The following is a 72,089-nucleotide window of genomic DNA, read 5'->3' as shown; positions in this document are numbered from 1 at the left end:
ATTTTAAATTCTTTTGCAGAATAATTCCCAATTGAATTCTATTCATGTAACTTTAGCTCATCTAGTTTCAGTAGATACTAAATCCAGCTAAATTCTTTGACATATAATATAGGTTAAGAATCTTACTTAGATCCTTTGATGTTTAACTTAGTAAACGCTTATACATAGTTCAAACATCTTTTACTTAGATTTATTCATATGGGTCGAATATCTCCAATGGAGTCTTTCGTGTTTGATTTAGTAAATGCCATTACTTAATCCAGAACAATATTATAAGATCTTTGTGAATGGATCTTAATACCCAGTATGCACTAAGTTTCGCCTTGGTCCATCATTGATGAATAATTTCAAACCTAAGTTATTAGCATTTGAATGTTATTTCACAATAGAGAGATATGTGTGTGATACACATAGGACCAATTGAGTTTTTATGTACTCCCCCTAAACTTCTTATATATCTATAAGAATCATGTACATTTTATGAAACTAAAATACTTATTAGCTTCACTAAAATACAGTTTTAATTCCCAATTTGCTTGCTTAAATCTGTAGTTAGATTTCATAAGTTAGGTTTCCTTTTCAAGTATTTATTTGGATCCACAAATCCTATGACATACCATGTACATAGTTATTCCAACATTTTATTAAGGAATAAGTTTTGTCATCTAATTTCCATATGTACCAATATGCAATCATTGCTTGAATTATAGACTTAAACATTACGATTTTGCATGAGGTTTCAACACAATCCACAACGTGAATTTGCTTGTAACCTTTAGCAACTAATCTAGCTTTTTGTGTGAACACAATTTCATGTTTGATGGTTTTTATGCTTAAAACAAACTTGCAACCAATAGGTGTAAAACTATTCTTGCAAATCACAAAATTTCAATTTTGTCATCAAAACATTGAGTATGTTTTATGGCCTCTAACCATTCAAAACATTTGAGTCTATCTATGGCATCTAACCATTTTAGGGAATCTAGGTTTCGTCATAGCTTTCTTACAGGTCACAAACTCATTAATCTACATGATAATAGTTGGACTGCAAGTTGTAGGTTTCTTTACTATCTAATAGAAGAATCGCATAGCTTCAGTGACCTAAACTCCATGTTTCTTCACTATCTAATAAAAGAATCTCATAGTTTTAGTGACTTGAATTCTATGCCTACTTGGGTATAGAACATCAAACAATAGAATATCAATAGCCACTTGAAAGTCCTTTGAATATTCTGTTCTCCTTGAAGCACTTGTAAAGTCTTCTAAGAGATGTTTATTCTTTAAATCCACTTCTAAAGTCCTTAAGAATAAGTGTTCGGATTTTCTGAAGAACTTCGAAAAGCCTCCGGAATGTCCGTTTATGTTTGTTGTTCGCCTCGAAGACTTTCGAGGTCTATTTTCTCCCACTTGTCATTTTGGAAACGAATCTCCAAAAGGACATTATTTCGAGCAAACAAACATTATGTTCTCAAAAATTCATGGTAGAAACAATACCCTTGTGTCTCATTTGAATAAATCACAATGAAGCATATATCTATACTTGGGCCTTAGTTTGTTGAATAACAAACAAGAAGCTCCCACTGATTTTAGCAACTCTTTAGATATATAATTATGAAAAGATATTTTGAAATATCTTTTCAATAGCTTTGACGAATTTGGTTTAGTTTGGTGGTAGTTGAGCATTTTGTTTAGAAATTATAGGAAAAGTCTTTATGATTCATCATTGATCGAATCAAGTACTAATTGACTTCGATCATTCCACTTAGATATACCATATCTCATGGAGCTACATTGTGAAATTACAACACACAATCATTGATGATCATTTTTGGTCTCAAGAAATCATTAACATGATCTATCCTGGATCTTTATGATTTCTTACCAAGTGGGATTTATACTTCTGAATCTTTGAACTAGCCAAACAGATTCAAAATTATATCACATTGAGTAAATAAACCTATATTCACTCAAATCTGTGTGAAATAATAAAGTCATAAAACCTTTCTTTAGCTTTGAACTCTGTCGTCTAGGCGTTCTAACAATAGCTTGTCTTGAACGATCTAGAAATCAATCAACTTTCAAAAGTCCATCAAAATAGATCTCTTTGAATGTTCACTTGTTGATATGGTCTAAGCAAAAATGCCAAAGATTAGTGGAACTCAGATCAAGGGGTTGATTTGAACCTAGTAAAGTTTTTATTGTTAAAGAGTTGTTTGTTTTAATCAAGCATATTGACTCAACCCGTAAATGACCATTTCATTCAAATAAACAAACAAACAAGCATTGTTTTCGTTCTTCTGAAGTGAGTCTTTCTGTGTTTGAAGCAGAAATTTAGGTATGCTGATTATGGAACAAAATAGCCATTAAGTTCCAGCCTTTGAAAGGACTTAAAACAAACTAGATGACCCTACAACTAATGTAGCATTGCCATGCTTCATTTCCCACTTGTAGGTCATTAGTGTATCCTAGCTTCCATTGTTTGAGTTATTACCGAAGTAAGAACCTCAAGCGGTATATGATACCGAGGAAGTTTGATTGGTAGGTCACTGCTCTTTAAACATAAACTTATAGGTAGAAACGGAATTGTAAATTCCTTTCATTTGTTCCTTTGTTTTCCTATTTCTTGTACCCTTTCTAATAGCCTTAAGAATTGAATTCTCTAGTGTTGACTTTTATACTTTGTTTAGACATGTCCAATGTCACTCCAACAAAGTTCTTACCATTTAATTTATGTTGAATGTTTTGTTTCAACTAGATGATCTTACCAGAAGCTTCTAAAGTTCTGTAAGCATCGATCTATTCGAATGTCTAGGGTTTAGACTCATTCGAGAATTAAATAGAAAAAGATTTTAGGTTGTTAACCATTGGTAAAGCTGAGCGTTGAAACTCAATGCTTTATGATCTCAAAACTACATTGTATTTTGAATTCACAAGCACCAATCGGTTTGCCATTCGACTTTGATACTCGAAAACAACCATAAAAGTCGCTAAAAGAAACGTACATTTTAAATTGCTCATTTTCTCTCATTTCCGTGAATCGTTCTTGGATTCATTACCAATCGAGGAAATTTACTGTTACCTTTCTAAAAGGATTTACTGCAGTACAAGATATTTAATTATAAACAATAATTAAAACATACATTGAAGCATGCAAAGTCTAAACATTTATCATGAGTAATAACTTCAAAATTAAAGCAATCATGTAATTTAAACAAGTCATTAGCATTTTATTCGAATTCATTGTTCCGGCAGGTGTGAATAAAATGATTCCAAGACCCTAAAACGATTGAAGAATTAAGCACATTATGTATTTTGACTCAATTCTAAAACATTTTAGGTAAGCAAAAGCCTTTTGCTAATAGTCTAGAAACTACTCTTGGTTGATAGGTACGTCTAAGAACTTATTAGGTAAACCTATCGATTTTGCCACGACATAAAAGGACTCCTTACTTATATCGTTGAGATTCACCAAAACTAACATGTACTTACAATTATTTGTGTACCTTACCCCTTTAGTATCGATAAGTAACACCTCGCTATGGCGGAAAACTATTACTAAGATCGATGTAAAGGATATCCAAGTAAGTGTTATTTTGGCATGGCACCTTTTAACTCAATTTTTAAGTTTGGAACTTAAGGCTCTTACTATGTTGGTTAGATTTTAAGTGAACTAAAATCCTTAATCATGAAACATAATCAAGCTTTGATCTCATGCATATTTAAGACATATTTAAAAGCAATAAATAACTTAAAGCATGCATAAGATAAATGTGATCTAGTATGGCCCGACTTCATCTTGAAGCTTCAACTTCAAAGTCCGTCTTGAAAATGGATTGGAAACTCCGTCTTGAATTTCATCGTGGGATGTGCCATTTTCTTCAAGTAGGATAAGCTATAATTAAACTAATTACAACTATTTGATGGTACGCACACCATATTTGAATTGAAAAACAAATTTGGTGCTTTAGACCAATTACATTCAAATTAATGGTACGCAGACCATATTTTCTATCCTATTTAGGCCATACTAGTCACTTCATAACCTGCAAAACAGTACATATACAATATATATACCATTCATCCAATCATTATCATGAATGGCCCACATAATTGGTTAGTTAAAACACATTGTATGCATCACATAAATATTTGCAGCAATTAATTAAGGGCACCAATAATCTACCAATTATTCAGTCCTTATTAATTCTAATCAAGTTGTTTAACCTTAAAGGATTTGTAGACCTAATCAAGAGTTTATGACTAAAATTGCTCCCACTTAAACCAATAAATTCATATGCTTTACTAATTTTAAACATAAAAATTTATTTCTAGTCTAACCGGAAACATACAAATTTAATTTAAATTTAAAGCTCATATTAATTTATAATTGAATCCACTTATTTAATTTATTTTCAGTCAAATTTAAATTAATTCAAGGTTTTTAATTTTAGTAAAATACTTAGAATAAATTAAAATTTATAATAATTATAATATTCAAAATTAAAATCCAAGAAAACAATTTAAATTATTAATTTTAAAAATAATTAAAATTATATGAACTTAAAATCTCAAATTAAAATTTAAAACGATTTAATCGTAACACAAGGTATGCACATCACCACGCAACGCACAGCCATAGGCCACACGCACACGCAGCCATCGCTGGCCACGATGCGCGCAGCCTCTATGATGTGTCGCGTCTGCTGCTGCACGCGAGGCAGCGCTCGCTGCTCGCGGGCCAGCGCTCGCTACGCGCGGTAGTACGCGTTGTGGCGCAGCTCGCTTGCTGCCCACACGCGATTGCCCGCATGCCTTGCCCTTCGCCCTCGCCCATCGCATAGCACACACGGCCAGCTCCTTTGCTTCGCGCACGCGCCACGCTTTGTTGCTCGCTGCATTCGTACCGCACGGGCGACGAGCTCCCTTGCTCGTCGTCGCGTGCCCGCACTATACAACACCCCTTAAGGGTAACACGTAGCTACCATTGCTTTGTGCGTGCAATATTCATGAGCGTTTTCATAAAAATTTAAAATTTTTAATTTAAAAATAATGACGAATTAATAAAACATATTAATTTCATTATTTTAGGGCGAAAAATCGAAAATTTATTATTCAATTAATTTCCGATTAACATGGATTCAAATCTAGGTCATAAAAATTAAAAATTTAACATAAATTAACAATTTTTATGGTGGATTTTAATCATGGATACCTAATTAAATTATTAATTAATTATGAAAATCAAATCAATTCTAAATTATTCGAATTTCAAAAAATTAATCATAATTACAAATTAGGTTGTATAATTAACAAGTCTAGGCATTCATAATTGTTAAACATATACAGTAGGTCAATCAAAAACTCAAGATTTATCAACAAGAATCGCAAATACTTAATTTAACATCTTAAATTTACAAACTTTTGCGTTCGAAAAACTAAAACCTCCGAAAAGTCATAGTTAGGCTTCGAATTTGGGAATTCTGGGTTCGGCCAAAAAACACCATTTTTGTCAAAATTTTTGAATGCCTTTTACATGCAGAATTGACACAAAAATCACTCGAATTGGATGAGTAACGAAGAAACTGCCGAAAAACTGCGTACATTTAATTAAATAAACGCAATTTGCAATTAATTACGAAAATTAATCACCCCTTTAATTCTTTGCAAATTTGTAAAATTTAACCATGTTCATGCAATTTAGATTATGAAAATAATAAGAGGCTCGTGATACCACTGTTAGGTTATGATACATATGAATAAACATAAATCATGCGGAAAAACCATAAAACCAGGAAACATATTATTTACACATAATCATTTAGCATAATTCAGATGCATACACTTTGTAGCGTGCCCTCCCTAGCTGCACCCGAACCGAACAAGAACAAGTCTTTAGGACTCCAAGTGTCGTCCCTCCGTAGATAGTCCACAGCACGTCCGGATCCGCCTTAAGCTTGACCAACTAGAATCGCCCTTAAGGTAACTAGGATTTTCGGCTATTTGGGTTGCAAGTGTTTGGCTGATTTTGCTTGAAAATCTTACCTTTTGAATACTTCAAATCTCGATGTAAATATGTGACCCTAGGCACCTATTTATAAAGTTTATGGAAAGGAATTATAATCCTAATAGGATAAGGATTTATTAATTAGAATCATATTAGAACTCTAAATAATAAATTTAATCTTTTAGGATTAGGATTTAATCAATGCACGAACTCCAATAGGATTAGGATTCGTTACGAACAAGAGTGTTGCACGACCACGAGGAACGCACGCACCCGCGCAGGCCTTGCGGCCCACACGAGCAGGCGCTGCCTCGCAGCCCACGAGCATAAGCCCGCGCGCGCCTATGGCCTTGCTGGGCCTGGCCTTGCGCTGGGCATGGCGAGGCTGTGGCAGCTCCGTGTTTGGGCGCTTGGCTTGCTGGGCGCGGGCCTGGCTTCGTGCTGGGCCTTCGTCTAGCAAGCCTCGTCCGATGCTAATTCTTACGATGCGCTTCCGATTAAATCCCGGTTCCGGAATTAATTTCCGATACGAACAATATTTAATACTTCTTATTCCGGAATTAATTTCCGTTTTGAACAAATATTTAATATTTCCGTTTCCGGAATTATTTTCCGATTCCAATAATATTTCCGATTATGACAATATTTCCGTTTCCGGCAATATTTCCGATTCCGGCAATATTTCCATTTTCGATAATATTTTCCGATACGTACCATGTTTCCGTTTCCGGTAACATCTACGACTTGGATAATATTTATATTTCCGATACGATCCATATTTCCGTTTCCAGCAATATCATCATTTCCGAAGTATTCACTTGCTTTCTTTTGATGATCTCAGCTCCCACTGAAACCAAGATCCGTCGATTCCGAATATCCATGGATGGAGTATTTAATGCCATTAAATACTTGATCCATTTACGTACTATTTGTGTGACCCTACGGGTTCAGTCAAGAGTAAGCTGTGGATTAATATTATTAATTCCACTTGAACTGAAGCGGCCTCTAGCTAGGCATTCAGCTCACTTGATCTCACTGAATTATTAACTTGTTAATTAATACTGAACCGCATTTATTAGAGTTAATATTTTATGCATACTTGGATCAAGGGCATTATTTCCTTCACACATATCTCTACTTTAGGGAAGTGATCCATTGGAGATTTTCCTGACAACATTACCTGCCGCAACCGACTTGCATAATCCTTTTGCCATCTCATTGTTGGGCCCCCAGCGGCTAGGCCTCCAGAGATGACGGCTACACATTCTGGATTAGTGTCATTCCCATCACGCCGATATGACGGTGACTTACTTTTCTTATAGAACTTTTTACCATTTCCCCCTGTGCTCGTGCTGAGATATGATTTCAGAAATCCTTTAGCGGCTAATCCATCAAGACCTCTGCGCGGACTCTTGCAATCTTTTGTGTCATGGCCTACATCACAATGGAACTTACAATAAAGAGAGTTGTCCCGGGTTTCCACCGGCGACTTTATAGGGAACGGGCGATCGATCTCATATCTATCACTGACGTCCAGCAGTATCGTATACAAGTCAGTGTTATATTCAAATATCTCTTTATCGTAGGGTCGTCCTCTCTTCTTCCCTCGGGAGGTGTTAGCCTGATACCATTTCTTTTCAATAGCCCATGTCCCATTCGAAAGTTGGTCTTTTTATCTGTCTTGTCTTTGCGCTAAGGGTGGTCTGCTGTTTCAGTTCCCTTAGATTCCTTTGGGACGGAGCCGATTTCTGTGGCATTGATAAAGGATTCGACCTCGTCCAGAGCATCATATAGTTCTCACACTCTTCTTTACCAAGTCAAACTTAAAGGAACCCTTCTTAAGTCCCCTAAAAAAGTTGTCAAAGGCCAACCTGTCAGGTAAATCCGGAATTTGCCCCGACTCCAAGTTGAAACATCGCACATCGCTTCGTAAGGACTCGTCTTTTCCTTGCTGCATTCGGCCCAAATGCATGCTCGTCTTCTTTTCCTCCTTATAACCCATGAACCTTGCAGAAAACAACATTTCCAGTTCTGCATAAGTGTTGATCGTGCCGGCGAGAAACTTCTCAAACCATTTTGAGGCAACACCTTTCAGAGTTGACGGGAAGTATTTGCCCCAAGTTGCATCAGTAGTCCCTTGGACATACATGTGGTGACGATAGGCCAAGAGATGTACATCAGGATCAGAGGTGCCGTCATAGGCGTCAATAGCTGGTGGCTTCACCTTAGGCTCCTTGGGAGCGTTCATAATATCAACACAAAATGGAGTGGTGTAGTCAAGGATGAGGTCGGCTACTCCCTGATTAATATGGCATATTGGGTCCTGCCTTCTACCCTGGGATGTTCTACGCCGCTCGCTGTCGGCGCGACTGACATTGGTCCTGGTGAGACGGCGTGAAGGAGCAGCAAGGGGTGAATCTTCCATAACAGGGGTGGAACCTGTGTCTAACAACTCAGTTTCTTGAGGCTTGTCTAGCTGGATGACTGGTACTCTTCTGGACGGTCCAGGTTCTGGCCGAGCATTTGTTAAAATCCGCCGCGGAGCCATAGGCTGGAAAGAAGTCTTAGTCTTGTCGAAACGTCTGTCATGCTCGCCATTTCGAGCTTGGTCTTTCCGCCAGACATTAGACCGAGTAAGTCCATTAAAGAACGACATCCCCGTCCCATGAGACTGAGAGCGGATGGTCTTGATCTCATCTTGAAGTGTGTCCATCTGCGCCTTAAATCCGGCCAGAATATCTTTGAGTTGACCAGATAACACCAGCAGATCTGGGTTCTCCTCCATGACTGTATCAGCGTCGGCCCTCAAGTGACCACTTGGAGGAAATGAAGGCTGACCCGTCTCATCTTCCACCTGGACTTGCTCAGGTTGTGGTTCAGGAGGGGGATCAGGACGGCCGTCCTGCCCCACAGATTGGTTGCTTCTCTCGTCTCTCCCTCGAGGAGGACGATCACCATTCATTGTGGTCTCATCAAATTCGTTTCGATTGATGGGCGCGTCTCCGAAGTGCTGGACGTCAACCATGTTACCTTACCTCCCAACAGACGGCGCCAAATGTTGTGGGAGTTTTTCCAATGGTTGATGATGAGGAGGTATCCGGTTCCACGTAGAGTCAAGTCCAGTCCACGTCGGGCGGCTTTCCTGCAAAAAAAGAATATTCCCGTAGGAATATTCCCTCCGATGCTTAAGTAAGATTAGGATTTTTAGGAAGAAGTGCTTAGGAAAAAGTAAAGCGCGCATTAAATATCTGAAATTGAGGATGTTTCTCTATCTAGGAACTTGTGTGAATTCTTTGGGAATTTAGTGTATTTATAGTATCCCCCTTTTGGGGGGAAACCCTAGGAAGGTTTCACATGATTGGCTAGTTTACCAAAGTATGACAAGTGTCATTATCATAATATTCTCTATGGGCCATGGGCCTTTAAGAGGTTTGTACATTTAACTCTGCCATACATCATCAGTTGCTGACTCCTAAGTAGCTGTCAAGTAAGAATTTTTGCCTACTGAGATGTGCCACGTGTCGCGCTGCGATTCGGCCACGTAGGCGGGGTATTTTTACCCACATCAGCTTCCCTCCAATAAACTGTATCGGCAAGTTTTTCATGGAAATTGTTTAAGGATGAACGTACGGAACATTGGAAGCCATTTCTGTCGAGAATAAGAGGGGAAAGGAAATAAAATATGGATGGTTGATTGAAATAAGAAAGAAAGGGAAGTGATGGATATTGGAAATAAAAAACAGACCTTTATTTATAAAGGTGTTATGAACTTATCATGCATTGGATTGTGCTTTCATGGTAGTTACCTAGGTAATTTACCACGATTTGAATACATGCATGGTAATCACCAATGTATTTTCATACTTTAGTCTTCCAACAATTACTACTACAAAAATGGGCTAAGCAACCAATGCTACGGCACCGCATGTAATACCTCGTATTTTTCTATTATTATAAATATATTTTATTATATTTATAAAGCATTTCGTTGTATTTTTACAAATTAATTTCATTTAATGAGAAATAAATGCGCTTTTATTTTAAAAAAATTCCTGGAATTGTTGGGTCGTATTTCAAAAACGAATTTAATAAACTTAAAGCCCGAGCGTTTTGTTTTAATTAAACCCAACAAAGCTTGCAAGGGATTTAATGAATTGAGCCCGGTAATAAGCCCAACTCAAACTACCATAACCCTCACAAACTTCACACTCCCTCTCCTCTCCCTCTTTCTTGCGGCACACCCCACACCTCTCCTCTCTCTCTTTTTCGACCGGCTTCCTTGCAGCCCAAGGCACGAGTGTGCCGTGTGTGTGGTGCCCAGCCCTCGCGTTGTGTCGTGCGTGCCCAGCCTCGCAGCCGCAGCGTAGCACACCAAGTGCCTGCGTGCTCGCGCCCTTGCTGCCCCTCTCCTCGTGCCTCGCCCCACAGCGCAGCCCCATAGCTGATGCTGTGCGCGTGTGTCGTGTCCCGCAGCCCGCAGCCCCGTATCCCGTCGTGCGCTGAGCCTCGTGCTCGTGTGTGCTCTGTGCCCCTGATGTGCGTTGTGCCTTGCTCGCCTACCCTGTCCCTCGCGCGCGCGCGCCTTGCTGGTGCGCTGCGTGCGCTGATGTGTTGCTGTTGTCGATTGCGGTCGTGTGTGTTGATCGACACACACACACACGATTTAATTAATCGTTGTGTGTGTGTGTGTGTCGATCAATGATTTAATAAAAATATGTTTTCAAAAATATTAATTTTAAATTTTAAATTTATTTAAGTATTGTGATTAAATTTAATTATTGGATTGTTTGGATTAATTAAAACGGTTATGAACACCGTATTGGGTTAGTATCATGTTTTAATTGAAGATATTGGTTTTGATGATTTAAATTATAATTTTCGGATTATATATGTTTATAAAGTGCGGATTTTTGAAGTCAAAACATGTTTTGGAATTAAACTATTAGTAGGGTTTTGGTTTCAAATTGATTAAGCAATTGATTTACATAATTTAATGGCAATTTAAATTATGGGAATCAATCAAAATTTTCAGATGTTTATAACCTTTAAAAGGTTGGTTTTTAAGGGTTTTAAAGCTAAAAAAAAGTCAATATTTTTATGCTAGGACTTGAGTTGACTATTTGAGACTATTAAATTAACAATTAATGATTGATTTCTAATTAAACTAAGGGTTTTAGTTTCTTAAATAGTTGCTGGAAATTTAGTAAACATGGATAATAATTTAGTTCTCTTATTTTGTTTTATAGGAGTTTATTTCTAGTGAGTCGTGATTCGCACAGTGGCCCCCGTACTTAGGTATTCCAGGTACGTATAAGACTAGGGTGACCACTCATCCCTTGAGGACTTTGTGAAGTGTATTGAATGCGAATCATGTGAACTTATATGCTATGAATTCATGTTTGATGATTGGGAATGATTATGTTATTATGAATTCATGTTTAATGTTGAGAACGAGCATGTTATTATTATTGTTAAATATATGTGAACGTGCATGTTATGAATTGAATTATGCTTTGTAGATTCTATTGAACTATCATGTTATGGAATTTTATAATCGTTGAATTATGTTAAGCATGTTGTTCAAGTTGGTTTGCATGTATGAGTAGTGCGCATGCAAGTTATTATTATTATTATTATTATTATTATTATTATTATTATTATGCTACAGTACAGGATGTCTAGCATAATTTTTGAGCCAATCGAATATTGCCAGTGAGCAATATATATTCTACCAAAGGGGTAGAATATGTTAGAGAGTCTATGTGAATTGAATTAAGGACAATTCGTGCTAAGGGCACACCCCGCTTGTTAATAGGCAATGTCGGGTTATCTCAAACAGTGTTTTTGAGAAGGAACAATGGGAGTAATTTCACTTGAGTCTTGTTTGATCACAAGTCCTAAAGAAGTAAAATATTAAAGAGTCATTGTTGAATTGTTTAATTGTTCCATTGGTTGTATGTTGTGTCTAGAGTCGCCTTGAACATAATATACTAATTAACGTAAAGTGTAACCCAAAGAGCTTCAAAACTCTTGGAACGTATATACCTTGAGTATGAACAATGGGGAGAGTCTTGCCGGAAAACTTGTACTCCTAGAATGATACAAGACGTTGTTTCATTCTCTTTTATGCCGTTGTGCATTGGAATTCCTGTCGGTATGGCACGACTTATCTTGGTGTATGGTTGGCTCCCATCACCTTTTCTTTCCTTTTGAGGATACTTTACTTTACCCGTTCGAAGCTACTTTTTATTAAACTGTGAGTCGAGAGTCGTGTCTCGTGTCGAGTCTTGCCTCCATGTTTACTTGTTTATGATATGGCTTTTGCATGTTGATTATTTAATTGTCGAGTGAAGCATGTTAGGATAGAATGTTATTCTAGCTTGTTCGTACTCAGCTTTTGCTGACTTCGTGCTTCATGTCTTCTGGTCATGGCCTTTACCTTAATGACCCTATGATGATCCATCAATTGCATTTGCGTTGTTGGGGAGTATATTTTCAATAAAGCAGGTTTGTAGAGATAACTTGCGGGAGAAGTTATCATGGGATTAGAGTTGAGAGTTTTATACTTCCGTATTTTATAAACTCTATTTATTTCTATTTATAGTCATGACTAATACTACTATTTCAGTTAATGGATTTCAAATGGTTTGTTTTAGTTTGGGCCTCAACGGTTCCAACTTGTTTTAATAACCATTAACTATTTATTTAATATGTTTGAAAGTTAGTTTATTCCACTGCGTAATTCTGGTAAATAGCCTTAGCCGTTATCACGGTGGCGGTAATATCTTGGTAATTCCTGTGTTTTAAGTTGGAAAATGTTTAATAAAAAGCAAGGAATTATTAGGGTGTTACAAAGTGGTATCAGAGCTCTAGTTTGAGAGCTGCTTTGCATTAATTAATAGTGCAAAGTGGTAACTCCTTAAACTACGATTGCGGAACTTTAGAATTTTTGAAAACTATTTTCCTAAAGTCAAAACGTTATTTATGAGTACTCAAAATTTTGAAAAGCCAAATACCAGCTATTTCTAGTGTTTGAAAATTATTTTAAATTTCGAATTATTTTTCGAATTTCCGAAATATTTTCGGGTTTTTCAAAAAAAAAAAAAAAGTTTAATTTTATTTTCGGATTTTCCGAATTTTCGAAAAAAAAATTAATATATTCTTTCGAAAATTCCGAATTAATTATTTAATTATTTATTTAATTCTTTTAAATTATTTTTGAAAATAATCGAATTAATTAAATTATTCGAGTCATTATTTTAAATTTTCGATTTTAATTTCTAATAATTTCGCGTATATTAGAAGTTATTTATTTAAATTAATTTCGAAATTTTTTAATTCTTTTCTAAGTGAGGAATGGGTAGAATAAGAAGGGTTAATAAGTATGTGTTGTCTAAGTATGTCTTTCTAATCAAGTGTTTATGTGATTATGCCTTTGTGATCTTTTAATTAAAGTTTGATCATGTTTTGTTTTGCTTTATGTGATTAATTGCCTCACGATTCATGATTAAGCATGTACTTGTGTATTGAAATTGTATGGCTCAACGAACTTACTTTGTTTTTGGAACACTTTAGTAAGACTTTGTAGTTGTTCACTTTCAGGGTTAAGATGTTGATTTCAAAGTACGCAAATCTAGGAAACCTAGAAAAGCTAGACTGTGAGACCCCACACATTTATGTCAAGAAGATTGAGTTTGCCTGAAATTACTTTGCTACAGTGAAGAACTTACCTGAACTAAGAAAGAAAGATGTTATGGCAGAGATGGTTATTCATTGCTTACCTTCCAGGAACCCATACATAGAGCTTAAGAACCGATTTCGGGATATGCATATGGAAAATGGTATTCCTAACTACTACAAGTATGGTACTCTAGATGGTAGATGGAGGTACGATTTGGAGATTATGACTACAATTATAGAACTTACGGAGGAATGTTTTGATGATGGTAAGACGGTAGAGAACATCAACCTTACAGGATTAGATCATGATACAGAGACTCAGATGGATGAGGATAGTGATGATGATGTTGTTGAGATTGAAAACCCTAACCTTATCATTCCTGAACCCACTATTAAGATCTCCAGTGACACAGAAATTGAGCCTGAAATCGACAATGATGAGGTAAACAGTGTGCAACAGCAAAACAATGAGGATATGGAGTATGAGTCTGATCCAAAGGAAGACTTTGATGATTTTGAACCATGAGCCCTCTTCACCTGTTTGTAAGGGTGGCTGGTTAGTTGAGTAGCATTTTTAAGCTTTTGTAATAGCTAGTGCCTAGATTTACTAAAGCAATAAAGTAGCACACTACTATTTATGGCTTTAGTAGTTCAGTTTTGTGGTTTCCAAATAAAGTACGATCCAAAGGACGTATATTTTTTTTTAAAGTAATAAAATCTAGAATTCCTTCTTATATCCTTAATTCTAAGACTATACTATCTTTGAGCGATTATCGGGAAAGGAATTTTATGCATTTCTTCAATGAAATTGTACTTGGAAGGTGGTTCAATCTTTCACCACTTGAACTTTGTGATGCGGACTAAGGGGAAAAGCGGCACATAAACAGGCGCCTATCCGGCTTAGCGTCCGAATTTTTTGTGTATGTACACCAATTGAATGACTAGCTAGTGCAATGTGTTAGTAAGGCAGTGTCCAACCTCAGTTGTTAAAGTTAGTCTTTAGTTTTATTCAGGAGAAGGGAAATGACTACCCAAGGAATTGCTGACGTGGTCAGGCAACTGGCTGAAGTAGTGCAGAACTTAGCACAGAATAGGAATAACCAGGGAGTTGATCCAGCTGGTGAGATGTTTAAGAAGGTGGCCCAAAGTAAGCCTCCTTTATACCAAGGGGAGATAGACCCGACTGTGCTTCAGAACTGGCTAAGGGAGTTCGATAAGATTATCGTAGCTGTCAATTGCCCAGAGAACCTTAGGGTTATAGTGATGTTTATTACCTTAGGGGAGAAGCCGATCTATGGTGGCAAAGATGTGAGAATGCTTTGAGAGCTACACCTGGATTTGGATGGGAATCATTCAAGGTAGACTTAAGAAACAAGTTTTACCCACCATATCTGAAGAAGCAGAAAGCTCAAGAGTTCATCGAGTTCAAAATGGATGGCATGTCTGTAACAGAGTATTATTCGAAGTTCATCGAGTTGTCTAGGTTTGCACCGGAAGTGGTGGCAACGGAAGAGCTTAGAGCCCAAAGATTTGAGAGTGGATTGACTATGGACTTGCAACTAATGCTTGCTGGAGAGACCTTTACATCTCTTGACACCCTATATGGAAAAGCTGCCCATCTGTATGGCCTGCAGCAAAGAAAGAATGGGATTGGTGAAAAGAGGAAGGATGTTGGAAACCAAAACCAAGGTGGTGGTCAGCAGAATCAAGGGAATTTTAAGAAGAACAAGGGAAACAACCATTTCCAGTTCAAGGGACACCAGGGTGGAAATAGGAATAATTTCCACAGTAACAATGGAGATAAGAATCAGTCTGCAGGGAATGGAACGAGAGTCTATGAGTGTAGACGTTGCCATACTAATCACCCAGGTCGAGACTGTAATGGAAACCAAGTTGTCTGTAGGTTTTGTGAAAAGCTAGGCCATAGGGAATTTGAGTGTTGGGCCAAGAATGGGAAACCCAACCAAGGTAACCAAGGCAACCGCCAGAACAACAACCGGAATAACCAAAATCGGAATGGAGGAAGTAATGGTGGAAACCAAAGGGTAACTAGAATGGTAACAATGGCAATAGTGGCCAGGGTAATGGAAAGCCCGGAGGGAACTATCAGCAAAATGGGAACCGAAATGCCAATGGAAATGCCAATGGAAGTGGCTATAACAAGGGAGTTTCCCAAGGAAAGCTGAATGTGATCACTAGGCAGGAAGCCGAAAACTCGTCTGACGTCATAGCTGGTACTTTTTCTATTAACTCCGTTTCAGTTAAAGTACTATTTGATTCTGGTGCGACTTACTCGTTTATATCAAAGGGTATCTTAAAGAAGTTAGAACTGAAAGAACCCGAAGAAATAGAAGTACCCATAGTGATACCAACCGGTGAGATCGTGAAATACACTAAGATCCATAGGAATGTACCTTTAACCATAGCCAAGACCATATTCTTGTCTAGCCAAATTGAGTTTGAGTTAGGAGATTTAGATGTGATTTTGGGAATGGACTGGTTGGCCATGTTTAAAGCTAAAATTGACTGTGAGAAGCAGAAGATTCACTTGAAGTCTAGTCTAGGAAATGTGGTATCGTATCGCCGTTTTGGGAAGCCTAGGAGTGTAGGAATCGTCACGGCAATGGAGCTCGTGAAGTTAGTACACAATGGGAACCCTGTCTTCTTATGCAATGTGAGAGACCTAGACCATGTAATGAAAGAGCAACCAGGGGATATTGCAGTGGTGAGTGAATTCTTGGACGTGTTTCCGGAAGAGATCCCGGGAATGCCGCCCAGTCGACCAATCGATTTTACCATAGATTTAGCACCCGGAACTGCACCTATCTCGAAAGCCCCATACCGAATGGCTCCAGCCGAAATGAGTGAGTTGAAAGGTCAACTTGAGGAATTCCTAGAGAAAGGTTATATTAGACCAAGTGCATCGCCTTGGGGAGCGCCAGTCTTGTTTGTGAAGAAGAAGGACGGTAGTATGAGACTCTGTATAGACTACAGGGAGCTCAATAAGGTCACATTTGCCTAGGATAGATGATATATTTGACCAGTTGAAAGGAGCGGGAATGTTTTCAAAGATCAACTTGAGGTCAGGTTATCATCAGTTGAGAATCGCAGATCACGATATCCCAAAGACTGCATTTAGGACTAGATACGATCATTATGAGTTCACTATTATGCCTTTTGGGTTAACCAATGCACCTGCGATCTTTATGGACTTAATGAACCGAGTATTCCATGCATTCTTGGACAAGTTTTTAGTGGTTTTCATAGATGATATTCTGGTCTACTCTAAGAATGAGGAGGATCATGCGTAACACTTAAGGTCAGTGTTGAGTACCCTTAGAGACAATAAGTTGTAAGCCAAATTCTCGAAGTGTGAATTCTGGCTAGAAAGAGTTGTGTTCTTAGGACATTTTGTGTCTAAGGAAGGAGTTGCAGTGGACCCTGCAAAGATAAAAGCTGTCAGTGAGTGGCCTACACCTAAGAGTGTCACCGATATTCGAAGTTTTCTTGGTTTAGCGGGTTATTATAGACGCTTTATGCAAGACTTTTCTAGTATCGCCAAACCAATGACAACCTTGATGAAGAAAAAACGAAGTTTGAATGGAATGACCAGTGTGAGGAAGCGTTCCAAGCCTTATAGACGCGATTGACAACCGCGCCAGTGTTAACTTTGCCAGATTAGAGCAGTACTTATGATGTGTATAGTGATGCCTCTAAGAATGGTTTAGGGTGTGTGTTGATGCAGAACGGGAAAGTGATTGCGTATGCATCGAGGCAGTTGAAGCCATATGAATCCAATTACCCTACCCATGATTTAGAGTTAGCCGCCATACTGTTTGCATTGAAGATATGGAGACACTATCTGTATGGTGTGAAATGTAGGATATTTACGGATCATAAGAGCTTAAAGTAAATTTTCACACAGAAAGACTTAAATATGCGCCAACGAAGGTGGTTGGAATTGATCAAGGACTATGACCTAGATATTCAATACCATGAGGGAAAAGCCAATGTAGTTGCAGATGTTAGGTTATGATACATATGACAATTCATAAATCATGCGGAAAAACCATTTAGCCAGGAATACATATTATTTACACATAATCATATAGCATAATTTAGATTCATACTCTTTGTTGCGTGCCTTCCCTAGCTGCGCCCGAACCGAACGAGAACAAGTCTTTAGGACTCCAAGTGTCGTCCCTCCGTAGATAGTCCACAGCACGTCCGGATCCGCCTTAAGATTGACCAACTAGAATTGCCCTTAAGGTACTAGAATTTTCGGCACTATTGAGCAAGGAATGTGGCTGAATTTTTCTCTCAAAACTCACTTTGAATACTTGAATTAATCTCTGAAAATATGTGACCCTAGGCACGTATTTATAGAGTTATGGAAAGGGAATTGTAATCCTAGTAGGACACGAATTAATTAAACTTAGAATCCTATAAGAACTCTAATTAATTAATTTATCCTTTTAGGAATAGAAATTTAATCATATACTAATTCTAATAGTTTTAGGAATCGTGCATGAACACAAACTCACACACACACACGGCAGCCACAAGGGCCGCCCATGCGCGTGCGTGCGAGCAGCATCCCACGCAGCGAGGCCCACGCAGCTGTGGCCTTGGCGCGCGCTGGGCCTGCCTTGGCTGGGCTTGTGGCGCGCGTTTGGCTTGCTGGGCGATGGCCCGGCTTCGTGCTGGGCCTCCGTCCGGCAGGCCTCGTCCGATGCTAATTCGTACGATACGCTTCCGATTAAATTCCCGGTTCCGGAATTCATTTCCGATACGAACAATATTTAATATTTCCGATTCCGGAATCAATTTCCGTTTCGAACAAATATTTAATATTTCCGTTTCCGGAATTATATTCCGATTCCGATAATATTTTCGATTCTGACAATATTTCCGTTTCCGGCAATATTTCCGATTCTGGCAATATTTCCATTTCCGATAATATTTTCCGATACGTACCATGTTTCCGTTTCCGGCAACATCTACGACTTGGATAATATTTATATTTCCGATACGATCCATATTTCCGTTTCCGGCAATATCATCGTTTCCGGAGTATTCATTTCTTGCCTGTGACGATCTCAGCTCCCATTGAAACCAAGATCCGTCGATTCCGAATATCCATAGATGGAGTATCTAATGCCTATTAAATACTTGATCCGTTTACGTACTATTTGTGTGACCCTACGGGTTCAGTCAAGAGTAAGCTGTGGATTAATATCATTAATTCCACTTGAACTGAAGCGGCCTCTAGCTAGGCATTCAGCTCACTTGATCTCACTGAATTATTAACTTGTTAATTAATACTGAACCGCATTTATTAGACTTAACATAGAATGCATACTTAGACCAAGGGCATTATTTCCTTCAGTCTCCCACTTGTCCTTAGGGACAAGTGTGCATTTCCTAATTCCTTTGTCGCTCGATGCTTGCTCTTGAACATAAGGTAAGAGTTGTCATCCTTATTATGTCCAGAGGTGTTCCTCGGTTTCAGAGTTCAACTGATCAAATAAACAGATAATCATAGCCTATGATTCATCCGAGCACGGCCATGCATTTCACAGTTTCTAGCTCTCCGAGTGGCCTTGTACAACTTTTAAGCATCTCATCCCGATTTATGGGAGGACAATCCCAATCTTGCGATCTTGAGATTAGACTTCGTTTGATAGGTGATTACCTGAGCGTTGCCTTTATAGCCTCCTTTTACGGTGCGACGGTTGGTCAACGTCAAAGCAACCAGTTCTCAAACAAGTAATCTCAAATCACTCAGGTATTGAGGATTTAGTGTCTAATAATTTAATGAAATTTACTTATGACAGACTTTCATCTCTTACAGTAAAGTTTCATAGGTCTTGTCCGATACTAGTCTTCCCAAAGTAAGTATCTATGCAAATGATTATGACATTGCCATGTCCACATAGTTCAAGAAACAGAACTACTAGTCATCTTGCATTCTAGTCGTCTAACGTTTTCTATGCATCCAATTTTATAGAAAACTCCGACTAGGGACCATTTTCAACCTTTGACATTCAAGTTCACTTGATAGACATTTCTTAGTCACAGGACTGGTCCTGACAGTCTATCTTGAATATATCATCAAATTGAAGGGACTCATCATTTAATAAACCAAAAATTAAATGGAAAAATGAGTTCTTTTCATTTATTGTGAATGATTAACCAATAATGTTTTACAAAGATTTAAACTCTAAAACTTCAAAACATTAAACAGAGACATCAAAGCCATTCTCCAATATGCTTGATTCCCATAGCTGCAGTGTGCGAGTTGTGCTTCGCCTGCGGTAGAGGTTTAGTTAATGGATCTGATATGTTGTCATCAGTTCCAATTTTGCTTATCTCGACTTCTTTTCTTTCAACGAACTCTCGTAGAAGGTGAAATCTACGAAGTACATGCTTGACTCTCTGGTGGTGTCTAGGCTCTTTTGCCTGTGCAATAGCTCCGTTATTGTCACAATACAGGGCTATTGGTCCTTTAATGGAGGGGACTACACCAAGTTCACCTATGAACTTCCTTAGCCATATAGCTTCCTTTGCTGCTTCATGTGCAGCAATGTACTCCGCTTCAGTTGTAGAATCCGCAATGGTGCTTTGCTTAGCACTTTTCCAGCTTACTGCTCCTCCGTTGAGGCAGAAGACAAACCCAGACTGTGATCTGAAATCATCTTTGTCGGTTTGGAAACTTGCGTCCGTATAGCCTTTAACAATTAATTCATCATCTCCACCATAGACCAGGAAGTCATCTTTGTGCCTTTTCAGGTACTTCAGAATGTTCTTGGCAGCAGTCCAATGCGCCTCTCCTGGGTCTGACTGGTATCTGCTCGTAGCACTGAGTGCGTACGCAACATCCGGGCGTGTACATATCATAGCATACATTATTGAACCAATCAATGATGCATATGGAATCCCATTCATTCGTCTACGCTCATCAAGTGTTTTTGGGCACTGAGTCTTGCTTAGAGTCATTCCATGAGACATGGGTAGGTAGCCTCGCTTGGAGTCCGCCATCTTGAACCTATCAAGCACCTTATTGATATAAGTGCTTTGACTAAGTCCAATCATCTTTTTAGATCTATCTCTGTAAATCTTGATGCCCAATATGTACTGTGCTTCCCCTAGATCCTTCATCGAAAAACATTTCCCAAGCCAAATCTTGACAGAGTTCAACATAGGAATGTCATTTCCGATAAGGAATATGTCGTCGACATATAATACTAGGAAAGCAATTTTGCTCCCACTGACCTTCTTGTATACACAAGATTCGTCTGCGTTCTTGATGAAACCAAAGTCACTGACTACTTCATCAAAACGTATATTCCAGCTCCTGGATGCCTGCTTCAATCCGTAGATTGATTTCTTTAGCTTGCATACCTTTTTAGCATTCTTTGGATCCTCAAAACCTTCAGGCTGTGTCATAAAAACAGTTTCTGTTAAAACGCCGTTTAAGAAAGCAGTTTTGACATCCATCTGCCATATTTCGTAATCGTAATATGCAGCGATTGCTAACATTATCCGAATAGACTTTAGCATTACAACTGGTGAAAAGGTTTCATCGTAATCACACCGTGGACTTGCCTGTAACCTTTTGCTACCAATCTTGCTTTGAAAACTTCAAGTTTCCCATCCTTGTCCTTTTTCAGTTTGAAAACCCATTTGCTTCCAATGGCTTGGTAGCCATCTGGCAAATCGACCAAATCCCATACTTGGTTTTCAGACATGGAGTCTAATTCAGATTGCATGGCTTCTTGCCATTGCTTGGAGCTAGGGCTCGTCATAGCTTGTTTGTAAGTCGCAGGTTCATCACTTTCAAGTAACAGAACGTCATAGCTCTCGTTCGTCAAAATACCTAAGTACCTTTCCGGTTGAGATCTATATCTTTGCGATCTACGCGGGGTAACATTTCTAGATTGACCATGATTCTCACCAGATTCTTCTAAAGATCTCTGAGTTTCATCCTGAATGTCATCTTGAGCATTCTCTAGAGTTTGTTGTTCGACTCGAATTTCTTCGAGGTCTACTTTTCTCCCACTTGTCATTTTGGAAATGTGATCTTTCTCCAAAAAGACACCATCTCAAGCAACAAACACTTTGTTCTCAGATGTATTGTAGAAGTAATACCCCTTTGTTTCCTTTGGATAGCCCACAAGGATACATTTGTCAGATTTTGGATGAAGTTTGTCTGAAATTAATCGCTTGACGTATACTTCACATCCCCAAATCTTAAGAAAAGACACATTTGGAGGCTTTCCAAACCATAATTCGTATGGAGTCTTTTCGACAGCTTTAGACGGAGCTCTATTTATAGTGAGTGCAGCTGTATTTAGTGCATGTCCCCAAAATTCTAATGGAAGTTCGGCCTGACCCATCATTGACCTGACCATGTCTAGCAAGGTTCTGTTCCTCCGTTCCGACACACCGTTCCATTGTGGTGATCCAGGAGGAGTCAATTCTGATAGAATTCCACATTCTTTCAGATGGTCATCAAATTCATAGCTCAGATATTCACCGCCTCTATCAGACCGCAGTGCCTTAATCTTCTTGCCTAATTGATTCTCTACATCACTCTGAAATTCCTTGAATTTATCAAAGGATTCAGACTTATGCTTCATTAGGTAGACATAACCATACCTACTGAAGTCATCAGTGAAAGTGATAAAGTAGCTGAAACCACCTCTAGCATTTGTACTCATTGGTCCACATACATCCGTATGGATTAAACCCAATAGTTCATTTGCTCTTTCTCCAACTTTAGAGAAAGGTTGCTTTGTCATTTTTCCAAGTAAACATGATTCGCATTTACCATAATCCTCTAAGTCAAATGGTTCTAGAATTCCTTCCTTTTGAAGTCTTTCTAAGCGTTTCAAGTTTATATGGCCTAATCGACAATGCCACAGATAGGTGAGATCTGAATCATCCTTTTTGGCCCTTTTGGTATTTATGTTATATACTTGTTTGTCGTGATCTAATAAATAAAGTCCATTGACTAATCTAGCAGATCCATAAAACATCTCTTTAAAATAAAATGAACAACTATTGTCTTTTATTAAAAAGGAAAATCCCTTAGCATCTAAGCAAGAAACTGAAATGATGTTTTTAGTAAGACTTGGAACATGGAAACAATCTTCCAGTTCCAAAACTAGCCCGGAGGGCAACGACAAATAGTAAGTTCCTACAGCTAATGCAGCAATCCGTGCTCCATTTCCCACTCGTAGGTCGACTTCACCCTTGCTTAACTTTCTACTTCTTCTTAGTCCCTGTGGATTGGAACATAAGTGTGAGCCACAACCTGTATCTAATACCCAAGAAGTTGAATTAGCAAGTATACAGTCTATAACGAAAATACCTGAAGATGGAACGACTGTTCCGTTCTTCTGATCTTCCTTTAGTTTCAAGCAATCTCTCTTCCAATGCCCCTTCTTCTTGCAGTAGAAGCATTCGGATTCAATAGTGGGTTGACTGACCTTCCTCTTTACAGATTTGGCGCCAGTTTGCTTAGTTGGGCTGGCCTTGTTGCCACCTTTCTTAGCATTCCTCTTCTTTCCAGATTTCTTGAACTTGCCCCCACGCACCATAAGCACATCCTGCTTATCACTTTTGAGCGTCTTTTCAGCGGTCTTCAGCATACCGTGAAGCTCAGTGAGCGTTTTGTCCAGACTATTCATACTGTAGTTCAGTTTGAACTGATCATACCCGCTATGAAGAGAATGGAGGATGGTGTCTATAGCCATTTCCTGAGAAAATTGCTGATCCAGCCGACTCATATTCTCAATGAGTCCAATCATTTTGAGAACATGTGGACTTACGGGCTCGCCTTTCATAAGCTTGGTCTCAAGAATTTGCCTATGAGTCTCGAATCTTTCGACTCGAGCCAGATCTTGGAACATGTTCTTCAACTCACTGATGATTGTGAAAGCATCTGAGTTGATGAACGTTTTCTGTAGATCCGCACTCATGGTGGCGAGCATTAGACATTTCACATCCTTGTTGGCATTAGACATTGAGGGCTGCCTGAGTGACCCCGTCGCCTGCGGCTTCGGGCATCGCCTCATCTAGGACATACTCCTTTTCTTCCTGCATAAGAACTATTTGCAAGTTCCTTTGCCAGTCAAGGAAGTTTTTCCCGTTCAACTTCTCCTTTTCGAGAATTGATCGAATGTTGAATGAATTGTTGTTTGCCATATTAAAAACTACAATTGAAAAGAATAAACAAATAAATTCTAGCATACATGCATAATTCAATGTTTATTAAGCATTTTATTCAAGTTATGTGTTCCGGCAGGTGTGAATAAAATGATTCCAAGATCCTAAAATCATTGAAGAACTAAGCACAGTTTGTCGACTTAATCCTAGAACATCTTAGGTAAGCAAAAGCCTTTTGCTAATAGTCTAGAAACTATTCTTGGTTGATAGGTACGTCTAAGAACTTATTAGGTAAACCTATCGATTTTCCCACGACATAAAAGGACTCCTTACTTATATCGTTGAGTTTCACCAAAACTAACATGTACTCACAATTATTTGTGTACCTTGCCCCTTTAGGACCAATAAGTAACACCTCGCTGAGCGAAAACTATTACTAGATTGATGTAAAGGATATCCAAGCAAGTGTATATTTTGGCATGGCACCTTTTAACTCAATTTTTAAGTTTGGAACTTAAGGCTCTTACTATGTTGGTTAGAGTTTAAGTGAACTAAAATCCTTAATCATGCAACATAATCAAGCTTTTGATCTCATGCATTTTAAGACATATTTAAAAGCAATAAATAACTTAAAACATGCATAAGATAAATGTGATCTAGTATGGCCCGACTTCATCTTGAAGCTTTAACTTCAAAGTCCGTCTTGAAAATCTCCGTGGGAGGCACCATTTTCTTCAAATAGGATAAGCTATAACTAATTACAACTATTTGATGGTACGCAGACCATATTTGAATTGAAAAATAACTTTGGTACTTTAGACCAATTACATTCAAATTAATGGTACGCAGACCATATTTTCTATCCTATTTGGGCCATACTAGTCACTTCATAACCTGCAAAACAGTACATATACAATATATACCATTCACCCATTCATTATCATGAATGGCCCACATAGCTGGTTAGTAAAACACATTATGCATCACGTAAACATTTGCAGCAATTAATCAAGGGCACCAATAATCTACCAATTATTCAGTCCTTATTAATTCTAATCAAGTTGTTTTAACCTTAAGGATTTGTAGACCTAATCAAGAGTTTTATGACTAAAAGGACTCCCACTCAAACCAATAAATTCATATGCTTTACTAATTTTAAACATAAAAATGTATTTCAAGTCTAACCGGAAACATACAAATTTAATTAAAATTTAAAGCTCATATAAATTTATAATTAAATCCAAAAGTTTAATTTAATTTCAGTCGTATTTAAATTAATTCATGATTTTAATTTTAGTAAAATAATTAGAATAAATAAAATTTATTATAATTACAATATTCAAAATTAAAATCCTAGAAAATAATTTAAATTATTAATTTTAAAATTATTTAAAATTACGTAAACTGAAAAAATTTCAAATTAAACATTCAAAACGATTTAATCGCAACGCAAACACCCTACGCATTGCACGCCCATGGGCCGCACGCACACAGCCATCGCTGGCCATGTGCGCGCAGCCCATGCGCTCGTCGCATAGCTGTTGCATCTACCATCGCAAGCCATCGCACGCTATGGTGCTCGCTGCGCGCGCTCCATCGCTCGCTGTGCGCGCGAGCCATTGCTCGCTGTGCGGGCGAGGCATCGCTCGCTGTGCGCGCGAGGCATCGCTCGCTGTGCGCGAGCAATTCCGCGCGATCAACGCTAGCTGGGCGCAGCGCTCGTGGCACGCGAGCTTGAGCTCGCTGCGCGCTCTTGCGCGAGGCAGTGCGCGTCGTGGCGCAGCTCGCTTGCTGCCCACACGCGACTGCCTTGGCTTGCCTTTCGCCCATGCCCATTTGTTCATAGCTCGTGGCCCACGACACAAGGCAAGGCTGCTGCCTTGTGCTCGTGCACCACGCCCTTGCTCATTGCATTCGTGCCGCACGGGCAACGAGCTCCCTTGCTCGTCGTCGCATGCCCGCACTATACAACACCCCTTAAGGGTAACACGAAGCGTCCATTGCTTTGTGCGTGCAAGTTATATGAACGAATCGCATAAAAATTTAAAATTTATATTTAAAATTAATGACAAATTAATAAATAATATTAATTTCATAATTTTAGGGCGAAAAATCGAAAATTTATTATTCAATTGATTTCCGATTTACATGGATTCAAGTCTAGGTCATAAAAATTTAAAATTTATCATAAATTTACAATTTTTATGGTGGTTTTTAATCATAGGTTTCTAATTAAATTATAATTAATTATGAAAATCAAATTAATTCTAAATTATTCTAATTTTCAACAAATTAATCATAATTACAAATTAGATTGCATAATTAACAAGGCTAGGCATTCAAACTTGTTAAACATATACAGTAGGTCAATCAAAAATTCAAGATTTATCAACAAGAATCGCAAATATTTAATTTAACATCTTAAATTTACGAAATTTTGCATTCGAAAAACTAAAACCTTCGAAAAGTCATAGTTAGGCTTCGAATTTGAGAATTCTGGGTTCGGCAGAAAAACACTATTTTTGTCAAAATTTTAGAATGCCTTTTACATGCGGAATTGACACAAAAATCACTCGATTTGGATGAGTAACGAAGAAACTGCCGAAAAACTGCGTACGTATACTTAAATAAACGCAATTTGCAATTAATTAACAATTACGAAAATTAATCACCCCTTTTAATTCTTGCAAATTTGTAATATTTAACCATGTTCATGCAATTTAGATTATGAAAATAATAAGGGGCTCGTGATACCACTGTTAGGTTATGATACATATGACAATTCATAAATCATGCGGAAAAACCATTTAGCCAGGAATACATATTATTTACACATAATCATATAGCATAATTTAGATGCATACTCTTTGTTGCGTGCCTTCCCTAGCTGCGCCCGAACCAAACGAGAACAAGTCTTTAGGACTCCAAGTGTCGTCCCTCCGTAGATAGTCCACAGCACGTCCGGATCCGCCTTAAGATTGACCAACTAGAATCGCCCTTAAGGTACTAGAATTTTCGGCACTATTGAGCAAGGAATGTGGCTGAATTTTTCTCTCAAAACTCACTTTGAATACTTGAATTAATCTCTGAAAATATGTGACCCTAGGCACGTATTTATAGAGTTATGGAAAGGGAATTGTAATCCTAGTAGGACAGGAATTAATTAAACTTAGAATCCTATAAGAACTCTAATTCTAATAGTTTTAGGAATCGTGCATGAACACAAACTCACACACACACACGGCAGCCACAAGGGCCGCCCATGCGCGTGCGTGCGAGCAGCAGCCCACGCAGCAGTGGCCTTGGCGCGCGCTGGGCCTGCCTTGCGGTAGGCCTGGGCGTTGCCTTGGCTGGGCTTGTGGCGCGCGTTTGGCTTGCTGGGCGATGGCCCGGCTTCGTGCTGGGCCTCCGTCCGGCAGGCCTCGTCCGATGCTAATTCGTACGATACGCTTCCGATTAAATTCCCGGTTCCGGAATTCATTTCCGATACGAACAATATTTAATATTTCCGATTCCGGAATCAATTTCCGTTTCGAACAAATATTTAATATTTCCGTTTCCGGAATTATTTTCCGATTCCGATAATATTTCCGATTCTGACAATATTTCCGTGTCCGACAATATTTCCGATTCTGGCAATATTTCCATTTCCGATAATATTTTCCGATACGTACCATGTTTCCGTTTCCGGCAACATCTACGACTTGGATAATATTTATATTTCCGATACGATCCATATTTCCGTTTCCGGCAATATCATCGTTTCCGGAGTATTCATTTCTTGCCTGTGACGATCTCAGCTCCCACTGAAATCAAGATCCGTCGATTCCGAATATCCATAGATGGAGTATCTAATGCCTATTAAATACTTGATCCGTTTACGTACTATTTTTGTGACCCTACGGGTTTAGTCAAGAGTAAGCTGTGGATTAATATCATTAATTCCACTTGAACTGAAGCGGCCTCTAGCTAGTCATTCAGCTCACTTGATCTCACTGAATTATTAACTTGTTAATTAATACTGAACCGCATTTATTAGACTTAACATAGAATGCATACTTGGACCAAGGGCATTATTTCCTTCAGTAGATGCCTTGAGTAGGAAATCAAGTCATTGTGTGAATGCGTTAGTAGTTGCTAACGAGCTGTGTAAGGACATGCAGCGACTGAATCTAGAAATAGTGTGTGGAGAATGCCTCGAGAGTATGATGAATGCCTTAACCATCCAGTCGTCAGTATTTGATGAAATTAGGGAGAATCAGGATGGTGATGTTAAGCTGGAGCGGATCAAGGAGAAGATTTCGCAAGGAAATGAGGTTGATTTTAAGATCCACGAGGATGGAAGTTGAGGTATAAAGGACGATGGTGCGTACATCAAAAGTGTGATGAACTAAAGGAGAAGTTGATGAGAGAAGGTCACAATACGCCATATTCTGTTCACCCGGGAGGTGACAAACTGTATAAGGATCTGAAGAAGGTCTATTGGTGGCCAAGGATGAAAAACAAAGTGGCTGAATTCGTGGCAAGGTGTTTGACTTGTCAGAAGGTTAAAATTGAGCATAGGAGACCTCAGGGAAAGGTCCAACCTTTAGAAATTCCGAGTTGGAAGTGGGACTATATCTCAATGGACTTTGTCACCTGTTTACCCAAGTCGAAAAGTGGACGATAGGTTGACTAAGTCAGCAGTGTTCATACCAATGAAAGAAACCTGGAAACTGGAACAACTTGCCAAAGCTTACATCAAACATGTAGTGAGACTACATGGAGTTCATAAGGATATCGTATCAGATAGAGATTCTAGGTTCCTTTCGAATTTCCGGAAAAGTGTGCAGAAGAACTTTGGTACCACATTGAAAATGAGTACAGCATTCCACCCAGCCACGGATGGACAAATCGAAAGGACTATTCAAACCCTAGAAGATATGCTAAGGGCTTGTGTGATTGATTTTCAAGGAGGATGTGAAGATAGCCTAGATCGAATTGAGTTTTCATACAACAATAGCTATCATGCCAGTATTGGAATGGCACCATTCGAAGCCCTGTATGGACGAAAATGTAGAAGTCCACTATGTTGGAGTAACATTAGTGAAACCGTTGTACTAGGTCCCCAATTGATAGAGGACACTATGAATCAGATTAAGACTATTTAATCCAAAACCCAAGCCGCGCAGGATCGCCAAAAGAGCTACGCAGATTTAAAGCGTAGGGATGAAGAGTTCCAAATAGGTGACAAAGTGTTGTTAAAGGTTTCACCAATGAAAGGAGTGATGAGATTTGGGAAGAAGGGAAAGCTTAGCCCAAAATATATAGGCCCATATGAGATCTTAGAACGGATAGGGAGGGTAGCATATAGACTAACCTTGCCCATGGATTTGCATTGAGTGCATAATTTGTTTCATGTGTCCCAATTGAGGAAGTATGTCCCGGATAAGTCTCATGTACTGCAACCGGAGACCATAGAGTTTGACCAAAGTTTGACCTTTGAGGAAAGACCTGTCAAGATACTTGATAGCAAAGTGCGTAGCACTCGAACTAAGGATGTTAAGATCGTAAAAGTGTTGTGGTCTAACCAAGAGTCTGTGGAAGCTACCTGGGAAGCGGAGGAGGAAATGAGAAAGAAATATCCCGAGCTTTTTCCCGAGGTCAGTTGAGTTACGGGGCCGTAACTCGTTTTCTTTAAGGGGGGTAGAGTGCGGTAAAATTTCGCGTTTTTTACCTTATTTACCCAATTTACCCTTAAGGATATGCTTGAATCATTGTTTCCGGTGAAGTTTCACTGTTTATTGCATGTTGAATTACTGAAAGAGTACAGCAACTAAAACTTTTGCAAAGAAAACGCACTAAAGTCTAAAAATAGTCTCAAGTTTAGTTTTAAAATTGTGATTTCCGTGCCCAAGTTTCGGGACGAAACTTCTTTTAAGGAGGGTAGACTGTAATACCTCGTATTTTTCTATTATTCTAAATATATTTTATTATATTTATAAAGCATTTCGTTGTATTTTTACAAATTAATTTCATTTAATGAGAATTAAATGCGCTTTTATTTTAATTAATTTAAATATTAATTATTTTGGAAACCGGATTTTTTTTAAAATAAATTACAGGAATTTATTTAGTCGGGAATTGTTGGTCGTATTTCAAAAACGAATTTAATAAACTTAAAGCCCGGTCGTTTTGTTTTAATTAAACCCAACAAAGCTTGCAAGGGATTTAGGGGGCGTTTGGTTGGGGGTTTTCAGGAAAGGGAAAGGGAATGGACTGATATCATTCCCTTTGTTATTGTTTGTTTGACATGTTTCACCATTCCCTTTACCCAATTTCATTTTTGGGTTACCCCAAAAACCTTCTACCTTGATTCCCCACCCCCCCCTAGACTTTTCCATTCCCATTCCCCCAACACTCCAAAAAAACGTTGACCACCATTCAATTAACCTTGACCACCTTATAACACCCAAAGGTCACCTGAACCACCAGATAACCACCTGCACCACCCCCACACGAACATCACCACTTAACCACCACTACCCGAAACCACCCAAAACCACCTGAAAACACCCCCTTACCCACCCACCACCCGGAACCACCCAAAAACCCACCAACACCACCCGAAAACACCCCCTTACCCACCCCCACCACTCGAAACTACCCAACAACACCACCCGAAACCACCCAAAAACCCACCAACACCACCCGAAACTACCCCAAAACCCACCAACACCACCCGAAAACACCCCCTTACCCACCCCCCACCAGCCGAAACTCCCCCCTGACCCACCCCCACCAGCCGAAACCACCCCCTGACCCACCCCCACCACCCGAAACCACCCCCAGATCCGCCACCATCACCACCCCGAAATCCACCCCAACCCTAAAAACTTGAAAAAAAAACAAAAATTAGAATGAAAATTACCTTTTTTGTGCAAATCATGTCTTGAAATGGTCAAATTCGGCTATGAAATCTTCAGATCTGAGGATTTTATAGTCGAATTAGAACATTTAAACATTAAATTATCCATAAAATTGTGAGAAGATAAAAGTAGAGGGAGGGCGACGGAAGGAGGGCGACGGAGGAGGAGGCATGGCGGCGGATGGAGCAAGTTAAGGTGGTTGGTTGGGCGGCGGAGGGAGGGCGGAGGTCGGGTGGGCGGCTGAGGGAGGGGAGCAAGAGAGGCATTGGGGGACAAATGAATGAAAAATAAAAAAAATCATCCCAAACAACTTTTTAAATCAAAGGGTTTCATTCCCATTCCCCTTCTATCCCATTCTTGATTCCATTCCGTTTACCCCGTGTGAACCAAACGCCCCCTTAATGAATTGAGCCCGGTAATAAGCCCAACTCAAACTACCATAACCTAGCCCACATGGGAGAGAAAAACTCCCTCTCCTCTCCCTCTTTCTTGCGGCACACCCCACACCTCTCCTCTCTCTCTTTTTTGACCGGCTTCCTTGCAGCCCAAGGCACGAGTGTGCCGTGTGTGTGGTGCCCAGCCCTCGCGTCATGTCGTGCGTGCCAAGCCTCGCAGCCGCAGCATAGCACACCAAGTGCCTGCGTGCTCGCGCCCTTGCTGCCCCTCTCCTCGTGCCTCGCCCCACAGTGCAGCCCCATAGCTGATGTTGTGCGCGTGTGCCGTGTCCCGCAGCCCGCAGCCCCGCGTTCCGTCGTGCGCTGAGCCTCGTGCTCGTGTGTGCGTTGTTCCCCTGCTGTGCGCTGTGCCTTGCTCGCCTACCCTGTCCCTCGCGCGCGCGCCTTAATGGTGCATTGCGTGCGCTGTTGGGTTGTTGTTGTCGATTGCGGTGGTGTGTGTTGATCGGCACACACGCACGATTTAATTAATCGTTGTGTTTGTGTGTGTCGATCAATGATTTAATAAAAATATGTTTTCAAAAATATTAATTTTCAGTTTTAAATTTATATAAGTATTGTGATTAAATTTAATTATTGGATTGTTTGGATTAATTAAAACGGTTATGAACACCATATTGGGTTTGTATCATGTTTTAATTGAAGATATTGGTTTTGATGATTTAAATTATAATTTTCAAATTATATATGTTTATAAAGTGTAGATTTTTGAAGTCAAAACATGTTTTCGAATTAAACTATTAGTAAGGTTTTGGTTTCAAATTGATTAAGCAATTGATTTACATAGTTTAATGGAAATTTAAATTATGGGAATCAATCAAAATTTAAGAATGTTTATAAGCTTTAAAAGGTTGGTTTTTAAGGGGTTTAAAGCTAAAAAAAAGTCAATGTTTTTATGCTAGGACTTGAGTTGACTATTTGAGACTATTAAATTAACAATTATTGATTGAATTCTAATTAAACTAAGGGTTTTAGCTTCTTAAATAGTTGCTGGAAATTTACTAAACATGGATAATAATTTAGTTCTCTTATTTTGTTTTATAGGAGTTGATTTCTAGTGAGTCGTGATTCGCACAGTGGCCCCCGTACTTAGGTATTCCAGGTACGTACAAGACTAGGATGACCACCCATCCCTTGAGGACTTTGTGAAGTGTATTGAATGCGAATCATGTGAACTTATATGCTATGAATTCATGTTTGATGATTGGGAATGATTATGTTATTATGAACTCATGTTTAATGTTGAGAACGAGCATGTTATTATTATTGTTCAATCTATGTGAACGAGCATGTTATGAATTGAATTATGCTTTGTAGATTCTATTGAACTATCATGTTATGGACTTTTATAATCGTTGAATTATGTCAAGCATGTTGTTCAAGTTGTTTTGCATGTATGAGTAGTGCGCATGCAAGTTATTATTATTATGCTATAGTACAGGATGTCTAGCATAATTATTGAGCCAGTCGAATATTCCCAGTGAGCAATATATATTCTACCAAAGGGGTAGAATATGTTAGAGAGTCTATGTGAATTGAATTAAGGACAATTCGTGGTAAGGGCACACCCCGCTTGTTAATAGGCAATGTCGGGTTATCTCAAACAGTGTTTTTGAGAAGGAACAATGGGAGTAATTTCACTTGAGTCTTGTTTGATCACAAGTCCTAAAGAAGTAAAATATTAAAGAGTCATTGTTGAATTGTTTAATTGTTCCATTGGTTGTATGTTGTGTCTAGAGTCGCCTTGAACATAATATACTAATTAACCGTAAAGTGTATACCTTGAGTATGAACAATGGGGGGAGTCTTGCCGGAAAACTTGTACTCCTAGAATGATACAAGACGTTGTTTCATTCTCTTTTATTCCGTTGTGCATTGGAATTCCTGTCGTTATGGCCCGATTGTCGGTAGTATCCCGACTTATCTTGGTGTATGGTTGGCTCCCATCACCTTTTCTTTCCTTTTGAGGATATTTTACTTTACCAGTTCGAAGCTACTTTTTATTAAACTGTGAGTCAAGAGTCGTGTCTCGTGTCGAGTCTTGCCTCCATGTTTACTTGTTTATGATATGGCTTTTGCATGTTGATTATTTAATTGTCGAGTGAAGCATGTTAGGTTAGAATGTTATTCTAGTTTGTTCGTACTCAGCTTTTGCTGACTTCGTGCTTAATGTCTTCTGGTCATGGCCTTTGCCTTAATGACCCTATGATGATCCATCAATTGCATTTGCGTTGTTGGGGAGTAGATTTTCAATAAAGAAGGTTTGTAGAAATAACTTGCGGGAGAAATTATCATGCGATTCGAGTTGAGAGTTTTATGCTTCCGTATTTTATAAACTCTATTTATTTCTATTTATAGTCATGACTAATACTACTATTTCAATTAATGGATTTCAAATGGTTTGTTTTATTTTGGGCCTCAACGGTTCCAACTTGTTTTAATAACCATTAACTATTTGTTTAATATGTTTGAAAGTTAGTTAATTCCGTTGCGTAATTCTGGTAAATAGCCTTAACCGTTATCACGGTGGCGATAATATCTTTGTAATTCCCGTGTTTTAAGTTGGAAAATGTTTTATAAAAAGCAAGGAATTATTAGGGTGTTACACCGCATAAGTCACTTATTAGGTTTCTTAGATTAAGGAACCAATTATCTTACAAGTGTGGTTTCTCAGAAAAAATATAAGAAACCTCATACCTAACATATATGGTTTCTTAGATAATATTATATTTGGAATAGAATTAAAGAAACTGGAGATCTTTCTAAACTAGTTTCTTACTCATATACTACATATTAATTATATAGATAATCATTTTAATTTATTTTTTAATGTTATTAGGTTGTGAATTATTTGGCCTTTTGAATTCCCGCGGAATCATTTCTCAACGAAAAAAAACCAACTTCAATTCACCAAGAACCCAGAAAACCTAACTTCAATAGGTATCTCACATTAGTCTCCTCATCATACCAAAAAAACCTTCACCACCGCTCCTCATATTCCCGATACCTTCTCCATCTTCCTAATTCTTCTAGTTTTGTTCAACCACCATCTCCATCTCCATCTCCACCGCTACCGCAACCACTGTTTCCACCTCTATCGCAACCACTATCTCCACTGTTACCGCAACCACCGTCTCCACCACCACGTACAACCGCTGTCTCTGCCGCCGGTTCTTCATCTCTTGTGATTCTAGGTTATTGTTCTTCACCTCTTCTCACCCTTTTCCCCTAATTATAATTTTACTATTTTATCAATTTAGAGAATTTTCCTGTAAGATCGACAAGGTTATTTCATTGAATAATTTGTGTTTGAGTGATTAATTTCAAATTGGTTGAAATTTCGGGGTCACATTGAAGTTTGATCCCTAATGATTTGAGATCTGTACATTGTCGATTCTGAATATATTTTCTCTACAAATATTTTGTAACAAATGCTTGTGGCAACTTCATTTTTTAATCTACAATGTCAATGATATCACTCTTCCAAAGTTTCAAATTTTCGTCTGAACCTTTTTCTTTCGTTCACTTGATTTGAAATGAACATAATTATTAGCAATAGTAAATCAAAATCATGTATATGAAGTATCGTGTATCAGTCCAAATTCAATCATATTCATCTCATTGTAGATTAATTATGTTTTTCTTAATTCATATATAGGGTTATTCACCATCTGCTATATGATATTGATCACTAATGATATGGTGTTCTTTTATTTCTCTTTTTTTTTGGTAGTGTCATTATCCCGACTCAAAAGGAAGTTGGCCTTTGTAATCCTAATAAGGACAATCTAAATTTGGAGAAGGGCAACATATCTCATGTTCATAGAACTACATCCTCAACTTTTGTACTCATATATTCTTGAAAGGGTTAGTATCCAGATCATTTTAGATATTTAAGCGGGCAGCTGTTTTTAATTGTATGCTTGCCTGTTTCTTTGGTCTTTCAAATCAAATATCAATGAGGTCTCTCTCTCTATAATACCTGCAAATAACTGATAAGTAGTATACTATTTTTTCCCATGTGGATATGTAAATTAATAAACTAGTTTGGCAAGATATTTTAATTTAAGACGCTACTAATTATTTCATAATGATAGTACCGTGTTACAAAGAATTAAAACTTTGATTTTTGTAAAAAGAAACTAACTGTTTAGTTTAACAAGCATTTGCTGGAAATGAATATAATAGAAAAGAAAAGGGAGTGATTTCTCTTCTCTCTGTAGCTATCCTTTATTCATACCTGCATATTGCTCACAATGTCATGTGCATGCGTGTGCAGATGAGCCAACTGCTTCAAAACTAGAGGTGGGAGAAGAGGAAAGTAACTCTGGTTCAGTTAGCCAGCTTATTCCAAATTCAGACGAGGTTATATTCATTTCCATGTTATATCATGTTTAACCTAGTGTTTTATCATTTACTGTTCTGAAAATTTTGATTCAACTTCATGCCTTCGCTATTAAATTTTACTGGTAGAATTTGTATGCCACAAGGCTCATAATGTAATACTTTTTTCCGATTTCGTTATCTTTCAGAATTTGATATTTGTATATATGAGTGAAGGAAGATTCATTGGGCATTGCATCTGTTTCTTAATTCCGTAAATCATTTACATTATTTATCTCTTTTCAAAATCCATGTATTCTATCAAAGTTTTGTTTGGCAGCACTTCCAAAGTATGCAACTGAATTTGTAAATTGTTTGATAGTGATGTTTTGGGGGCTGAACTAATTAAACAAGATTATTACTAGTTTTGTTTGTGGTATTCAGTCTTTAGCAATTGATTTCTGTGTCTAGGAACTAAGTTTTTCTAGGAAGTTCTATTTATTGCCTTATGTGTCTTGTTTTGTGGGATTTTAAATGAATAAGCTAGCAAAATTGTCATTATGTTTCATGATTGTTAAGAATATAATGAATTTTTCTCTGGTGAACTTTCATCTCTTCTCTTTCTGTTTCTTTCTTAAAAGGCTTTATGTCTGCATTCTCACCTATTACCTTCCTTTTTCTATGTATTTCTCATTTATCCTTCCCGATAAAGTTCATGGTAGATGTGATGCTTGTTTTTCTTATCTAGGTGAAATTATTGCTAACAGAAATCTGCGATACAACGTCAATTGCAAAATTTGAACTGAAAGTAAGTTTCCTGTGTTCCTCTTTGTTTTAATTTACTTTTTTTGTTTAGGTAGGATTTAGGAAATTACATAATCATATTTTTCTTTGACCACATGGATGTTTGGAAGTGGTATGAAATTATTAAGGATTAATGTAGGAAAATACGGTAGAGGAAAACCTATATTCACAACCTCGTTTGAAATTAGTTTCAGGCATCAATTTCCCTAACAAGTTCCCTTATCATTCTATGTGGTGGTTAGATTGGCTATTGTTTTTCCTACACAACCATCACAAGAACGTTTTTGTTTTTTATTCTTATCCAAAAAGCATTACAATTATCCAAAAGCATCTGGGTCTATTCCTCATTGATTCATATCAAGGCCAAGGACAAGTTCTTGAAGGGATAAGCTTTTTGGATAATTGTAAACTTAGACTAGTTAAAATGAGTGTTTTAGTCTCACTACTACAAAAATGTCGATTAACAATGGTAAAAAATAGCAATTAACAACGGTTTCCAACCGCTATCAATGTAAGCGTTGTTATAAGTGGGGGCACCATTCAACAACGGTTAAGGGGAACCGCTATAAATTAATCATATTCTATTGGGTTTAACCGTGGTCTTCTTCTTTATTTTTGGCAACAAACCTAACTTACTACAACTATTCCAGCCTATGTAGGACTTGAACCTACATCTTTGTATAACAACACATTGCTCTACCATTTTGAGCTAATAGGCTTTAGAAAAACATTAAGAAAAACAATCGTAAAAAGTTAAATACATTAAGAACACTAGTTCGTGTCTCTCAATATCGTGACCTGTTAGCTCATCAAACATCCACCACTAAAAAACTAACCCTTGATAATTAACAACAAATCCACCTCCAAAACATGAATGATATAATAACAATAAAATCATATCTAAGGCATTCAATGAACAAAAATGTAAAATAAATTAAGAAACTAAGATACTTAAATTATCAGCGCAAGGTCCTTAAATCGAAGTAAAGCTTAGCATAAAAGAGAAAATACATTATGATGACTTGGAGTATAAAAATACAGATAAATGTGACAAGTAATCACCTTTAGTGTACCAATCAATATTAAGAAAAATCAGGTTTGTCTATATATTAAATTTTGCATCACAATGAATTTGGTTAAAAAAAAATCATCAAAATAGTGGATGGACTACTGACGAAACTAGCAGACTAACACCCAATAACACTCGAATTCCTATTGCACTTGGACGCACTTTAAACTAGGACCAAAATAAAAAGTCTACCAACACTTTTAAACCTCAATTAAGCAAATGAAACTTCTCAAGGCCACTGACGGATTTAGAAACAAATCCAACATATTGTTAGGTTATGATACATATAAATCATATATATTTTCATGCGGAAAAACCATGAAGCCAGGAATCCAAATTAATTTCTACATAACAATTAGCATAATTTAGGATACATACACTTTGTAGCGTGCCCTCCCTAGCTGCTCCCGAACCGAACAAGAACAAGTTTAGGACTCCAAATGTCGTCCCTCCGTAGATAGTCCACAACACGTTCGGATCCACCTTAGATTTAATTGACTAGAATTGCACCTAAGGTATTATGAATATTCGAATATTTGAGGCAATATTATCGTTAGTTTTAATCCTTAAAACTAGGTGAACACTTGAAATTATGTGTTCATAAATTGTGAAAGCCATCACATATTTATAGGGTAGGAATAACGGAATTAGAAGTCTACTAGGTTTCAAGTAATTTAAATCTATTAGAATTAGACTTTAGTTGAAACTAGTAACTTTAGGAAATTAATCTTTTTAATCTAATCCTAATTGCTTAAGGATTTGATGCATGCACGAACTTCAACACACACACGAGCACGGCCCACAATAGTGCAGGACATGCCCGCGCGCGCGGGGAAGCCCACATATGTCTCGCAGCCCACGAGTGCTCGCAGCCCGCGTCTTGCTAGCTGCCCAAGGGCGCGCTGGGCCTGGCCTTGCGTTGGGCCTTGCGTGCCTTTGGCTGTTGCTGCTTGTGCCTTGCGCGCCGGGCCACGCCTAGCTTTGTGCTGGGCTTTGCGTCTAGCAAGCTCGTCCGATGTTTATTTCGTACGACGCGCTTCCGATTAATTTTCCGATTCCTGAATTCATTTCTGATTCGAACAATATTTAATATTTCAGATTCCGGAATTAAATTCCTTTTCGAACAAATATTTAATATTTCCGATTCCGGAATTATTTTCCGATTCCGATAATATTTCCGATTATGACAATATTTCCGATTCCGGCAATATTTCCATTTCCGATAATATTTTTCCGATACGTACCATGTTTCTGTTTCCGGCAACATCTACGACTTGGATAGTATTTATATTTCCGATACGATCCATATTTCCGTTTCCGGTAATATCATCTTTCCGGAGTATTCACCATTTTCCTTTTGACGATTTCAGCTCCCACTGGAACTGAGATCCGTCGATTCCGAATATCGATAAAGGGAGTATTTAAATCCTTTAAATACTTGATCCGTTCACGTACTATTTGTGTGAACCTACGGGTTCAGTCAAGAGTAAGCTGTGGATTAATATTATTAATTCCACTTGAACTGAAGCGACCTCTAGCTAGGCATACAGTTCACTTGATCTCACTGAATTATTAACTTGTGTAATTAATATTGAACCGCATTTATTAGACTTGGCATTAAATGCATCCTTGGACCAAGGGCATTACTTCCTTCAGTCTAACACTTGTCCTTAGGGACAAGTGTGCATTGCCTAATTCCTTTGTCGCTTGATGCTTGCTCATGAACATAAGGTAAGGGTTGTCATCCTTATTATGTCCAGAGGTGTTTTCTCGGTTTCAGAGTTCAACTGATCAAATAAATAGATAATCATAGCCTATGATTCATCTGAGCACGACCATGCATTTTACAGTTTCTAGCTCTCCGAGTGGCCTTGTACAACTTTCAGCATCTCATCCCGATTTATGGCAGGACAATCCCAATCTTGTGATCTTGAGATTAGACCTCGTTTGATAGGTGATTACCTGAGCGTTGCCTTGATAGCCTCTTTTTACGGTGCGACGGTTGACAACGTCAAAGTAACTAGTTCTCAAACAACACTAGTGGAAAAAACCCCTGTTGTAGCCCCCTTGTTGAGGGGGGCATACATAAGCGCGCCTCAATAGCTACTTAGTCAACGCGGGTCAAATATTTTACTAACAGGTTGAGGCGGGCTTTTGTGGTGTTCGCTTCTACAGAAGCTGTTGAAGGGGGCTTTCCTAGCCCGCCTCAATAGAAAGAAGCTGTTGAAGGGGGCTTTTAATTGCCCGCCTCAATAGGGTCTTTCTGTTGAAGGGGGCCTTCATTTTCCCGCCTCAATAGGCACACATTAAATTTAAATCAATTAAAACCACCGCCAAACAGATAAGCTAGATCTCTTCACATCTCGTCGTACTTCACATCTCTTCCAACGCATACCTATCCTCACCGCGCGACTCCACCACCACCATAACCACCACCACCACCTTCCTCACCGCGCGGCTCCACCACCACCATCCGAAGGAGAGTTTCCCCACCGCCGTCTTTCCTACCTTCGCGCGACTCCATCTGTTTCACACAATCGATTTGTGAAGCTAGGTTAGTTTTTATTTGCAATTACTTGGGTAATAATCCTCTTTTTTCTCGTGCATTTTCCACTTCATTTCATTTTTGTTTGATTTCCCTTGTTCATCGACCTAATTGCCCCAGTTTTTTGTTTGAATTCCTGCTCGACCTAACTCCATCTGTTTTTTGTTTCAATGCTTGAATTTCATTTTTGTTTGAATTTGTCGTGCTAGGTTAGTTTTCTGTTTTGGATTACATGGCTTTTGGTGAAATGCCATTTGATTTAATGTCTGGCTTTTGGCATTGGACAGACTACTAAAGAGACTTAATTACCCAGGAGCGACTGAATTTGGGGTGGATTTATCTCAGGCCAACATCTTAATTCAACTTGATGTTGGGAAGGGAGGAAATAGTGGCTCAAATGCTATAGCACCCGTTGTAGAGGTAGGTTATGAGGTTCTCTGATACTTTCTTTTGTTTATGAGGTAGCACCTTTCTTTTTTTTATCACTATTCTCTGATACTTAGAGCTGACTGACTGTCTGCCAGATTGCCTTGATATTATGCTAAAATGACATCTACGAGGTTACTTGTATATGACTTGGTGGTAATAAACCTGGCCTTCACTGGATTATTTACTTCAAGATTTCTTATTGGACCTGTATTGTACTTGAAAAAAGGTAGTCAGAGTTTGAGGATATCGCTAGATTGATCTGATTTTAGCTGAATGAATATGAAGTAAACCGAATTAACCCGAACAGAACCCAATCCAAGTGAATACGTTGCCTTTTTTCTGCTACCCTGTTAGTGTTTCAAAGTGTAGTCTCCCAATTCCGCTAACCTAATGTGCAAATGGGTTTATTTACACTGAATGCGGGTTTCGTAACTAATTTAAAACCTAAACATGAGCATCGCTGGGATCTATTGATTGAGTACTGGAGGATGGTTTTTACTGATATTTTATCTTTGGATAAGATTGCATCATTAGAGAACAAAGATCTTATGCCAAGCTAGTTTATACTTAAATCGATTTTAGTTTATTCGTGTGAAATCTTATGTGAAGCTAATAAATGTTAATGTTGACACATATTCCTGTTTTGTTTGGTTTTAAAATTGAGATGAGGTCTTACCATTTTTCTGATGTATAGTTCTTGTGTCAAAATTAAGAATTTGTGGCTTGATTTATCTAATTCTGTGTAAAACCTTGTGTTATTAGAAATGAGTCGTTGTTGGATGTACGGTGACCATACTACGGTGGAATACTTGAGTGGGGTTGAGGAGTTCCTTAGATGTGCTTTAGCACACCAACGGAATACGAAAGCCGCAAAGATCTATTGTCCTTGCCGTGATTGTAACAATGTAAGGCGGTTAGCTGATATTGATGAAATTCAGGATCATTTATTTCGTCGTGGGTTTAAGCAAGATTACCATGTCTGGTTTTGGCATGGTGAGAAAATACTTGATCGTCCAAGTTCTAGTGTGAATGAATTTGATGTTCTGGCAGAGAGTGATGAGAGTGATGTGAGTGATTCTGATATTTCTGAGAATAATGAGATGGATGATGATGAGCAAGAAGATAATGAAATAAATGAAATGATGGATGCGGTGAAAGATCACTTGAATGGACGACCTCACATACTCGAGCAGGTATTAAAGGCTGCTGAGACGCCTTTGTACCCTGGGTGTACAAAATTCAAATTGTTAGAATGTGTGGCATCACTTTCCAACTTGAAAGCGGAGAGTGGTTGGACCGAAGAAAGTTTCACGAAATTATTGAAACGACTAGGTCTTTGGTTTCCCGATGGCAATGACATTCCCACCTCTGCCTATTATGCCAACAAATTGACGAATCCCTTAGGCTTAGAGGCCGTCAAGATAGATGCTTGCCCAAATGATTGTATTCTTTACAGAAAAGAGTATGAAAATTTGGATAAGTGTCCAACGTGTTCTATGTCGCGTTACAAGCGTAAAGGGGCCAATTCAGCTAAGAGGGGACCGCCCGCCAAGGTATTGTGGTATCTTCCGATCATACCTAGGTTTGAGCGCTTGTTCTCCGTAAAGAAGAATGCTAAGTATCTGAGGTGGCATGCGGAAGGGAGGAAGAAAGATGAATTCCTTAGACATCCGGCTGATTCTCCTCAATGGAGAACTATTGATAAGAAGTATCCTGAATTTGGCAAGGAGGTTAGAAATCTGAGACTTTCTCTATGTACAGATGGGATGAATCCATACGGCTCTCTGAGTAGTCAGCATAGCACTTGGCCGGTTCTTCTTGCAATTTACAATCTTCCTCCATGGTTGTGTATGAAACGCAAGTATATCATGTTGTCACTCCTCATCTCAGGGCCTAAGCAGCCAGGACATGATATAGATGTGTATTTCGCTCCACTCATAGATGATTTGAAATTTTTGTGGAATGAAGGTGTTCCAATGTTCGATGCTCACACCAACTCAAACTTTACATTGCGGGCAATGGTTTTCTGCACCATAAATGATTTTCCGGCCTATGAAAACTTGTCTGGGTACAAAACCAAAGGAGAACAAGCATGCCCTATATGTGAAGAGGACATGAAGCCCACACGGTTGGATCATTTCAAGAAAAATATCTACCCAGATTTCAGGAAGCACCTTAGTCGATATCATCCTTATCGTAAGAAGAAGAAGGAATTCAATGGGTTCACCGAGGAAGGAGTAGCTCGTACACCTTTGACAGGATCACAAGTTTATGAACGTATCAAAAATGTTGAAACCAAATACGGTAAGTGCTTCAAGTCCAAGTCTAAAAAGGGTGTTTTATGGAAGAAAGTGTCTCCATTATGGGATCTTCCCTACTGGAAAGATTTGTCGGTTAGGCATTGTCTCGATGTAATGCACATTGAGAAAAATGTGTGCGATGCTATCATCGGGACTTTGCTAAACATACCAGGAAAGACCAAGGACAATGAGAATGTGCGGAAAGATATGAAAAAGAAGAATATTCGACCAGATTTGTGGCCTGTTAAAAAAAAGGATGGTAAAAAGACCTTTCTGCCTCCAGCGTGTTACACAATGTCGAGAAAGGAGAAGAAGAAGTTGTGAGTGCTTACATGGCATTAAGGTTCCCTCGGGATATTCGTCGAATGTTAAGCGCCTAGTGTCTCTCTCGGACCTTAGGTTGATTGGTATGAAGGCTCATGATTGTCATGCACTGATTAATGTATTTTTGCCAATTGCACTTCGTGGGATATTGCCGAAACACGTGAGATATGTTATAACAAAACTTTGTTTGTTTTTCAATTCCATATGTGCTAAGGTGATTGATCCGGAGACTTTGGATGCTTTGCACAATGATGTTGTTGAAACTCTATGTCGATTTGAAATGTATTTTCCGCCTTCTTTCTTTGATATAATGGTGCATTTGATTGTCCATTTAGTTCGCGAAGTCAAGTTATGTGGTCCGGTGTTCTTAAGATGGATGTATCCTTTTGAGAGATTTTTTAAGACTTTAAAGGACAAAGCAAGGAATCCGGCTAATCCAGAGGGTAGTATCATTCGGGGAGGCCTTAAAGAAGAGATTTCTGGATATCTAGCTGAGTTTTTGTCAAGCCTTGAACCAATAGGACTTCCAAAATCTCGACATGTTGGTAGGCTCGCAGGGGAGGGAGTAATTGGTAAAAATGTGATATCTCCTCCATCGGAGAGGAAGAAGAAGGCACATCTTTGTGTGTTGCAGCATCTTACAGAGGTTCATCCTTATTTAGAAAAGCATCTGCTTGAATTGCAACATTGTAATCCTAAGTTGAAGGAAAGAGCGTTGATGCGGGAACATAATCGCACATTTATTGAATGGTTTAAGAAGGAAGTTGGAAAGAAACAAGACCATGATGTTTCTGATACGATCAAGTGGTTATCTCGAGGTCCTCGACTATGTGTTCGATCTTTTGAAGGATATGATATCAATGGGTTCACATTCTACACTAGAAGGCAAGATGAAAAGAGTGTAGTGCAAAATAGTGGAGTAAAGGTTGTTGCATCATCTAGGGCCTATGCAAGCGCTAAGGATAAAAGGCCGGTTGATTCAACACAATCATATTATGGTGTTATCGAAGAAATATGGGAGCTTGATTATACCTATTTTGTGATCCCTGTTTTTCGGTGTCAGTGGGCTAACAACCAAAATGGTGTGAAGCAAGATGAAATTTTCCCGGGTTTAACCTTGGTGAACTTTGATCGACTAAGTGACAGTGACGAGCCATTCATTCTAGCATCACTAGCTAAGCAAGTTTTTTATGTGGTTGACAATATTGATCCTAGATGGCGTGTTGTTGCCCAAGGAAAAAGACATATTTTGGGTATTGATGATGTTGTAGATGAAGATGAGTATGATGAGTATGATGACACACCTCCGTTACCAATGGTTGTTCAACCATTGCCAGAAGAGGAGGATGCAAATAATACTAATCATATGCGTACAGATCATACGGAAGGAATATGGGTTACGAATCGTAATTGAAACATACATGTGTAAGTTCGGGCTTCACTTCTGATGCATTGTTGAAGTTTTTGACTTTGTTCTTTCTATTCATATCTGAAAGCCTGTGCGCCTTGGAATTTTTGTTATCTTGACTACTTAAATTTGAATAGTGAAGGATACTTGTGGATATTAATTCATATTTTTTTTCTAAAAATTCAACCCCAATCAATTGCCACTTGTATTGTGAAGAGGAATTGCAGTGATAGTCTCCTACTTTATCCCTCCTATTTAAGTTACTGAGAGTCTGATACTTCTAATAACTTGACTAACTTTATCTGGTTTTTTCACACAGGTGTAAACTTGGTGAATGTCGTATCCTCTTATGTGAGCCAGGTTCCAAGCACAGGTTGCAGAAATTGCAGTTGAATTTTCCTAGGTTAGTTTTCAGTACATTTTGTCTAATAATATCAATTACCTGTTCTTGTTTGCATGGCTTTGTGATTGGTAACTTAGTTTCTGATGTTTGCTTTCTGGTGGTTGATGATGGATAAGTACATAAAAACCGTTTTGAAGATGACTGATCAGTTCTTTCCAATGCAACTGAAATTCATCAGTTCTTTCCAATGCAACTGAAATTAAAGAGGCTGATCAGTTCTTTCCAATGCAACTGAAATTAAAGAGGCTGATCAGTTCTTTCCAATGCAACTGAAATTCATCAAAATAAACAGAGATTCTTTGGCCAATTGCACTAATCAACTCAGTGAAGTACTGTTTTAGCTTCTCAGTGCACTGATCAGTTCTGTTCTGTGCACTGATTTGCACTGCCCAGATCAGAACTGTGCAGATCAGTGGACAAAACTGATCAGAACTGTGCAGTTATGTGCACTGATCTGCACAGCTCAGATCAGAACTGTGCAGATCAGTGCACAGAACTGGTCAGTTCTGATCAGTTCTGTGCACTGATCTGCACAGCTCAGATCAGAACTGTGCAGATCAGTGCACAGAACTGGTCAGTTCTGATCAGTTCTGTGCACTGATCTGCACAGCTCAGATCAGTTCTGTGCATATAGTGCACAGTTCTGTTTTATTATAACTGAAAACTGAGTATTGCTCTCTTTTCTAAGTATTGCTCCCTTTACTAAGTATTGCTCTCTTTTCTTTGTTGCAGGACCGTAGCTACCATGGATGATCATCGTGATAATGAAATACAGGGAATTGATGGAGCTAGTCATCCTACGGGGGAATCACAAGGTACCAACACTAGTAAAAAGACCAAATTCCGTGGTCCGTCAAAAGGAGTTCAAGCCAAAAAGCCTATGCATCTTCAGTATAATCAATATGGAATCCCCGATGGAGAATGGTCAGGAGAATACGGGAAGCAAGTTGGGTCTTGTGCTGCTAGAATTAACATTAATGTGAAAGAATATTCAACGTTAGATGAACACACAAAGAAGGGGTTTTGGGAGGAGACCAAGGTAAACATTGAATAAAAACTTGATTTGTATTCTCCTAGATTATCTATTTGTGTAGCATACGTTTCTAACAATCTCTTATCCATAAAATTAACAGCTTCTGTTCCACATTATTGATGATCCGGCTAAAAGGAGAGAAAAATATTTTCATATGTGTGTGGCGAAACGCTTTGGAGCTTTCAAGTCCAGGTTAACGCGGCGTTGGATAACTAAGAAAGAAAAAATGCCGAAACATCAGACAAATGACATGCCTTGGGACATCTACCATCAAATCACAGAGGATGATTGGAAAACATTTGTGATGGAACGAAAAAAGCTGGAGATGTTGGTAATAATGAATTTACTTTGCTAGATATTTTTTTATATAATTATATGATTAGTTTGTTGTTGCCATCTTTAAATGTTCGACATGTTCTTTATGTGTTTTTTGACAGGTTCGTAGAGAAAAAGCAAGTAAAAGTGCATTACAAAACAAGCACCCACATCGCACAGGCCAAAAGGGTTATGTTAGAAAGAGACCAGAGTGGATAAATGATGGGCGACTACCGCCAGAGGCAGCTTTAACCCTCTCAAGTGGCTCCTCCTCAGTGACCTCATCACTCACCACAGCGCCAGATAGATTTAAGAAGTTTAGATCAGTAGAGTGGATCTTGGCTCATCAAGTTAAAAACAAAGAGGGAAAGTGGGAAGTTGACCCGAATGATAAAGAAGCCGTAAATATTGCTAAGATGGCTGTAAGTGCATATGAAATTTTACGTTCTATATCCTTTTCTTTCCTAATTCCTAGTTCTATTGCTAAGATTGGTTCTCCTTTCCATCATGTATACCATCTAATTTTTACTTTCCTAATTCTTATAGTTGGAGTACATAGAAGAAGAGGGAAAAGGAAATATTTCATTCACCCAGGGAGAAGATGCCCTCACCAAGGCTATGGGAAAAAAGGATCACCGTGGGCGTGTCAAGGCAACAGGTGGAGTTAATGTCGGTTACAAAGTTGTTTTCGGTCCAATAGACCGAAGTAGTAGATGTGGCCATATTGAACCATCACCGGAGGCTATCGAATCAATCAGAGCTTCGGTGAGAAGGGAGTTTGAAGATCAATTAGAGAGAAAGGTGGCGGAGGCCCTCCAAAACCAACTAGCCACATTGAAAGCAACCGGTCAACTAAACACCCTCTCTACCCCCGCACTTGATTCTGCTCTTGTAAGTGATGAGTTTGATGTTAACCGTGCACTCGTAACCTGTTGTCCGAGTTCATCGCAGCAACCACGCGAGCTGAAGGTATATATTCTCTATAGTGCATACACTCAAAACACCCCTAGCTAGGTTTTTAATATTGTACTTTGTAGTGATTTCTGAAATTTTGTAAATTTATTTGTGAAGGCCATAACTCCATGTCGTCTTGCCCTTGAGGATAAAGTTTTGGGTAATAAAGTGATAGTGGCAGATGGTATGGCGTACCCATTGGATGGTTCGTTGCACCAACACTTTAGATCGATGAAGCCTAGTCATTATAAGGTCCAAGTTGATTGTATTTACGACGGACATGATGATGACACTCTTCCGGTACCTACTGGAGATGGATTCAATAACTTAGGCAGGGCTCTTGCTAGTTTTGTGCAATGGCCAATTCACTTGGTGATTTTCGAAGAAGACGAGGTATAAATTTTTTATTATTAATTGTCATTCATTGCGTTATGCATCTTTTTATTTATTATTGCTATTTGCCTACCTCTGTTTAGAATTAGATTCAGAGCCTTGAACTCCTTTGGTTTCTACCTCTGTTTAGGAGTACTCTACTCCACGCCCAACAAAGAAGTCCAGGAGTCAGATTTTTGAAGAGGTGGTTTGTAGCTCCAAAGAGAAGAAAAACGAATTAATTGTCAAAGAGAAGACAACAGAATTAGTTGTCAAAGATAAGACAACAGAATTAATTGTCAAAGAGAAGGCAACACTTGATTTAGGGTCCAAAGAGAAGACAACACTGAAGTTAACGGCCAAGGTAAACCATATGCTTCCCACTCCCCTGTGCTTCAACACTGAAATCAAAACTGAACTTTTCATGCTAGCTTAACATTATTGTTACAGGAAAATTCATGCTCAAATAAGTTGGAGTCGAAATCGAAGTCGAAGAACTCTAAGAAATCCAAAGAGATGGTAGGTAGTTGTGATCGTAAAACTGAAGAATCAGCCGCCAAAAGTAAGAAGCAAAATTTGGCAGACGACACAATTCAAGGTCTTGGCCCATCATGCAATTATTTGAAGTTTATCATCAATACGGCGCCCGGTGATGTATATAAAAATACTTCAATCCCATTGCCCGCTTCGGTTTGGCATTATGACGAAGATCGACAAACTTATGTATATGAGGTTGACGTTGAAGAGTTCCTTAGAGGGGCGTGCCTCAACATTTCAGTGATCCAAGTCTATATGATGTAAACTTTTCCATCGATATTTTTGTTTTTGGTTTTGTCAACTATAATAGTTTTTGAAATTTTTGCATTATACATTTACTTTGTAGGTGTTTATTCCACGAACACACCTTTGCATTTGACAACTCTCAGATTGGGTTTGTTTGTCCCGAGGCAATGTCAAGCTCTAGAATCAAGGCCAACCCTCAGGCTGCATCAATGTATTTGAAAGTAGTTTTCAATGCTGAAATTGAAAAGGAGAAGAAGGGTGATCCTAACATTACCAAGTGGTTTTTGATCCCATACCATCAAGAGTAAGTGTTAGAGATTGATCGATATTTGGTAAATAGCTATGTTATTGTTATTTTCATGCATAAGGTTGCAATAACATTTATATATAATGCAGAAATCATTGGATTTTGTACGTGTTAGACCTACGTAGAGGTTGTGCGTATATTTTCGACTCTGCGATAGGTTCCAACCGAGAAAATAGTGCATGGGGAATCTTGTGTTTGTAAGTTACTTTCAATTCTTTTTAAGTTATTTCTTTTCGTGCCGAATCAGATTCATGAAGTTTTACTCAACTTCCAGGGCATACCAAGTGTACAAGTTTAATGATGGGATTTGTCCGAATAGAGCGACTATGCAGGGGTTGAAAGGCTTCTATGTAAAGGTATATCATGCTTACTAATTAGCTTTACTTTTTTTTTTGGGTAACTACTTGGATATATAATTTATGATTTATCTCCAAATCAGTGTGCTCAACAAGTCGGCGCCCGCGAGTGTGGCTATTACGTTATGAAGTTCATGCATGAAATAGTCACGTTACACCATAACACTGATGAGCGGTTAGATAATGTTCGTTATGTTACCATATGTTAGTTGAACTACTAATACTAGTACTTTTACGTAGTAGAATTCTTAATTTACAAGTAGCATTACTTATCATGTTACTTATTTCAGGCTTACACTCCAAGAAATGCGCCTTATACCGATGAGGAAATAGATGTGGTTCGTGAGCAATGGGCTAAGTTTTTTACAACCGAGTATTTATTTACTTAGGTTGTTTAGACACAAAGATGGAAGCGTTTATATCTTCATGGATTTGGTAAAGTTCTTTAATTTTTCCATAATTACAAGTCTGCTGGATTTGCTAATTTATTGCTTTGAATACTAATCTGCTGGTCTTGCTGCTGCTGCATGTGAATTCTGATCTGGTGGTCTTTAGAATTTCACTTCCATCTGTGTGTTTCTCCTCTGTTTGCTTCTGTTGCTGCTCTGTATGTTATTGTTTCTGCTTTGCTTCATTTGTTTGCTCGGCACTTGAATTGTGGGGTTCGTTTGCCCCTTAGATACCCTTAAGTTGAATGTGTGTGCAGATGTGCTAGATCTAGTTCACCTTCGAATTGGTTCTCCTAAAAAGGCAGAATGTTGTAGTCTTTTTAGTAACCTAGTGGTCATGTGTGTGGTCAAAATTTGCTGTATACATGTGTGTGGTCAGAATATATACGCTTAGACTGCATTCTTACAGTGTTATCTTTCAAAACAACTGCTCAGATGCAACTATGACGAAGATTCAATGTTTTGGAATTGCTAGATTTGCATAGTTTCTCATGTGGCTTTAGTTTAAGTAAAAACAAGCTTACATTGTCTGAGCTAGTAAAAATTGCTGCCAAAAAACTACATATTTTCCCTTTTCTGCTCCTGCTTCTTTATATTTAGCTTCCACAGCTTCTTTCAGCTTCCTTGAAATTGAAACCTTTAAGGGGGAAGCTAGATGTTGTGGTATGTCCTTAACTGGCCGGCCTAACCATTCAATCATCTGATGGTACCTAGTGTAACATTAAAATCCCATAAGAAAAATAAGGAATTGAGTTTTGCTTATGTATTAGTTGTATTCTGTCAAACTGAAATCTCTCACATGTTATATCCTCCTTCTGAAAGGTTCATACTGTCTGGTGTAATGGTGTAAATGTTTCAGACAGAAGGAGTCCAGCTCCTGCTGCATTTACATTGGGATAAACATAGCTAACTCCATCTCTGGCTGTTGTCATGAACAAAAATGTTGCATGCCCTAATCCTGCTAGTTTTGTTTGTATAATTTCTACTCTCTTTCTATGAGTATGTAGTTCTGATTTTCAGGATTTTCTGTTGCTTGATCTTTTGAATCCTGTTCCGTGATCCATTTTAACTGTGATGGTAATCCCAATATGCTACAAGATATTAACAGTTGGAAGGTATGATGCTTAAGGGAAAAAAATGGGTGACCAACCTTAAGAAGTCCAAGCATGTCAGTGCACTCAGGATCAGGAAAGTTATCATCAAGATCATAAACAGTTGCCCACCTCACATTTTTATTCATTTCATAAGTCTGTTTACCCCTAGCTGATGTAATTATATCAACCTGAACACCAGGATACCTATCCTTGATCAACTGAATTGCTGGGAAGAAAAGCAAGTTATCATAAACACCACCAGAAACTACACAGCAACATCTCCTGACATCTCCTCTCACCTTTGATCCCAATGATGCAACCTCAACTGCATATCCCTGTGGGAACTTGAGGAACCCGTATGGGTTTTCGGGATTATCCCGTGGATACGAGTCCTCATCTTGCTTCCCATCACTAAACATTGACCCGTACATGACTAATATACATAGTTTTAACTAAAGAACCTAAAGAACCTAAGGACTCATTTGATTCTTATTACATGACTAATATACATAGTTTTAACTTTCTAAAACCCATTCGAATCTATTTATGCACATTTAAGGCTCATTAGGTCGTTATAGGTCATGTTTAGAGCTAAAATGACATTTCCGCTCCCAACTTTGAACTAAAGAACCTAAGGACTCATTTGATTCTTATTACATGACTAATATACATAGTTTTAACTTTCTAAAACTCATTCGAATCTATTTATGCACATTTAAGGCTCATTAGGTCGTTATAGGTCATGTTTAGAGCTAAAATGACATTTCCGCTCCCAACTTTGAAATAAAGAACCTAAGGACTCATTTGATTCTTATTACATGACTAATATACATAGTTTTAACTTTCTAAAACTCATTCGAATCTATTTATGCACATTTAAGGCTCATTAGGTCGTTATAGGTCATGTTTAGAGCTAAAATGACATTTCCGCTCCCAACTTTGAACTAAAGAACCTAAGGACTCATTTGATTCTTATTACATGACTAATATACATAGTTTTAACTTTCTAAAACTCATTCGAATCTATTGATGCACATTTAAGGCTCATTAGGTCGTTATAGGTCATGTTTAGAGCTAAAATGACATTTCCGCTCTCAACTTTGAACTAAAGAACCTAAGGACTCATTTGATTCTTATTACATGACTAATATGCATATTGTTAACTTTCTAAAACTCATTCTAATCTACGTATGCACATTTAAGGCTCATTGGGTCGTTATAGGTCAACAACGTACTTAATTATCTCTATAGTCTGCAACTATATCTTTTCATTTTATGCTTCAATGGAATGTAAAGACAATATCGTGATTGTAAACTTTGGTACTCATATATATTTTCCTTCCATGCAACTTGCAGGCTAGGGATCGAGTCGATTGGAAGAAAGTCAACACGACCTTACTTAAGGTTTGTAATGCATGATCTAAAGGGACCTAAGTGGCTGGATTAGAGACATTTGTTAGATTAGCTCTCTAGCCTTTTGTCTTTAGTTGTTAATATTAGTTGTAATTTGTTAGACTAGCTAGGTGTTTAAAAATTGTAAACATACGTACTATATATACGCTTTGCTCTGTTGGGTTAATATAAATGAAGTTAATGTAATGATTTATTTATCAAAGATAAGCAGATTCATACCTTTGCTATTTTGGTGTTGATTGGGTACAGGTTTCAATACTCAATGGAGTATATATCTAGTTGTGGTTATTGCCGCCTATTTTATATTTTAAAAGAATTTGGAAAAAAAAATTAATGTTGTTGAAGGGGGCTTTTAATGTACGCCTCAACAACATATGAATTTATGGCGCCAATGTACAGGTTTTGGCGCAAAAATAAGGACCTGTTGAGGGGGGCATTTAAGAAGTGAGCCTCAACAGAGGAGGCTGTTGAGGTGGGCTTCTGTGAAGCCCCCCACAACAGGTCCTTATTTTTCGCTTATCTGTAGAGGTTGTTGAGGCGGGCTTTTGAAAGCCCCCCACAACAGACCACCTGTTGAGGCGAACAAAGCCCGCCTCAACAGATCACTGAGCTGTTGAAGCTACGTCTGTCGCAGCGGGCCTTGTTCGCCTCAATAAACCCAAAATGCCCCCCTCAACAGGTATTTTTTCCACTAGTGCAAGTAATCTCAAATCACTCACGTATTGAGGATTAGTGTCTAATAATTTTAATGAAATTTACTTATGACAGATTTTCATCTCTTACAGTAAAGTTTCATAGGTCTGTCCGATACTAGTCGATCTTCCCAAAGTAAGTATCTATGCAAATGATTGCGACATTGCCTTGTCAACATAGTTCAAGAAACAGAACTACTACTCATCTTGCATTCTAGTCGTCTAACATTTTCTATGCGTCCATCTTTATAGAAAACTCCGACCAGGGACCATTTTTCAACTTTTGACATTCAAGTTCACTTGATAGACATTTCTTAGTCACAGGACTGGTCCAGACAGTCTATCTTGAATATATCGTCAAATTGAAGGGACTCATCATTTAATAAACCACAAATTAAATGGAAAATGAATTCTATTCATTTCTATGAATGGTTAACCAATAATTTTTTACAAAGTATTAAACTCTAAAACTTTAAAACATTAAATAAGGATATCAAAGCCGTTCTCCAATATGTTTGATTCCCATAGCTGCAGTGTGCGAGTTGTGCTTCGCTTGCGGCAGAGGTTTAGTTAATGGATCTGAGATGTTGTCATCAGTTCCAATCTTGCTTATCTCGACTTCCTTTCTTTCAACGAACTCTCGTAGAAGGTGAAATGTACGAAGTACAAGCTTGACTCTCTGGTGGCGTCTAGGCTCCTTTGCCTGTGAAATAGCTCCATTATTATCACAATACAGAGCTATTGGTCCTTTAATGGAGGGGACTATACCAAGTTCACCTATGAACTTCCTTAGCCAAATAGCTTCCTTTGCTGCTTCATGTGCAACAATGTACTCCACTTCAGTTGTAGAATCCGCAATGGTGCTTTGCTTAGCACTTTTCCAGCTTACTGCTCCTCCGTTGTGGCAGAAGACAAACCCAGACTGTGATCTTGCTTAGAGTCTTTCCATGAGACATGGGTAGGTAGCCTCGCTTGGAGTCTTCCATATTGAACCTTTCAAGCACCTTATTGATATAAGTGCTTTGACTAAGTCCTATCATCCTTTTAGATCTATCCCTGTAAATCTTGATGCCCATTATGTACTGTGCTTCTCCTAGATCCTTCATCGAAAAAACATTTCCCAAGCCAAATCTTGACACAGTTCAACATAGGAATGTCATTTCCGATAAGTAACATGTTGTCGACATATAATACTAGAAAAGCGATTTTGCTCCCACTGACCTTCTTGTATACACAAGATTCGTCTGCGTTCTTGATGAAACCAAAGTCACTGACTGCTTGATCAAAACGTATATTCCAGCTCCTTGATGCTTGCTTCAATCCGTAGATTGATTTCTTAAGCATGCATACCTTTTTAGCATTCTTTGGATCCTCAAAACCCTCAGGTTGTGTCATAAACACAGTTTTTGTTACAAAGCCGTTTAAGAAAGCGATTTTGACATCCATCGGCCATATTTCGTAATCGTAATATGCAGCGATTGCTAACATTATCGGAATAAACTTTAGCATTGCAACTGGTGAAAAGGTTTCATCGTAATCCACACCGTGGACTTGCCTGTAACCTTTTGCAACCAATCTAGCTTTGAAAACTTCTAGTTTGCCATCCTTGTCTTTTTTTAGTTTGAAAACCCATTTGCTTCCTATGGCTTGGTAGCCATCTGGAAAATCGACCAAATCCCAAACTTGGTTTTCAGACATGGAGTCTAATTCAGATTGCATGGCTTCTTTCCATTTCTTGGAGCTAGGGCTTGTCATAGCTTGTTTGTAAGTCGCAGGTTCAACACTTTCAAGTAATAGAACTTCATAGCTCTCGCTCGTCAAAATACCTAAGTACCTTTCCGGTTGAGATCTATATCTCTGCGATCTACGCGGGGTTTTATTTCTAGATGGTCCTTGATTCTCACCAGATACTTCTAAAGATCTCTAAGTTTCACCCTGAATGTCATCTTGAGCATTCTCTAGAGTTTGTTGTTCGACTCGAATTTCTTCGAGGTCTACTTTCCAAAAAGATACCATCTCGAGCAACAAACACCTTGTTCTCAGATGTATTGTAGAAGTAATACCACTTTGTTTCCTTGGGATAGCCCACAAGGATACATTTGTAATATTTTGGTTGAAGTTTTTCTGAAATTAATCGTTTGACGTATACTTCACAACCCCAAATCTTAAGAAAAGACACTTTTGGAGGATTTCCAAACCATAATTCATATGGAGTCTTTTCAACAACTTTAGACAGAGCTCTATTTATAGTGAGTGCAGCTGTGTTTAGTGCATGTCCCCAAAATTATATTGGAAGTTTGGCCTGACCCATCATTGATCTAACCATGTCTAGCAAGGTTCTATTCCTCCGTTCCGACACACCGTTCCATTGAGGTTTTCCAGGGGGAGTCAATTCTGATAGAATTCGACATTCTTTCAGATGGTCATCCAATTCATAGCTCAGATATTCACCGCCTCTATCAGACCGCAGTGCCTTAATCTTCTTGCCTAATTGATTCTATACTTCACTCTGAAATTCCTTGAATTTGTCAAAGGATTCAGACTTATGCTTCATTAGGTAGACATAACCATATCTACTGAAGTCATCAGTGAAAGTGATAAAGTAGCTGAAACCACCTCTAGCATTTGTACTCATTAGTCCACATACATCTGTATAGATTAAACCCAATAGTTCAGTTGCTCTTTCTCCAACTTTAGAGAAAGGTTGCTTTGTCATTTTGCCAAGTAAACATGATTCGCACTTACCATAATCCTCTAAGTCAAATGGTTCTAGAATTCCTTCATTTTGAAGTCTTTCTATGCGCTTTATGTTCATATGGCCTAATCGACAATGCCACAGATAGGTGAGATCTGAATCATTCTTTTTGGCAATTTTGGTATTTATGTTTCAAACTTGTTTGTCATGATCTAATAAATAAAGTCCGTTGAGTAATCTAGCAGATCCATAAAACATCTCTTTAAAATAAAACGAGCAACTATTGTCTTTTATTAAAAAGGAAAATCCCTTAGCATCTTAGCAAGAAACAGAAATGATGTTTTTAGTAAGACTTGGAACATGGAAACATTCTTCCAGTTCCAAAACTTGCCCAGAGGGAAACGACAAATAATAAGTTCCTACAGCTAATGCAGCAATCCGTGCTCCATTTCCCACTCGTAGGTCGACTTCACCCTTTCTTAACCTTCTACTTCTTCTTAGGCCTTGCGAATTGGAAGATAAGTGTGAGCCACAACCTGTATCTAATACCCAAGAAGTTGAATTAGCAAGTATACAGTCTATAACCAAAATACCTGAAGATGGAACGACTGTTTCGTTCTTCTGATCTTCCTTACGCTTCAAGAAATCTCTCTTCCAATGCCCCTTCTTCTTGCAGTAGAAGCATTCAGATTCAGAAGTGGGTTGGCTCACCTTCTTCTTTTCATACTTGGTGCCGCCAGCTTGCTTAGTTGGGCTGGCCTTCTTGCCACCTTTCTTAGCATTCCTCTTCTTGCCCCCACGCACCATAAGCACATCTTCCTTATCACTTTTGAGCGTCTTTTCAGCGGTCTTCAGCATACCGTGAAGCTCAGTGAGCATTTTGTCCAGACTATTCATACTGTAGTTTAGTTTGAACTGATCATACCCGTTATGAAGAGATTGGAGGATGGTGTCTATAGCCATTTCCTGAGAAAATTGCTGATCCAGCCTACTCATATTCTCGATGAGTCCAATCATTTTGAGAACATGTGGACTTACGGGCTCGCCTTTCTTAAGCTTGGTCTCCAGAATTTTCCTATGAGTCTCGAATCTTTCGACTCGAGCCAGATCTTGGAACATGTTCTTTAACTCACTGATGATTGTGAAAGCATCTGAGTTGATGAACGTTTTCTGTAGATCTGCACTCATGGTTGCAATCATTAGACACTTTACATCCTTGTTGCCATCAATCCAACGATTGAGGGCTGCCTAAGTGACCCCGTCGCCTGCGGCTTTGGGCATCGCCTCTTCCAGGATATACTCCTTTTCTTCCTACAGAAGAAATATTTGCAAGTTCCTTTGCCAGTCAAGTAAGTTTTTCTCGTTCAACTTCTCCTTTTCGAGAATTGATCGGATGTTGAATGAATTGTTGTTTGCCATAGTTAAAACTACAATTGAAAAAGAATAAACAAATAAATAACCATTCACAGTTCTCTTAATAAACTTAAAGTCTAGCATACATGCATAATTTATCATTTATTAAGCATTTTATTCAAGTTATGTGTTCCGGCTGGTGTGAATAAAATGATTCCAAGATCCTTAAATCATTGAAGAATTAAGCACATTATGTATTTAGACTCAATTCTAAAATATTTTAGGTAAGCAAAGCCTTTGCTAATAGTCTAGAAACTACTCTTGGTTGATAGGTACGTCTAAGGACTTATTAGGTAAACCTATCTCATTTTCCACGACATAAAAGGTCTCCTTACTTATATCGTTGAGTTTCACCAAAACTAACATGTACTCACAATTATTTGTGTACCTTACACCTTTAGGATCAATAAGTAATACCTCGCTTAGGCGGAAAACTATTCCTAAGATTGATGTAAAGGTTTATCCAAGTAAGTGTTATTTTGGCATGGCACCTTTTAACTCAATTTTTAAATAGAATAAGCTAATTTAAACTAATTACAACTATTTGATGGTACGGAGACCATATTTAAATTAAAAACTTTGGTGCATTAGACCAATTTTATATTCAAGTTAATGGTACGCAGACCATATTTTCTATCCTATTTGGGACATACTAGTCACTTTCAATAACCTGCAAAACAGTACATTTACAATATACCATTCACCCATTCATTTATCAATGAATGGCCCACATAGCTGGTTAGTAGAACATATTATGCATCACATAAATATTTGCAGCAATTAATCAAGGGTTCCAATAATGTACCAATTATTCAATCCTTATTAATTCTAATCAAGTTGTTTTAACCTTAAAGGAATATAGACCTAATCACGAGTTTATGACTGTAACGCTCACACTTAACCAATCAATTTTCATGCTTTACTAATTTTAAACATAAAATTATATCTCCTAGTGTAACCGGAAACATACAAATTTAATTAAAATTTAAAGCTCATATAAATTATTATTTGAATCCTTTAATTTATTTCCAGTTTATTAAATTAATTAATTTAAATTTAATGAAGGTTTTAATTTTAGTAAAATAATTAGTATAAATAAAATTTATAATACTTAAAATATTCAAAATTAAATTCCGAGAAAAAATTAAATTACGAAATTTAAAATTAATCAAAATCGTTTTCCATTGAAAATTAAAAATTAAATTCAAAGCGCATCAATCGGATCAAGACGAGGCCATGGGCTTGCGCCCATGCCCCGTCGAGTTCACGAGGCAGCAGCACCCCTCGACTGATCGCACAGCAAGGCACAAGCAGGCCACACGCACACGCAGCCAGCCCAGCAAGCCACGCATGCGCGCAGCCTGCTTGCTCGTTGTGTTCTGGCTTGCTCGCTGGGCGAGGCAGCGCGCGCTAGGCGAGCAGCGCTTGCTCGCTGCTCGCGTGCCTCGTCTCGCTTGTGCCTTGCCCCTTCGCCCCATCCACCCATGCTCGTAGCACATAGCTCCTAGGCAAGCCCACTGCCTTGCGCGCATGCCACGCTCCTTTGCTCGCTGCATTCGTACTGCATGGGCAACGAGCTCCTTTGCTCGTCGTCGCATGCCCGCACTATACAACACCCCTTAAGGGTAACACGTAGCGTCCATTGCTTTGTGCGTGCAAGTTTTATGAGCGAATTGCATATAATATTAAAAGTTTTATTTAAAATCAATGACAAATTAATAAATCATATTAATTTCAAAAATTTTAGGGCGAAAAATTAAAAATTCATTATTCAAATTAATTTCTGATTATCATGGATTCAAGTCTAGGTCATAAAAATTTAAAATTTACCACATTGAACAATTTTTATGGTGGTTTTTAATCATGGATACCTAATTAAATTGTCAATTAATTATGAATAACAAATCAAATTCTAAACTACTCGAATTTCAACAAATTAATCACAATTACAAATTAGGTTGTATAATTAACAAGCTTAGGCATTTAAATTTGTTAAACATATACAGTAGGTCAATAAAAAATTCAAGATTTACAAACAAGAATCGCAAATATTTAATTTAACATCTTAAAAATTACAAATTTTGCGTTCGAAAAACTAAAACCTCCGAAAAGTCATAGTTAGGCTTCGAATTTGAGAATTCTGGGTTTGGCATCAAATCTTTGATTTTAGTCAAAATTTTTAAACGCCGTTTACATGCGAAATACACTATAAAATTATACGATTCCGACCATTATTGACTAAACTGCCGAAAATTCCGCGAACATATAATTAAATAATCGCACGAATTTGCAATTAATTACAAAAAATCTAAAATTTCGAAATTAATCACCCCTTTTAATTCATTGCAAATTTATAAAAATTAACCATGTTAACTAATTATTATGGAATTAATTAGAGGCTCGTGATACCACTGTTAGATTATGATACATATAAATCATATATATTTCATGCGAAAAAACCATAAAGACAGGAATCCAAATTGATTGCCACATAACAATTAGCATAATTTAGGATACATACACTTTGTAGCGTGCCCTCCATAGCTGCTCCCGAACCGAACAAGAACAAGTTTAGGACTCCAAATGTCGTCCCTCCGTAGATAGTCCACAGCACGTTCGGATCCGCCTTAGATTTAATTAACTAGAATTGCACCGAAGGTATTATGAATATTCGAATATTTGAGGCAATATTATCGTTAGTTTTAATCCTTAAAACTAGATGAATACTTGAAATTATGTGTTCATAAATTGTGAAAGCCATCACATATTTATAGGGTAGGAATAATGGAATTAGAAGTCTACTAGGTTTCAAGTAATCTAAATCTATTAGAATTACACTGTAGTTGAAACTAGTAACTTTAGGAAATTAATTTTTAATCTAATCCTAATTGCTTAAAGATTTGATGCATGCACGAACTTCAACACACAAACGAGCACGGCCCACAAGAGTGTAGGCCATGCCCGCACGCGCGGAGAAGCCCACGGATGGCTCGCAGCCCACGAATGCTTGCAGCCCGCGTCTTGCTCGCAGCCTAAGGGCGCGATGGGCCTGGCCTTGCGCCGGGCCTTGCGTGCCTTTGGCTGTTGCTGCTTATGCCTTGCGCGTTGGGCTTGCTAGGCGTGGGCATGGCTTTGTGCTGGGACTTGCGTCTAGAAAGCTCGTCCGATGTTTATTTCGTACGACGCGCTTCCGATTAATTTTCCGATTCCGGAATTCATTTCCGATTCGAACAATGTTTAATATTTCCGATTACGGAATTAATTTCCGTTTCGAACAAATAGTTAATATTTCCGATTCCGATAATATTTCCGATTCTGACAATATATCCGTTTCCGGCAATATTTCCGATTCCGGCAATATTTCTATTTCCGATAATATTTTCCGATACGTACCATGTTTCCGTTTCCGGCAACATCTATGACTGGGATAATATTTATATTTCCGATACGATCCAATTTCCGTTTCCGGCAATATCATCGTTTTCGGGGTATTCATAATTTGCCTTTTGACGATTTCAGCACCCACTGAAACCGAGATCCGTCGATTCCGAATATCCATAAATGGAGTATTTAATTCCTTTAAATACTTGATCCGTTCACGTACTATTTGTGTGACCCTACGGGTTCAGTCAAGAGTAAGTTGTGGATTAATATTATTAATTCCACTTGAACTGAAGCGACCTCTAGCTAGGCATACAGTTCACTTGATCTCACTGAATTATTAACTTGTACAATTAATACTGAACCGCACTTATTAGACTTAACATTAAATGCATACTTAAACCAAGGGCATTATTTCCTTCACATATCAGCTACTAGGTAATGGTGTCTATAGTCTAATGTTACGTTATTGATAATTGGTTTTTTCAATGCCGTCTTGGAAGAGCAGCAACACTAAAGGTCAAAAGAGAAACCAAGACAACAATTCCTTTAGTAAATAACTGAGAAAACACAAAAGAGGGTTTGAAACTAACCTTATATAAGAAGTGAAGTTACAAAGACATGATCAACGGATGGGTAGCTAAGCTGCTTCAATACTGCAAAAACAAGAGAAAAAAAGGATTGTCAAATGAGTCAACGTAGGAAAAAGAAATTTTGGTGAATTTCATTTAGTTCAAGAAGTCACAACCTCAAAAGTTCATTAGTACAGATTGATGTTGCAGATATACCCAATTTATAGAGCACGCGTCTACTGACAATATTAAATCAAAGACGCATGCTCCTAAAACTAGGAACTTAAATAAAAAGTAAAGAGTAAGAGATTAATTATACTTATGTTTTGGTTCTCATATTAGCATGAACTAAGACTTACAAAGAAACAAGTTGGCCTATCAAAGAAGAAAATTGGTCAGGTGACTTTGTCATAGACCTTATAGTCGAGGGACAAATAACGTCATTGACAAATCCAAATTTTAAGACTCTTTAGTTTGTTAATGTTGTTAAGAATCTTACTTGAGAGTATGTTATTATGAATATCAAGTTTAGTGAAGTCATAAAACAAACGAAGGTAGTTTTACCCAAATAGTCGATTCTCTGACCAAAAAATGGAGTTGGATGTGGTGTCACATAGGCTATTTTGGGTAAGATATAGATTTTTCAAACTTGTGTAGACCACTAATAGAAAACTATAGTGAACCACTAAGATTATTAGTGTTTAAGAAAAGCTTGGTCAGGTTAGACAACTTAATTACCTAGTTGAGGTGGTATAGGACCAGTCAACTCTTTAAGGATACTAAGGTCAACAAATTGAAGATAGGAATGGTTGTCAAGTAAAGGGTAGAGTGTACCTGCCATGGAAGTGTCCAAAATGAAGTCGTCACCTCAATGCCTAATGTTGGCCGTAGGGTGAATGTTTACTGCTTTTGATTATTCATGCACTTAGGCATTTCATCCAAACAGAAAAGTATAAATTCAAAGAATTGTACATGAAATTTATACAGAAAACTTTCATATAAGTAGAGTAAAAATAATTAAGACTTATTACTGTCAAAAACCTCATTTAACTTGGAGATTAAAAGATAAAATGCATGGAACAGCTAGCAAATAGAACTCTAAACCTCAAACTAGAGATTCAAAGATAATATACATGTGACAACATGTTTAATTCTAAAGATTTTCAATGCAACTAAAGATGTCAAACTTACTAAAATATCAAGGGGATGTATACGATACCCATTCATCATCATCTTACTCCACTGCCATGATCCAGCCATCCAAGATATAGAATAACAATATAACGTATATTCAAGTTAATGCGGTTCAATTTGACTTATAATACAAAACAATGATCAATGAGTAAAGCTATTTACGGGAAATGAAGGAAATATGTCCTTTACCCAAGCTGTATTAAGTCTAATACCAAGGTTCATATTAATTGCGAACAATTAATTCAGTGAGATCAAGTGATCGGAACAGCTAGCTGGAGCAATGCTTCCGATCAGTGAGTTCTAATGAATATTAAACTCACAGCTTACTCTTGACTGAACCTACAAGGTCACACCAATGACACGTAACATATCACCGGATTAAATGAATCGGAAATTCATTTAATAGCTTTTCGGGAATTAGTTTGAAAACGTATTATACGATACGACCTTTCATCGGAATCGTATATCGTATCGCGAATATTGGTAAGCTAGGGGAAACGAAAAAATCGTATCGTACGACGGTGATTCGTCGTATACGAAACGATAAATAATATATCGGAAATATATTTAATCGTGGATACGAAGAGCGGCCCACGAGCCAAGTGCACGAAGCACTCAAGGCCCATGGGCGCGTAGGGCAAGCAAGCAGGCCACGACACAGCAGCAGCAGTGCTGGCCCATGGCCGAGCAGCTCCGTGTGTGTGCGCGCTGGTCAAGGCCACGACACAGCAGCAGTAGCGCGGCCCACGGCCCAGCTCGCTGTGCGTGCTCGTGTGTTCTTGCGCGGGCTTGCTGGCCGGCCTTGCCTTATGGCTTGGTCGGTTAGTAAGGTTTTGTTAATAACCTTCTAACCCCTTTTCCACAACAACAGAATTCAGTCACACAACCCTAGGAGAAAACAGAGAACCCTAATTCTCTCTGTGCCTCCAAAGTGTGTTCATCCCAAAAGCAAATCTCTTGATCGATTGTCTAAGCTACGATAATCAAGACGGATCTGATCGTGTCGGTGAACCAAGTAGCGGAACAACAAGTAGAGTTCTAAGTTCGTGTTCGTTGACAATTTGTGGAAAACACGCTTCTAACGTAAGTCTGCTTAATATGTGCTTTATACATGCTTCCTGGCTTTGGGGATTGTTTCCGCACATGTTATTATGTTTAACTGTATTCCCCTACAGTGGTATCATGAGCCTTATGTATTCAAAGTATGTTTCAGCGTGATTTATTTGTTTTTAAATCTGTCGAAAATTTGAAGTTTTAGTTGAATTTTCGGAATTTTTACGAATTATTGGATGAATTGCGTAATAATATGTTCCGAAATCAAAAATATTCGTTTTTTCGAGTTTTAAAACCCTAATCTGATTGAAAAGGATTTTCTAAGATTAACTCATGCGAACGGAATTGCAAAAACAGGCCTCGAAGTGTCGTTTTTTGGGCGTTGGACAGTAATTCAATTAAAAGGTCGACCTAAACTACTCGGAATTGATTGAAATTTTGACACAATTTTTTTGGGTATATTCCTGACACAAGTATAAACCCTAATTTCCCTTTCCCCAATTCGTAAAATTTGGAACCGTAATTGAATTTTAATTAAATTTGGTTTAATAATTCGGTTAATTGGAAAAGGGGATATAATTTTATGGGTCAGTGGAAAATTTTAAAAATTATTGGATTAAAATTTTGAATGGTTTCGTTAATTTTAATCGCACTTAAACCTAATTATTAAAAATCTGAAATTTAAATGTTAATGAACGATTTAAAGTTTCGGATTTTATTATTTAAAAGTTCAAAATTTTCAAGTTGATTCGTTCGTTATTAAAAAAATTTTTAATAATGTTAGCCTTTGATTTAATATTTTACGAAATTGGATTGTCGTTAAAGTTTATTAAATCGTTAAAATCGTTGTTTTTCAAAAATAAAAATCGTAACTTTTTGAAAAATAATATTAATGCAAGTTCGTGAAATTAAATTATATTTTAATTAAGTTGGTCAGTAGGCACGAACCATAGGCACGAACATGATGTGTGGTGGACGTATGGCTCGCAAGGCCATGCGGGCTCTTGTACGAGAGCCAAGCCGCAGCGACACGGGCAGCAGCAAGCGTGTTGCGTGCCTCGTGCACGCTGGGCGAGGAAAGGGCAAGCGATGCTTGCGGGTGCTGCGACGAAGCAAGGCACAAGGCCATGCGACGTCCAGCGCAGCGATGGCACAACGACGCAGCGCAGGGCAGCGACGAGCTTTGGGCACGCGCGCGCGCCAGGCTGCGGGGTGTGCGAGCTTGCTCGTGCGCCTCGTAGGCCACACGCAAGGGCTATGGGCTGGGCGCAAGCCTAGCCCAACTATGCACTTGGACTTTTTTCATTGAAAATTGTTTATTTTGTTGGCTTCGCATATTTGCATTAATTTGGGCTAACGGGATATTTAATTTAATATTTTATTTGCTTGGGCCGGGCCGCGAGTTTTAATTTAATATTTCATAATTAAATATCCGGAATAATTATTGGTTTGAGTGGGAGCCACTAAATGAAATTAAAATGAAATAATTATTTTTAATTATTTTCGTAGGTCGCATTATTTTAATTAAATTCAATTTTAATTAGAACAAATTCTAAGGATTAATAATTTGGAAATTGATTAATCTTTTAGGACGCGTTTATGTGAACGTGAATTTTATTTAATTCACGTAAATACTTGCATATTTATATGGGCCATTCGTTTTAGCACACGAATGGGTGAATGCATAGAATGTATATTTTATGTAATGCAGGTACTCCAAAGTGACTAGTATGGCCATTTAGGATAGTTAAATACGGTCTGCGTACCGTTCTATCTTTGAATGTAAAATTTTAAGTATAATCTGCGTACCATGGAAATTTTGATGTAATTTTATTATTTTCAAGTATTTCTAAGTTTAGAACTTTAAGTTAGCGTTTGAACGAAGATTCAAGACGATGCCACGCTAACAAGGAGGTGATGAAGATTGGATGCTTCAAGACAAGATGTTTTGGGCCATACTAGATCACCATTTATTTATGCAATTTAACATATATATATATATATATATATATATATATATATATATATATATATATATATATATATATATATATTATGCGTGAATGTATGAATGTATGTTTGCTTTGCATGAATAGGTTGTTTCCTATGACTCGATTAGATTAAAGTTCACTAAATAATCGAACCAACATAGAAACAACTAGGTCCAAAGTAATATTGAGTTTTAAAATTGCCTTCCAAATCAAGCACTTATAAAAATCTAAGGATCTAAGGTAGTAGGTTTACGCTAAAGCGAGGTGCTATTTTAGTTTACTTAGGTGGTAAGGCGTCCTAAAGGAGCACGTTGATTGTGGTTTCAACTCATACAACAATGTCATTATGTTGTGGCAATGGTATAAATTATGGCATTAATTTATTTGGAGATTACTAGCAATAGGTTTTGATTACCTAAAATCTTAAACTACTTAAGACATGCTAAAGCTGCTTAAGGATTTAGGACTTTTGGGGTCTTGGAATCGTTTCATTTATTTTGGACCATATTTTTTCTTTTTGCATGAATGAAATGTTTTAATAGCTTTAATGATTGCATGTTTGCTTTTATTTCAAAGTTATTGAAGTTTACGAATGGTTATTTATTGCAAATTCTTTTCGATTGTAGTAATCAAAATGGTCGCAAACATAACAACAATCATATCAGCTGAAATTTTGGATGTCGAGTTAGACTTGACTAATTTTCTTGAATGGAAATGGAAACTTGTCGAAGTTTTGAAAGTTAATGGCATACACTATGTCATTGAACAACATTTTCCTAGCTATGATGCCCGAGGCATGACTCCTGAAAAGTACGGAAGTTGGGCACTTCACAAGTACCTTGTCACGGAGTTCATCCTTAAGTCTATACCTGAGAATTGGAGAGGGAGGTTCATTACTATTGAGCCTCATGCTCTCTTAAGGAGCCTCGAGGATAGATGTTGTGCGGGTTTCCAACCCATGTGCCAAGCTGGTGGCAAAAGGGTTGATGAATTGGCTAATTCAATGAGCAATCTCAAGCTCATTACCCCACACAAGTCGTGCCTAGAAATCGAACTTCTAGAGGCACAAAAGCGCATTTACTCTGTCAAGATGGACAAAAACACAGCAATTCGGTCTCATGTGAATATGATGTCTGGATTATTTTTCACAATCGAGAGACTTGGTGGTTTCGTCAAAGAGTCGATAGCTATTGCACTAGTGATGAATTCTCTTCATAAGGATTATGAGGGTTTCAAGATGCACTATCTCTTTAATCAGAAAGAGAGCACATTCTGTGAACTTGTGGAATTACTCGTGAAATTCGACAAAATCCTTAAGTTCAATCAAGACCCTTTGAATGTGAGGTGCACTAAATTCAAGAAAGTAGGCAAGGGGAAGAAAAGCAATTCTGCATCTTCGTCCACTACCGGAGGGCAGCTGGTGCCTTCCAAGAGCAAGATAAAGAAGAATGTTTCTCCTTCCACATTGCAATGCTTCAATTTTAATGAAATTGGTCATTACAAGCGAGATTGCCCCAAACTAAAGGAAGAGAAGAAGAACGAAAACGTTGCTTCTCCTTCAGGTATGTATGTTATACATTGTAATCTTGCTAATTCTACTTCTTGGGTACGTGGCTCACACTTATGTTCCAATTCGCAAGGACTAAGGAGAAGTAGAAAGCTTGATAAAGGCGAGATGGATCTACGCGTGGGAAATGGAGCACGGATTGCTGGATTAGCCGTAGGATCTTATTTTATTTCTTTGCGTAGTGGTTTTTTTCTGGAACTAGAAAACTGTTACTATGTTCCTAGTATCACCAGAAACATCATCTCCGTTTCAAGTTTGGATTCTAAAGGTTTTAGTTTTCAATTTAAAGACAAGAGTTGTTCTTTTTCTTTAAATGGAATGTTTTATGGTTCAGCACAATAAGAAAACGGTCTTTATGTGCTAGATACGAGCAAACACATTTATAACATAAATACCAAAAAGGCTAAAACTGGTGATTCGGATCTCACATTTCTGTGGCATTGTCGATTAGGCCATATAAACACAAAGCTCATGGAATTACTTTAAAGGAAAGGAATTCTAGAATCATTCGACTTAGACAAGATTGATCAATGCGAATCTTGTTTACTTGGCAAAATGACAAAGCAACCTTTCTCAAAGGTGGGAGAAAGAGCAAGCGAACTACTAGGGCTAATACATACGGACGTATGTGGGCCTATGAGTACGAAAGCTAGAGGTGAGTTCAGCTATTTCATAACGTTTACGGACGACTTCAGTAGATGTGGCTATATTTATTTAATGAAGCACAAGTCTGAATTGTTTGAGAAATTCTGAGAATTTCAAAATGAAGTAGAGAATCAATATGGATAGAAAATCAAAGCTCTAAGATCGGATCGAGGAGGTGAATATCATAGCCACGAGTTTGATGACCATCTAAAAGAATGCGGTATTCTTTCCGAATTGACTGCTCTGGGGACACCTCAATGGAATGGAGTGTCAGAACGGAGAAACAGGACCTTACTCGATATGGTCAGGTCATTGATGGGTCAGACCGAACTTCCTTTACAGTTCTGGGGACATGCGTTGCAAACTGCAGCACTCACACTGAATCGTGCTCCGTCAAAAGCTGTTGAAAAGACTCCATACGAATTATGGACTGGGAAACTTCCAAAGTTGTCTTTTATGAAGATTTGGGGTTGCGAAGCATATGTCAAGCGATTAATTTCGGACAAGCTACAATCTAAATCTGACAAATGTTTCTTCGTTGGGTATCCAAAAGAAACTATGGGGTATTATTTCTACAACAAGTCAAACAACAAGGTTTTCGTTGCTCGTGACGGTGTCTTTTTGGAAAGAAATCATATTTCCAAATTGACAAGTGGGAGAATAATAGACCTCGGAGAGATTCTAGACGAACAAAGAACAACGAACTCTTTAGAAGGAGTTCAGGTTGATGAACCTCCAAGGTCTTTATAAAGGAAATAATGCCCTTGGTCCAAGTATGCATTCTATGTGAAGTCTAATAAATGCGGTTCAGATCAAGTGAGCTGAATGCCTAGCTAGAGGCCGCTTCAGTTCAAGTGGAATTAATGATATTAATCCACAGCTTACTCTTGACTGAACCCGTAGGGTCACACAAATAGTACGTAAACGGATCAAGTATTTAATGGCATTAGATACTCCATCTATGGATATTCGGAATCGACGGATTTGGTTTCAGTGGGAGCTGAGATCGTCACAGGCAAGAAATGAATACTCCGGAAACGATGATATTGCCGGAAACGGAAATATGGATCGTATCGGAAATATAAATATTATCCAAGTCGTAGATGTTGCCGGAAACGGAAACATGGTACGTATCGGAAAATATTATCGGAAATGGAAATATTCCCAGAATCGGAAATATTGCCGGAAACGGAAATATTTTCAGAATCGGAAATATTATCGGAATCGGAAAATAATTCCGGAAACGGAAATATTAAATATTTGTTCGAAACGGAAATTGATTCCGGAATCGGAAATATTAAATATTGTTCGTATCGGAAATGAATTCCGGAACCGGGAATTTAATCGGAAGCGTATCGTACGAATTAGCATCGGACGAGGCCTGCCGGACGAAGGCCCAGCACGAAGTCGGGCCATCGCCCAGCAAGCCAAACGCGCGCCCAGCCAAGGCAGCGCCCAGGCCCACCGCAAGGCAGGCCCAGCGCGCGCCTAAGGCCATGGGCCTCGCTGCGTGGGCTGCTGCTCGCACGCACGCATGGGCGGCCCTCGTGGCTGCCGTGTGTGTGTGTGAGTTTGTGTTCATGCACGATTCCTAAAACTATTAGAATTAGTATATGATTAAATTCCTATTCCTAAAAGGATAAATTAATTAATTAGAGTTCTTATAGGATTCTAAGTTTAATTAATTTGTATCCTACTAGGATTCCAATTCCCTTTCCATAACTCTATAAATACGTGCCTAGGGTCACATATTTTCAGAGATAAATTCAAGTATTCAAAGTGAGTTTTGAGAGAAAAATTCAGCCATATTTCTTACCTAAGAGTGCCGAAAATTCTAGTACCTTAATGGCGATTCTAGTTGGTCAATCTTAAGGCGGATCCGGACGTGCTGTGGACTATCTACGGAGGGACGACACTTGGAGTCCTAAAGACTTGTTCTTGTTCGGTTCGGGCGCAGCTAGGGAAGGCACGCAACAAAGAGTATGCATCTAAATTATGCTATATGATTATGTGTAAATAATATGTATTCCTGGCTTAATGGTTGTTTCCGCATGATTTATGTATTGTCATATGTATCATAACCTAACAGTGGTATCACGAGCCCCTTATTATTTTCATAATCTAAATTGCATGAACATGGTTAAATATTACAAATTTGCAAGAATTAAAAGGGGTGATTAATTTTCGTAATTGTTAATTAATTGCAAATTGCGTTTATTTAATTATACGTACGCAGTTTTTCGGCAGTTTCTTCGTTACTCATCCAAATCGAGTGATTTTTATGTCAATTCCGCATGTAAAAGGCATTCTAAAATTTTGACAAAAAGAGTATTTTTCTGCCGAACCCAGAATTCTCAAATTCGAAGCATAAATATGACTTTTCGAAGGTTTTAGTTTTTCGAATGCAAAATTTCGTAAATTTAAGATGTTAAATTAAATATTTGCGATTCTTGTTGATAAATCTTGAATTTTTGATTTACCTACTGTATATGTTTAACAAGTTTGAATGCCTAGCCTTGTTAATTATGCAATCTAATTTGTAATTATGATTAATTTGTTGAAAATTAGAATAATTTAGAATTAATTTGATTTTCATAATTAATTATAATCTAATTAGAAACCTATGATTAAAAATCACCATAAAAATTGTAAATTTATGATAAATTTTAAATTTTTATGACCTAGACTTGAATCCATGACAATCGGAAATCAATTGAATAATAAATTTTAGATTTTTCGCCCTAAAATTATGAAATTAATATTTTTTATTAATTTGTCATTAATTTTAAATATAAATTTTAAATTTTTATGCGATTCGTTCATATAACTTGCACGCACAAAGCAATGGACGCTTCGTGTTACCCTTAAGGGGTGTTGTATAGTGCGGGCATGCGACGACGAGCAAGGGAGCTCGTCGCCCGTGCGGCACGAATGCAATGAGCAAGGCATGGTGCACGAGCACAAGGCAGCAGCCCTGCCTTGTGTCGTGGGCCACGAGCTATGGACGAAAGGGCATGGGCGAAAGGCAAGCCATGGCAGTCGCGTGTGGGCAGCAAGCGAGCTGCGCCACGACGCGCACTGCCTCGCGCAAGCGCGCGCAGCCTCGCGCGCAGCGAGCGCAAGCTCGCGTTCCACGAGCGCTGCGCCCAGCGATTGATCGCGCGCAATTGCTCGCGCGCACAGCGAGTGATGGCTCGCGCGCACAGCGAGCGATGGCTCGCGCGCACAGCGAGCAATGGCTCGCGCGCACAGCGAGCGATGGCTCGCGCGCAGCGAGCGCTGGCGAGCGCGCACAGCGAGCGATGGCTCGCGTGCGTCGAGCGCTGGCGCGCGCGCAGCGAGCACCACAGCGTGCGATGGCTTGCGATGGTAGATGCAGCAGCTATGCGACGAGCGCATGGGCTGCGCGCACATGGCCATCGATGGCTGTGTGCGTGCGGCCCATGGGCGTGCGATGCGTAGGGTGTTTGCGTTACGATTAGATCGTTTTGAATGTTTAATTTGAAATTTCTCAGTTTACGTAATTTTAATTAATTTTAAAATTAATAATTTAAATTATTTTCTTGGATTTTAATTTTGAATATTGTAATTATAATAAATTTTATTTATTCTAATTATTTTACTAAAATTAAAATCATGAATTAATTTAAATACGACTGAAATTAAATTAAACTTTTTGGATTCAATTATAAATTTATATGAGCTTTAAATTTTAATAAATTTGTATGTTTCCGGTTAGACTTGAAATACATTTTTATGTTTAAAATTAGTAAAGCATATGAATTTATTGTTTTAAGTGGGAGCGCTTTTTAGTCATAAACTCTTGATTAGGTCTACAAATCCTTAAGGTTAAAACAACTTGATTAGAATTAATAAGGACTGAATAATTGGTAGATTATTGGTGCCCTTGATTAATTGCTGCAAATGTTTACGTGATGCATAATGTGTTTTACTAACCAGCTATGTGGGCCATTCATGATAATGAATGGGTGAATGGTATATATTGTATATGTACTGTTTTGCAGGTTATGAAGTGACTAGTATGGCCCAAATAGGATAGAAAATATGGTCTGCGTACCATTAATTTGATTGTAATTGGTCTAAAGTACCAAAGTTGTTTTTCAATTCAAATATGGTCTGCGTACCATCAAATAGTTGTAATTAGTTATAGCTTATCCAATTTGAAGAAAATGGTGCCTCCCACGGAGATTTTCAAGACGGAATTTGAAGTCAAAGCTTCAACATGAAGTCGGGCCATACTAGATCACATTTATCTTATGCATGTTTTAAGTTATTTATTGCTTTTAAATATGTCTTAAAATGCATGAGATCAAAAGCTTGATTATGTTGCATGATTAAGGATTTTAGTTCACTTAAAATCTAACCAACATAGTAAGAGCCTTAAGTTCCAAACTTAAAAATTGAGTTATAAGGTGTCATGCCAAAATATACACTTGCTTGGATATCCTTTACATCAATCTAGTAATAGTTTTCGCTCAGCGAGGTGTTACTTATTGGTCCTAAAGGGGCAAGGTACACAAATAATTGTGAGTACATGTTAGTTTTGGTGAAACTCAACGATATAAGTAAGGAGTCCTTTTATGTCGTGGCAAAATCGATAGGTTTACCTAATAAGTTCTTAGACGTACCTATCAACCAAGAATAGTTTCTAGACTATTAGCAAAAGGCTTTTGCTTACCTAAAATGTTTTATAATTGAGTCGACAAACTGTGCTTAATTCTTCAATGGTTTTAGGGTCTTGGAATCATTTTATTCACACCTGCCGGAACACATAATTCGAATAAAATGCTAATGACTTGTTGAAATTGCATGATTGCTTTAATTTTCAAGTTATTACTCATGATAAATGTTTAGACTTTGCATGCTTCAATGTATGTTTTAATTATTGTTTATAATTAAATATCTTGCACTGCAATAAATCCTTTTAGAAAGGTAACAGTAAATTTCCTCGATTGGTAGTGAAT

The 72,089-nt window shown here is 38.1% G+C and overlaps 2 protein-coding genes, 1 long non-coding RNA gene and 1 pseudogene across 3 annotated transcripts; 3 read left to right on the top strand and 1 right to left on the bottom strand.

Annotated features, from left to right (window-relative positions):
- Nucleotides 1–40,324: 40,324 nt before the first annotated feature.
- On the top strand, nt 40,325–46,213 carry LOC130469896 (uncharacterized). The gene is made up of 4 exons (XM_056839414.1): nt 40,325–40,381; nt 44,742–44,825; nt 45,558–45,864; nt 45,959–46,213. Exons 3-4 carry the CDS (start codon nt 45,571–45,573, stop codon nt 46,211–46,213), a joined length of 549 nt encoding a protein of 182 aa, XP_056695392.1. The 5' UTR covers nt 40,325–40,381; nt 44,742–44,825; nt 45,558–45,570.
- A 1,096-nt stretch (nt 46,214–47,309) lies between these two features.
- LOC130469895 (uncharacterized) lies at nt 47,310–48,963 on the top strand. The gene is made up of 6 exons (XM_056839413.1): nt 47,310–47,520; nt 47,651–47,863; nt 47,950–48,296; nt 48,383–48,586; nt 48,679–48,786; nt 48,864–48,963. Exons 1-6 carry the CDS (start codon nt 47,314–47,316, stop codon nt 48,961–48,963), a joined length of 1,179 nt encoding a protein of 392 aa, XP_056695391.1. The 5' UTR covers nt 47,310–47,313.
- Nucleotides 48,964–49,026: 63 nt separating this feature from the next.
- On the top strand, nt 49,027–49,449 carry LOC130469194 (uncharacterized). Its single transcript, XR_008929583.1, has 2 exons — nt 49,027–49,130; nt 49,236–49,449. It is a non-coding gene; the product is annotated as an uncharacterized lncRNA (long non-coding RNA).
- A 465-nt stretch (nt 49,450–49,914) lies between these two features.
- On the bottom strand, nt 49,915–50,934 carry LOC110791002 (photosynthetic NDH subunit of subcomplex B 1, chloroplastic-like; annotated as a pseudogene).
- Nucleotides 50,935–72,089: the final 21,155 nt, after the last annotated feature.

Source organism: Spinacia oleracea, chromosome 3 (assembly GCF_020520425.1).
Source record: "Spinacia oleracea cultivar Varoflay chromosome 3, BTI_SOV_V1, whole genome shotgun sequence".
Classification (NCBI taxonomy): Eukaryota; Viridiplantae; Streptophyta; class Magnoliopsida; order Caryophyllales; family Amaranthaceae; genus Spinacia; species Spinacia oleracea.
This window is presented reverse-complemented; position numbering and strand designations above follow the sequence as displayed.

What these genes read in the sequence shown, in the direction of transcription:
- LOC130469896 (XM_056839414.1), top strand. Translation starts at nt 45,571, where the DNA reads ATGGATGATCATCGTGATAATGAAATACAGGGAATTGATGGAGCTAGT. An exon ending in GGTTTTGGGAGGAGACCAAG is followed by an intron (nt 45,865 to 45,958) that starts GTAAACATTGAA and finishes TAAAATTAACAG; the next exon opens with CTTCTGTTCCACATTATTGA.
- LOC130469895 (XM_056839413.1), top strand. Translation starts at nt 47,314, where the DNA reads ATGGCGTACCCATTGGATGGTTCGTTGCACCAACACTTTAGATCGATG. An exon ending in TGATTTTCGAAGAAGACGAG is followed by an intron (nt 47,521 to 47,650) that starts GTATAAATTTTT and finishes ACCTCTGTTTAG; the next exon opens with GAGTACTCTACTCCACGCCC. An exon ending in TTGATCCCATACCATCAAGA is followed by an intron (nt 48,587 to 48,678) that starts GTAAGTGTTAGA and finishes TATATAATGCAG; the next exon opens with AAATCATTGGATTTTGTACG.